The sequence below is a fragment of the Urocitellus parryii genome, chromosome 1, assembly GCF_045843805.1.
Source record: "Urocitellus parryii isolate mUroPar1 chromosome 1, mUroPar1.hap1, whole genome shotgun sequence".
Taxonomy (NCBI): Eukaryota; Metazoa; Chordata; class Mammalia; order Rodentia; family Sciuridae; genus Urocitellus; species Urocitellus parryii.
In genome coordinates this window covers 228,903,476-228,975,564 of record NC_135531.1, presented here as the reverse complement: position 1 = coordinate 228,975,564, position 72,089 = coordinate 228,903,476, and positions in this window count along the sequence as shown.

Below are 72,089 nucleotides of genomic sequence, written 5' to 3'. Positions count from 1 at the left end.
AGGCCATGTTCAGCTTGAGCACCAAGATTGTGAAGCCCAAAGATGAGAAACTGGATGAGTTCAAATGTGGCATCTCCCAGGCATTTCTGGAGTTGAATTTGGAGCTCAGGGCTCAGCCATGAGAGGTGAACATCACAAAAGCCAGGTAGATTGAAGTTGGTGGTTGTCAGAAAGCTATAATTGTTATACTAAGTTCCTCAACTGTAATCTTTCCCAAATACCCAAGTCTAGCTAGTACATGATTTGGAGAAAATTTCAGTGGGAAGCATGTGATCTTTATTGCTCAGAGAATCCTGCCTAAGCAAACTCAAAAAAGCCATATAAAAAGTAAAGCCATATTAAAAGGGTCCCAGGAGTGGCACTCTGACAGCCATTCAAAATGTAATCCTTGAGGACTTGGTCTTCCCCAGGGAATTATGGGTAGAAGAAGCTGGATGACAGTTTGGCGTGAAAGTTTATTTGGACACAGCACAATGGAGCAATATGGGACTCAAGGTTGAAATTTTTTCTGGTGTCTCTATAGGCAAGAAAGCTAATTTTGAATTCCTAAAGTTTCAACTGTAAACAAAAATGACTCAGTGAAGTACCATTCACATTTTTTAAAAATAAAGAAATAAAAATAATCTGTAATAGAATTGGAACATCTTTCAATACCTAGTATCTATGATTGAGTTAACATTCTCATCAAATTTTAATCATTATTAGAACACATTTTTACAGTTATACTGGGACTTTTCTATTATTGCTAGCACTATGGTTATTGTTAAGAAGGTCTTATTTTAAGTGAGCACTTAGAGGTTCAAGGCAAGGCTCTGATAAAAGCAAGGCTTCTCTGGGTGTAGGAGGGGACTCTCCAACCTCCAGCACCTCCTGTAGCACCTCAACCAAACTCCAAACCCTTTAAGGGTATTAGAGTTTGAGAATCATTGTATTGCATAAGTCTCTGTATTGGGCTTTTATACTTCTGGATAGAGTTCAGAAATGTTTTCCATCATTTCAGACAGTCAGAGAAACTTTGTTTAGCCAAAACCAACCAAACAAACAAAAGCAAAAACATTAAACTGCTTTTCTGTCTATCATTATATCTACCTCCAAGACTGGTAGAAGGAGGGCTTTACATTTCCTTATTGGAAAGCTGCTTCCTTTGTATCTCAATGTGTTGGCTGGCTGGCTGCCATCCTCAAAAGCACAGGCCTGCTGAGAGAGGTTGTTTGTTGGCCTAGTCATGGTCTGAAGGTAACATACTAGTGATGTTATCGAATTCATGTTAGAGTGTTTTGCAGCTCCCAAGTCTTTTCTCCCAGAAGAGTGGGTGGTGGCTTTGATGTCTTGATAAAGCTCTGCCACTGCTGAAATATGACATCCGTAAAGGCTCTTGTGTTGAGAACACACTGGGATGATGAGTCAGTAAGTTAAAATAAAGATACACTGATTATACATGTTACTAAAGCTTGCCGTGGAATCTGGGAGTTATATGGGTCTGGTTAAAAAGAGGTATATGACCTGCAATAAACTATTCTGAATTGAGGGATTTGGGAAAAGGTTACATTTAGAATACAGTATAATTCAGCATCCCAATTTATTTTATAAAGAAATGATATAATACAAGCATTCCTTTGAATAATTCAGTTTGAAATGATGTTGAGCCAATCCACTTTTTGCACATTTACACTCAGTCCATAGGCTAACTGGCCTCCAGTTGTCCTTAAGATTAATGCATGACAACTCTGGTACCTTGAACTAAGCCCATTTCTGTCAACTACTTTGGAGGAATATAGCCAATACTTGGGTTCATCTTTGGGTTATAAAATGTACTTTTTCTTTAACTACACTGTTTGCTAAGATGTTTTATTATCAGAGCTCAACTGTCTTCCTTGTAGTCAATGAAGCAAGGCAGCTCAACTGGTCTAATCCCCAGGACATTCCATACTAAATTACTTATTGTACTTGTTCACAAGAAGAAATGGAAACAGTATTTCTGTTCCATGTGACTCCACAAGTAAATTATGTAGAATTAAAGCAGTCTGGCCTGTAGTGTCATGATGTAGACACAACTGGATAATGAAGGGTTGGTACTATAAAATAACACTATGCTTATCCAAACCGGACTCCTCTTATTTGAATGAACACAGTATTTCTTCATTTTCTTATATTTGAGATTGCTCTTTCAGAGTCCACTTTTCCCTATTTTCTGAGTACATGATAAACAAGGGGTTGGGGAAATGTGATTGACCATTCCAAGTGTTTTCCGAAAAGGAAAAATCAAGACTTCATTTCCCCCCCATCCAAATCATCCTTTAAGAGGTAAGAGCAGATAGCCCCCCTCCAGGAGACCAGCTCCATTCCTAAATACAGTGACCAGAGTCACTCCCTTCCTTCAGCAAGCCACTCTTGACCACTGATGAGAACAGAATCTTGCAGAGGGGGATCTCCAGCTACCATGCAAAAGATGCGCTGAGCACCAGAACCACCCAACAGGATCTGTTTGTTTCCTTTCATGCATCACAATATAGTGTTTCAAATGCCAGCTACTACAGAAAATGAAAGGAAATAAGGAGCAGCTATTTTCCCCTGTCACAAGGAAAGCACCATGCCCACAAGTCTGCATTAGAACAATGTGTTCATTGGGCTCCTGCTCTGCTCCCCTACCATTTCTGTCTTTTACGATAACCTTACCAAAATGCAACAGAGCAAGGCTTGCAGCGGAGATAGAGACAGAAATGAAAGGAAAGGGGACTGAAACTGTCTCAGTTTATTCAGGGTCCAATTGAACAGATAAAGAGGGACCCTGCTTTACTGGTATTGAAATACAGCTCACCCAAAATCCTCAAAAGAAAGATCAAAAACGCCATGTCTTATGAGTGTAAATTGACATCATTCTGGAGGAGCCATTGGGCAGTGTATTTTTCAAACCCTGGGTGTTATCATTCCAGTTCTAAAAATTTATCCTAAGAAAAATAATCATGACTATATCATGTGATTTAATTACAAAAGAATGTTCATTGCAGCATTGCTTGTAACAATGTAAAAGTTGGAAAAACCTCAATTTCCACCATCCTAGTTTAAGATATGATAAAATCACCCACAGAATACTGAACCATCATTAAAAACAAGGCTGTCAAAGACTAATAATATGAAATGATTCTGTGATAAATTGATAAGTGAAAAGAATAGATTATATTAAAAAGTGTGTTGAGGGAGTTCTACTCAGCCATGAAACAGAATGAAATTGTGCTGTAAAATGGATGGAACTGGAGAACCTCATGCTAAGTGAAATAAGCAGTCAAAGTTTTATGTGGGGGAGGGGGGATTAAAATTAAAAACCTCTTGCAGAAATAGGGGGGAGAGTAGAGGAAGGGTCCAAGGTAGAAGGGAGGGAAAAGGAAAGTACAAGGGAGCAAAAGTGACCAAATTATACTGTGTGCAGGTATGAATATATCATAATGAATCCCACATTTATGTATTATAATACATAATTATAATATACCAATATAAAAATTAAATGAAAGGGAGACCAGTAGAGGAAGGGAATCAGAGAGAGGGAGGAAAGGAAGGAAAAGAGAACTACAAGAACTACTAAAATGGAGCAAATTATGCTATATGCATATATAAATATGTCACAATAAACCTCACTATTCTGTGCAATTTTTATGCACTAATAAAACCACAATAATTAATTTAAAAGTTTGTGTGTAAAAGAAATGTTGGAAATATATATACTAAAATGTTAATGGTATTTCTGTATCATGATATTTAGGGTTATTCATGTAATTATTGATGTTCGTCATATACACATATGTGTATATGAGTGAGTGTGTGTGTGTGTGTGTGTGTGTGTGTGTGATGAAGAAATTGAAAGAGCTCTGAAAGAGACGAAATGTCTTTGAAAAAACTGACTGAAGGATTGTTTAGAAACCTGTTATACCTTCACATTTGAAGTGCAGTTCAAAATAAAACAAGATTTCTTTATAGAAAGGTTTAATTGTTTCTTTAGGAAAACTGTCTTCACCCTGGCAATATGCAGCCTATCCTGTCACATGTTTTACTTTTATTCTTTTTCTCCCTCCAAACAAAGTTCAGATTTACGGCACCTGCCGTTGCTTTTAATGTAGTAGTTGCACCTAATTTCTACAGCGCAGTGCAATTCCAGCACTCTCCATTTCACATTTTGCCTTTAGCAACAAGCAGTCTGGGAGACATAAAACCAAGATATTTTCTAAGGGCAGGTAGCAGACACTTTTACTAAATATGAAATACCAAAGCTACCCCAAGCCAGAAGGGCATTTACTAAAAAGGTTGTAAGTAAGCACCAGATAATTTCAAGCTACTCAGATAGGGCAACTTTTGAAGTTGGATATGAGTGCCTTAAGTCAAAGAGATCTTTGAAAAGAATCATGAGCCATCTTCCAAAAGGAATCACAAAATGTCTGTCTGGAAGAGATGTGAATCTGACCTTTGAATAAACAGCATGAGATAAAAAAGAATGATACAGAATTTCCTTTTCTTTTGTTAAAGCCCGAGAGGCATTGTAAAAAGATGGCTAAAGGTATAGGCTATGGAGTCCCATTCCAAATACTGACTATGGGAGCTTAGACAAGTTTTTGATCTCTCCTTGCCTCAGTTTCCCTAGATGTTAAAAAAGTATTAAAATGTGTTAGTCTCAAAGGGTTAAAAAAATTAACAAATAATGTTTGTACTTTGTATATGTTTGACAAATGAAAAGAATTCTATGATGCTACTGTTTTATTATTTTTAATTATTTTATTTTACTATTTTCATTTCGTTGAATCCCATAACCAATAAAGGGACTCATCTTGCTATGAACTCCAAGAAATAAAAGAAAGTCTTTGGAACGTTTGTATGGAATATAGAGATACATTCTGAAATCTACTTCAGATTCATAAATATGAACTGAGCTAAATTTTAGCTACAATCCATAACTTATATTCACAATTGCAATTCATGACTTCCACTGTTCTTTGCTTCAGATCAAGTTCCTACATAGCTCTTTGCCATGGAATGCATATGTATGATAGGAACAACCTCTTTAGAGTGGCATAGTGTGGGGTAATCATAAGTAGTGCTTTGAAAAACTGCCATTTAAAACAGGAATGGGCTTGTGCATTCCTTATTTTTTGAAACTGGTCTATTAGCAAAGATTTCTCCATTTTCTGCTAATATCACTATGGCTACAGGGATGAATATATCATTAACAATTCTGAATAGCTTCTTTTGTAACAGAGAAATTCCACTTAATTTTGATCACTACACCACCTTCCCAATTCTTCAACAAAGCATTATTACCTAAAAGAATAATTAACACTTTAGGATATTCTTACTTCTGCTTACCAATTTAGGTCTGAAACTAAACCACAAACTTATTTATTAACCATCCTTGCTCAGAGTCAAAAACCTAGCTGTGAGCTTTATATTCATCATTTGCATGTGAACATATAGGTCCCTACTATGACATAATTAAGTCTAAATATACTACTATTAGCATTTTCTACAATAGCAAAGAGAAACATCTCTGGGTTGAATGGCAAAATAAATAAATTATATTTTTGAACATGAAAAAAGTAAAAGACAATTTACCAAGAACAAAACTAGCTTCTGTAAAACATTAATGAACCTATAAATCCATTAACTGTTCAAATTCCACAGACATTAGGGCATATACGGTAAATTGAAATAATTCCAATTTTATTCATTCAAAAAAAGTTGATTACTATTACACACTTTATTAAGAAGACTCATCTTCTATGACAGCTCTAAAGAGAGAAATGATATCAGATTCTAAAAAATAATCAATATATATTTTAGTTACATTTTGAGGGTGAGACATGTATATAGCTTAAATATAATATAGCCTAAAACAAATAATGCTAAAACTAAAACCCATTCTGACCATAGGCATGCAGAGAGCTACCTGCTCCTATTGTCAAAAACCTTATGGTGGGAACTAAGGCACAGAAGGAAAGGTCCAAGAGGCTCAAAGAAAAAAAAGACCTTACAGTTGAGCTCCATGATGGCAGGGTTGGTGGTCTTTGCTGTATCCCATAGTGGTACATAGCTGACATCAATAGTTGTTGAGTAGTTGGAGGAATAAAAAATTTGAAGATAATACCAGAAAATTCAAAATGGGACTACCATGTGATCCTGCAATCCCATTTCTGGGTAGATGTTCAAAGGAAACAAATTGGTGTGTCAAAGAAACATCTGCTCTCCCATGTTTATTTCAGCATTGTTCATAATAGCCAAGATGGGGATTGAACCTAGATGTCTATCAATGAACAAAAAAATGTGCTATATATACACATGGCATTTAAAAGAAGGAAATCCTGTCATTTGTGACAACATGGAAGAATCCAGAAGACATTATTTTAAGCAAAATAAGCCAGGCACATAAAAATAAAGTGATCTCACTTATATGTGGACTCGAAAAAAAAGTGCAACTCATGAAAACAGAAACTAGAATAGTGGTTATTGGGGCCTGGGGGTGACAGAAAGGGATTGGGGAAATGTTAGCCAAAGGATATAGAATTCTAGTAAGGAGGAATAAGTTCAAGAGATCTATTTACAAAATGGTGACTGTAGTTAATAATATTGACTTGTATACTTGAAAAGTGCTAACAGAGTGGATCTTAAGTATTCTTATCACAAAAAATAACACGTATGTGAGGTAACACTTATGTTAGTTATCTTAACTGAGCCATTTTACAATGTATATGTATTTTGAAGACATCGACTTGTACACCATAAATATATACCATTTTTATCAATTAAAAATTAATAATAAGAAAACACAGCTATGTAAATGTGCACACCTTTTTCTAACATAATTGCAGCCAAATATTGGCACCCTAAATGAACAAATGGGTTAGCAAGGCTTTCTACAGAGTGGTGTCCCAGTAAGGGCTTTGTTTCTTCTGTCACTAAGGATATTTGGCACTACCTAGGAATTATGCAAAAATTAAAATTCAGATGCCTAAGGTGAGCAATAAACTCACATTAACTGGGAAAAATACTTATTGTTTAAATAAATCACAAAATTGGACCAAGGCCTTGAGAAGGTTAAAGTTGTAGTGGAAATGGCCATATCCCAACACAGTTCTACATTCTTTTTTTTTTTTTTTTTTTTTTTTTTGAGTCTGGGGATTGAACCCAGGGACACTTCACCACTGAGCTATATTCCCAGCCCTTTTTTTGAAATTTTATTTTGAAACAGGCTCTTGCTAAGTTGCCCAGGCTGGCCTCAAATGTGTGTTCCTCCTTCCTCAGCCTCCCAAACAGCTGGGATCATGGGTGTGCACCTCCATGTCAGGCAAAGAATTCTACATTCTTAACTCTACTTGAGAAAGATCTTTTGTGAAATGGATGCCAGACCAAAAAGAGAAGCTAAAATACAGTTTTAGCATAAAAGCCCAAAACTTAAGAATTCTTTCTTAAAAGCTTTTGACAAAGCAATCTCTATTTTCTGATGTGTGTGTATTTCTAATGTAACTATATATAAAATCAATACCATAAATGTAAATATTGTGTTTTTAATAGTGAATTTTAATTCTACAAAAATAATGGGTTTTATTGTGAAAATGTATGTCTTGATGGCTCTGTTACTTGAAGATAATTTTCATAGTTTCTTCTTGGCCTTGGGTCCTTATCTGACACATAAATTCAAAGCAGAGTTTTGGTCTTGATGCTACATGGCACGTACTCCAAGGAAAGGAAACACCCAGTTTTCAGAATTAGGATTATAGTGAAAATCACAACTCCACTCCAGACAAGGATTTTTTTCCTTTTATTTTATTTTCTTGCTTCTTGTTTGTTTGGGTGGGTTTGTTTGTTTGTGAGGAGGGTGGGGGACAATTGTGCTCTTTGCTCTGTAAGATATATCTTAAAATATGATATTATAGAATATCACCATTGAAGTGGTTTACCAGCCATCATTCGGGTCAATGTTTAATATTTTGAAATTGCTCTCTTTTCATTCTTTTTTTTTTTTTTTTTACAATGCTTTCAAGCATTTGCTCCATGCCCCATTGCTATACTAGATTCTGTTAAAGATACAAAAGAAATCCTGTATGCAGTTCTTGTCTGCTGAGGGCTTATATCATATAAAATAATTGAGGGATATTATAAGACCAAAAGAATAGGTGCTAAAATGTGTGCTATGCATGCAATGGAAATCTGGCAGATGTGAGCTGAGTGGAGGACAGTATGGTTCATGAGGGAGGGAGCTGGAGTTGAGAGCAGATTTGACAGAGGATATGACTGAAAGAGGAGGGCATTCCATTCAGTGAACTGCATATGCAAGGAATTGGAAGTAGGAAACCCACAAAAAGATAGAGTATAATTTTCTTTTTTAAAATTCCAAAATGGAAAGCTGATTTATGTTAAATAATTTAAACCAAAAAATCAAAATAAAACAAAATAAAACCCCTACGTGAGGTCATATTTTTATTCCCCACTTTCCAGATGAGAAACCTGACATTTGGAGTGCAAGAAAGTCAGCTACACAGCCGGTAAGTAGAGAAAGGAGATGTGAACGCAGTCAATGCAGGTCCCAAGCCACATTTTGCTCCTTATCCTGGTTCCTGGAGTTCTAGGCGCCTTATACACAGGTTGACCCTAAAGGGGCGGCTACACTGTGGGGAAATCAGAGACTGAGAACAGAATCCATGACTGGGCCCTATTTTGGGTCCCATAGAGAATCATTATCTGGACTCCCCGTTCTGCACAATGTGCACGTGCTCACAAACGATGCAGCAACGATCACCCTTTGATCATAAAACCTACCAATGTCACAGAGTTCAAGGAAGGCATCCAGATTCTACACAAGAAGTTTGCCAGAGAAGCCAAGCCCAGGCAAGTCACTTAACCTTCCTTGATCTCGGTTTCCTCATCTTAAATGAAGAGGAAGGAGTTGGTGATCTCTAGGGCCCATTTTGAAATTTAGTAAGCATTTTATAAACGCCACTAACAATTTCAGAAAATCCTTAGAATTCCAGAAATGGAAATGTCAACTGAATAATGAATAGCAGATGCGTGTGGAAGTTCTTTCATGATAATTCTTGAAAAATAAGATTCCTTGTTTCATTGGTGACACAGGGTGGCAAGTACCCTATGAAGATCTCTTTTAAAAATTTACTTGAAAGTCTCCAGCATGAGACAAATGCAAAAAGACCGAAGTGTTTCATAGGAAAAATGGGAAATGTATGCTTAATATCATTTTTTTGTCATTTAAAACACCATAGCTTCTTACCTTAATTAATCTAAATATTCAAGAAGATGAAATATATTTTTGAAATAAGTTTCGTGAAAGACAATAGTATCATTAACTAATTGATCTCGTTTAGACAAGTGATGAATCAACTGAAAATTTCTACTTCCTGTCTGTTTATATATAAATAAGGAGAAATTGTAAATGAAGCATTTCCTAATTTAAGAGGAACATTCTGAAAATAAACCTATGAAGAATTCTCAGTGAATTTCTAAGCATATCTGGTAATGATTTCAGTTACTTGAATCCCAGCATTTTCATGTCTTGTGATAAAAGTGAGAAGAGGTGAAAGATTCATATTTTTTCATTTATCCATTTTCATTTACTCTTTAGAATATCTACATGATCTTTTCTTTGTCTGCTCTGATTGCTCATATAAAATGAATTTTCTCCATGTATTTTTTCACATAGCTTTTTAAGCTTGTATTTATTGAGCTATGATTTACAAACAGTAAAATGCACAAATCTTAAGAGTACAGCCCAATGAATTTTTTACATATGTATAGACCATGTTAACCACTGCCCAGATTAGGATATAAAACATTTTCATCGCCCACAGTTCCCTTGTGTACCTTTCTAGTCAATAACCCTCTGTCCCATGGAAGTAGCTAGTATTCTGATTTGTTTTCATGGATTAGTTTTACCTGTTCTTGAAATTCATATAAATGGATTTCCACAGTATAGACTCTTTTGTGTATGACTTCTTTCACTTAATGCAACATTTTTTTAGATTCATCTATGTTACGTGGGCATCAGTAGTTGATTTATCTTGCTGAATGCATAGATATATGACAGTTTATCAATTTGCCTGTTGATGGACAGCTGGGTTGTCTCCAGGATTGGGCTGTCATAAATAAAACCATGATGAATGTCCTTGTACAAGTGCACTTGTAGACATATGCACTTGCTCCTTTTGGGTATATTTCCAAAAGTGGAAATTTTTGGCCACAGGGTGAATGTTTAATTTTCTATTCATCATTATTAACACTGTCCAATAACTGCCATATTAAATATCTATTGTCTTTTCTAGACATATATTGTGGAGATATATAAGCAGAAAAAAAGGTGGAATTTCTGGACATTCTTCTAGTAATCTTGCAAATCCAGCATTGAGGCAGTTAATAAATTGAAGAGCCAGCAATTTTTCGGCAGTTTCATGAGCACACGTAGAGGGTGGGTACCTTCTCCACAGATGCTGGAAAATCCTGCTCCCCTACTGTCAGGCAGGTTTGTTCTCCAGAGGCCCATTGATGTTTCAAAAATTCAGATTTCCTAGTAGGAAATGCATCAAAATGCAAAGTTCTTGGCAAGGCCAAACTGACATCTCATTTGCTCACTTAAGGTGGCACAGAATTTGATAACACATCAGTACAAACTGCCCTGTGTCCAGAATCAAGCAGTAGACTTTAGCCTTGACAATCCTCAGTCATTTTAAAATCCATCTCCCTCTGTTCAGATAATCCTCTTTGCCCTGACTGACAGTGTCCGGCCAGCAGGTATTTAAAAAATGCTTTTCATTTAGCCAGATAACAATACCCCCAGAAAGCATATTTCCACTACTCTATCACCCTTCCCCCATCACCCACCACCACAGCCAGTCAGCTCCTTACTCCCTCCAGCTGTGAATCTGTAACGTGCCCTGGGTCATATTTGTGCCATTGAAAGCAAACCTTTATAATTCTACCCCCAAAATGGAAAGAGAGAAATACCCAGAGGGATCAAGGAGAGTGTCTCCTTACACAAATCTTTCTTTCTGATAAGAGGTGACCCATTGCCAGAACTGGAGATTTATATATGCATTTTGACATAAATCTGCATCTGTAATTATGAGTCATAATGATCTTTATAGGCTGCACTAAATTGGTGAAGAAGAGTTACTGTTATTGACAAAGCATTGACCTGAACATTAGTGGAGAAAGAGCTAATTATTTTTTTTTTCCTGAGGAGTGGGACTCCTTTTCTAGTTATGAATCACTCTGAACCCAGGCCTCTGTGAAATATCTTTTCTTGTCTGAAAACCAACATAATAGAGTCTCCCAAACACATCCTATGTCTTCACATAATTGTAGATGTATAAAAATTTCAAAGCACGTTCTAGAGGCTTTTTTGGATCATTTCAAAGATAGTTGATCCGGGTTTGCAAGGTGCCTGAAGAGGCTGATCTATATTCTGTGAAAGCAGGTTGTCTGTGAGACACCCTCCCATGTCTGAAAGACAGAAGCCTATTTTTAGCTAGCCATGCTCAGATTCCAAGTCAAGCTGCCATTAGCCTTAATAGAGCTCTGTGCACGGACTACTGTGTGCGGGCGGCCCAGAAAATGTGCTCTTTAGAGCTGTGGAAGGCTAACGGGAGCTTTAAATCACAGCCTTATCATACTTGCATGTTATTGGCAAGTCTGCCTAAAAATAGAATCTCATTACTTTAATTCTACAGTATTCTTAGGTTAGCCAACCTTTATTATTAATAACAGCATTGCACATTTATATAGCACTGTCTGCTCAAGAGAACTTCACAAATTATACACATAAAACTTCTCTACCTTAATGTAACAAGCCATGGGTTAAGAGGGCAGGAGGTAAGATGGTAAGCAGTGGCTCCCGCTTTCTATCCAGGGACTGAAAAAATGTCACCAGGTGGCTCTAAACAAAGCCACTCTTTGAACTTGATCCATTTGCCTAACAAGCATTTTAATTCTGTAAAAGTATATTGCATTTTTCATTGATGATTTGCAAGCCACAGCCATCCCCAAAATAATAGGCTGCATCTTTAATCTATTTTGGGTTTATCTCTTCAGGTCTTCACTGAGTTTGGGAACCAACTACAATAAAATCATATCCTTTGACCTACTTGCCAATCAACCAGGTGGTTCTAAGGAACCTCTCAGTGGGTTAATATGCCCAAATTCAGCTACTTAGGATAGAAGGAGGATAGAACATTATTGGTTATTTTTGAGTTTATGCCAATTGCTTACCAAGGTTATGTTAGAAGTCATGCTTTTTGGATTAATGCAGAGTGGATGTGTAAAGAATACTTCTGAGGCTTGGGGTTGTAGCTCAGTGGTAGAGCACTTGCCTTGCACGTGTGAGGCACTGGGTTTGATCCTCAGCACCACATAAAAATAAATAAATAAAATAAAGGTATTGTGTTCACGTACAACTAAAAACATTTTTTTGGAAAAAAAAGAATACTTCTGAGCATAAGTAGTATTATAGGCAAGATTTTAGTTCAAAAATGTAGCTGAATAACCAAGTGTGTGTGTGTGTGTGTGTGTGTGTGTGTGTGTGTGTGTGAGAGAGAGAGAGAGAGAGAGAGAGAGAGAGAGAGAGAGAGAGCACACACTTAAAGAGAGAGGAGATACAGAGACAGCACAAGTAGCAGGGTGGCACTGGTATTCAGGCAGCCTGCAATTTAGTGAAACAAATATATGGGATACTAATCTCTGTACATTTAGTGCATTCATTGTTAGTGCATTGCATCTAAGGAAGCAGCCAGGGTCAGGACTTCCACAATAACAAACATTTATGAAGGACTTTCTCTGAGTCAAGCACTATTCTAAGAACTAGAGATGGAAAATGGAGTAGGACGCAGCTCCTACTCTCTAGCTAGCTTGCAGCCTAGAGAGGAAACTGGTAAGTGAAAGAGAATTTCAATCCATGGAAGAAGTATTTTGATAAGAAAATGTACAAAGGCATTAAAAGGGGACCATAAAAGAGGAACATGACTGGGAATTTTGTGGTAGAGAATGTGTCCTGGAATAGGTGGCGTATAAGGAGTCAACTCAGGGTTGAAAAAGGAGAAAGTCCCTAAAAGCAGAGGAGTCCTCAGGTACAGAGCCCTCAAAGCAAGAGTTAAATAATCCTAGACTGAAAAATGGATCAGTAAGATCCAGTGTATTTAAGGAGGGTCAGGTAGTGCTCACCCAAGAAAGAGCAGAATCTGAAGGCTTTGCACACAAATAAGAAGCTTGGGCTTTATCCTGAGAGCTCCAGGGACTTCCCAGTAGAGTCTTTTAATAGGAGAGCACTAAGGTTCCATTTTGCAATACAGAGACTAAGAGCTCTGCTTACTCTACCTCATAGCCATACTCCTGAAACTGGCTTTCACTCTTTCCCCCTTAATTTCCCTTTTCTTCCCTCCTTCACATCGTCTCAGGATAACACCTCACCACTGAGTCAAAGTAAGCACCCCAGCTCTTCCCAGGATCCCCAAAGGAAAATCAGTGGGAAGACTTCCAAGACGCTTGTTGTACCAAGACACATTTAATATTCCCAGCTGCTTTTGTGACACCAGAGTCTCAAAGGTAAATCCTCTTATCATAACCATTCCTTCCAAATTTGTTTTCATATGCACACGTCCAGATGCTGGAAAGTTTTCTCAGCTGTAAAATGAAAGCTTAGTAAACATTGATAAAAACAATCCAAGCACAGAACAAGCTGCTACAGGAAGACCCCCGTCAGAAGTTCTTATTTTCTTGTGGTTCCTGTGGTTTGATACATATATATATTTCTTCACTCCAATCTATAGGTCCTGTGTCCAACATGGTAATTTTTTCTTCTCTATCAACATCTAAGGATGGTTGGGAATTTGGGGACATATTTCATTATTTTATCTTCCAACAGATATTTACATCACTCAATGTAGTGCTATCTTTTAGCAAATATTTTTGAGTTAAAGATTTTCTGTAAGAAAAAAAGAATTCATTCTTGGGCTAGAGTTTGATGAAACTGTGTTCATACAATGCATTGTAAATTGAAAAACAATCTGGCAATATATGATCAAGACCCATAAAAATACATTTTTCCAACTCAGTCATCTATCTCATTTCTGGAAATTGTCCTGAGGAAAACATTCAGAATGTAGGAAAAAGTGAATATAAATATATTAACCACAATACTATTTTAAGATACCCCAAAATTGGCAATATAAACATCTTCCCATAGAGCTGTGGTTAGTTGGTATAGATATAGCCAATCAATGGAATATTAATAACTTAATACTGAAGATCTACTGAGAACTTTCTGAAGCATTCCACAGTAATTTTAAAAGGAAGAAAGATTTGAAAGAACAAAAAAATGTAATAGCCTTTCTAAAACAGCCTCCTTACAAAAGAGGATACATGCAAAATAACTAGTCAATTTGGCTTAGCCATGGGAAAAACAAATAAATGGCACTTTGACTATAGCTACCAGGTAGCACAGGAAGGACAACCTCACACTTTCTGATAAATGAGTAGAATAAGCACTGTTTATTGAAGGCTGTTTGTTAATTTACATATATAATTTCATTTTATCCTCATAAGAAAGCCAAGAGGGATGATCACTTTGTTTTATAAGGAAACTAACTTCCAAAGCAATGCAACTGATCTGTTTGACTTCAAAGCTGTCATAAGATTGTCCTGAGGATTAGATGATATGATGTGTGAAACCCGTCATAACCTCCCAATATAACAGTTTCTGCAGGTGTTATTTTTACAAACCACCTTGCAACATTACCTCTAGCAATCTAAATAATCCATTTTTTTAAAGTAAATTTTGGCCTGAAACAGAAACTATTGCTGCCATGAAGATAAGTTGCAGAAGGGTAATACGACCAACACCTTTAGCCAGCATTTTAGTAACTAAGACCACTATTGTGTCACTTGGGTGCAGCAGTTCCTTGCTGAGCCAGAGATAAGGGCAAATAATGCTTCTGGTATAATGCTTCACCATTCCTCACAGGAAAGGCTTCTACAGTGACGGGCAATGAGAACAACTTATCCTTGGAGAATCTTATAACACTGTTGAAAAGGGAAGCCTGAGAAAGAGAAGCTTTGAGAAAATGGAAGAACATGGGTAAATTTGCTATGAGAAAATACTCTTAACAAATGGACTCATTAGCACAGATATATGGACTGTCATTTGATGAAATTCAATGAAGCAAATATTTAATGGTGTTAGGTCGTTGCAATCCAATTAAATAATCTGTTTCCTTAGAGTAAGAGCATTGCTTTTAAAAATGGAGTCGTCTCACATGATGTATGAAACTCTCCTTGAATGAACATAATGTTCACCTTTTATTAAATTCAAACTTATTTTTAAACAACATGTTGAACCAATTCCCCCTTTTCTGTTTTACATCCAATTATTGTCCCATGTACCTTTCAAACAGGACCACCTGATGGGCCTGGATTCCCCCATGAGACCTTCAAACAGCCCACTTCTTGTGTCAGAGTCTAGAGAGAGGAGAGAGGCTGGGATGCCCCATGTTCTAGAAGCAGCTTGGCTCACGCAGTCTGTAGTAGCCAGCAAGCAAACACTCATTTCAGGAGGAAACCAAGTATAAGAAAGCCCTGGTTTTGTTTCTGACAATCATCAGCCTTTCCTCTATTAAATGGAAGTGTGTACTTAGGCGTTTAATGCCTTTCTGCACTATTTTTTTCTGTTTGCAAAAGCTCCAGAACAGACTCTCCTTTTCCGAATTTGAAATAAGCTTTATTTTGCCTCTCTTCTCCATTTCTGCTATTTTGGGTTTGTTTTACTGAAATGAGAATAATGATAAATAAGGATGCCATTTAACCTTTATTTTTTTTAAATGCTAACTTATTGAGAAGAAGTGAAAAAAAAAAACAACAACTTTACAAACAGGTAAAGTTCAATTCCTGGCCTCACTGGCTTAGAATGTGAAAATGTGGAAGAAGGTATACAGTCCAACCGATGGCTGAGAAAAACTGCATCTCCACGTGTTTGCAAGAAAAATCATTGGGGTGAGATGCCCAAAATAATTGCATAACATCTCAGATACCTTGCTCTCAGCTGCTTGATAATTCTCTTCATGAATTTTTTTTTCTTAAGAAAAATGGGATGAGACACTTTTTATTTCCCTCTCTTTTGGAATCTTGGAGGGTTTTTAATCTCCAGTGAACTCAATTCACATTTTCCTGGCAGCATTAGCTATCAGCGCAAACCATTTTAGTCATTGCATCACACTGCCAGTCAGCAAGCAGGGACCTAATTAGCTCTTTGCTTTAATGGCAATAGTTAAATTTACATTATTAATTTAAATATTACAGACTCTGTGGACTTGGGCACATAGCTGACATAAAGATGTAAAATGAATAATAAGGTGCTGAGAAACACCAGGGTCATTATTCCCATCATGTTCAAACTTTTAGCTGTAATGATATCAATTAAAATTCTAATCCTAGCAAAAAAGCTTTGCTGGTTCTCTTTTGTTGTTAAAAGCTGCAGTTATACTTAAATGCAGGGCTGGGGTATTCAGGTTATACTTTGTGAAATACAGTGGTCATGCAGATCAAAGGACATAATTACATTTTTAATTATAGGTCTGCTTTTTAAAAATACCCACATGGTAAAAATGTAACCAGTTCTTTGGCATCCTGTCCTGTCTCTCTAGTTCCTCCCTGGGTCCTGAAGTACTGCAATCATTCTGCAGTGTCAAAAGCTGTTTGGGTTGTAAGACAGATGGGACTTTCAAAATGAAATGTACCTATGCCTGTTTGCTACTATATATATAAAATGTCTCATTTAGTCTCATCTGTGATTTTCCAAGAGGAAAATGTTTCCAGGAGCAATTTATCTCAGTCCTACAGGTTTGTATCACTGAATGACCATCTGAGAAACAGGCCTGAAATCTTTTCTTAAAGGGAAACTGCTAAGTGCATTACTTGGAGCTGTTTTCAGTGCAGTCGTTGAACAACATGGAATAGCTTTAAAATGTAATGCTAAAGTGAAATTCTAAATATGAAAAATTTGAAAATAGGAATTTCAAATGTTTTCATTTAGTATGAAATTTTTAGAGTATGAAATTTTTCATTTGAGTTCATGAAGTATTTCATAATGTATCCATGAAAACAAAACAACTGGTAGAAAAGTTAAAGTAGACAACAATGTTTTGTTTTATTACATTATATTTTAATGCCTCCCCAATAACCAGAGGAGTAAACCAGTTTTACATTTATTTGATATGATTTCTCTCCCTGATAAGATAGTCACCTCCTTTGATAGAGGCTGCAAGTTACATAGACTCCCTCAATCTCCAAAATGCCAATCCTTCTTTCAGAGCCATTGTTATCATTATTAATATTATATTTACTTATTTAGTCCTTGGTTAATGCTAATTTCCCCTTTCAAATAAGTTTCTTGAGGTCAGGTACTGTGTTCTATTTGTTTTTGCCTCCTTGACAATGCTTAGCACTTGGGAGACCATCAGTGATGTTGATGGAATGAACTAAAAATGCTTAAATTGCATAAAATGCATTTTCCCATTTTTAAAAGACTAATGATAATTTCATTATTTATTGGGACCAAAAGACCTGAATTCAAGCTACACATAATCCTGCCCATCAGTGGAGTGACACAATACAAGGCCCAACTTCCTTAGCAGGACATTGAGGATAGAAGTGACCTCCCTGCCTGGATTACACACTGAGAACCCTGCAATTCTTTCAGTAAAGCAAGGTATCTAAATAAATGATAATAATAAAAAAATACCACCTCTCTATAAATTAGAAACTGGTGATGAAAATTCAAAGACTTATGATGGCTAATAAATGTGGTTGCAAGAGTTTAATCAATACAGTAATGATGACAAAGGATAAGGATTAACAATATGTAGGTTTCTCAAAAAACTAAAAATAGAAATTTCATATGATCCAACTATACTGCTCCTCAGTGTTTATCTGAAAGAATTGAGGCCAGCATACTTTAGACATACTCATGTGCCCATGTACAATTCACAATAGCCAAGTTCCAGAATTAGCTTAGGCATCTGTCAACAAATGAGTGGGCAAAGAAAATGTGGTGTATATACACAATGGAATATTATTCTTCTATAGAGAAGAATGAAATTATGTCATTTTTAGGAAAATGGTTAAAACTGAAGAGCATAATATTAAGCAAAATAAACCAAACTTGGACAAACAAGTATCAGATATTTTCTCTCACATGTAGAAGCTAGAGAGAGAACAAAAAGAAGAATGTTGTCATGAAAGTCAAAGGGAAACCATTAATGTAGAGGAAGAGGAGGTTTTAGAAAGTGAAATTGATCATATTATGTTATATACATGTACAAAAATGCCACAATGGAATCCACTATTCTCTATAATTAATATGCCCCATTTTTTTAATTTTAAGAATCAAGTCTTTAAAGAGGACAGACTATACTGGAGAAGCAGAGCAGCTGGTATTTTTAAAACATGAGCTAGCAAACAACTTTATCTTAGTATGATACTTTAGGATAGTAGTGTAGGTACAGACTGATTCCTTAAGTTCAAAGTTTAGAATAATAACATCTGCCTTTTAGGATCTTTGTGCAGATTAAATGAGAGAATTTTTGTAACACTCTTAGCATAATACCTGGCCTGTGCCAAGTCCCCAATAAGTGTAAGATGTATTCTAACAATCAAATTATAATCAATTCATTAACAGCTTATCTATATGTACTAAGAAGAATTGTTTTTAAGAAGAATTCCCTGTGTTTTCACCTTTCTAAAAGATAAGGACTGACTCTCCCTTCTGTTCTTCAAGGGCCTGGCACAGGAGCTACCCACAAAGAGAGTACCTTAACTTGGTACTCTCTGAATGTATGGATGAATGGGTCCAGGTTAGTATACAGAACAAGATTCGAAATTAATAAGCTGAGTGTGTCAACAGGATTCAACAAATCTGACTGAAGTTCACTGTCATGTAGTTGAACCTATGTTTATTGGACTCTCCCAGACCACTTAGGCACCATTTCTAGCCAAGCAGAAACTTTGTTTCACACATGTGAAGAGTCCCATTCAGCCATGAAATCAGACACTTGGTGAGGGTTTACATGTCCTAGGAGCTAGGATATGCATCAACCTTTTGATCTTACCAAAACCCTCGGATGACCTACTCTTCTTATTCCCATTTTACAGAGTATGCCACAGAGGCTCGAAGAGGTGAAATTAGTTTGGCCAAAGTCAAACTGAACAATAGCTATCTTATGGCTTGAAGCTAGATCATTGGGCTCCCACTTATCTAAACCTGAAATTATATAATACTGTGGAAATGCTTAGGAGTAAGAAAGCTAAGGTTTTGGAACTGTGAGAATATGATAAATCTATTAAAATTTTGAGATGATGTCTGGATCTGAATGTAAGTCTCAATTAAATGATTATTCTAAGTTGTTAACTCTGGGCTACTCTTTTGACCCAAAGTCAACCCCAAATCTTGTGAAACCACAAGCCACTAGAGGACTGAGTGGAACAAAAAGACCCTCCTTTTCCCCTAGTGTTTGTCCTCTACCACCTGTCATATATTCATTGCGTACACTTAGCAAATTAATAGGAGAAAAATAAACTTGACTTTCTCAGCTCATAAAAGGTTAATCCAATTTCTTCAGAACTTTCCTAGCCAAGATCCTGAAAAGAATGGAATGTATACTACAACTTTCTTCCCAGATGGGAAAGTGCTTTACAAATAATGGAACTGATGCAATTCATTTGTGGTGAGTAAATTTGTCACCGTGGATGTTGTATTAACTCTCTGAGGCCAATTCAATTGGGGATTCGATAAATAAGCTCTTCCAGTGTGCTGTATGATACCTCACTGGTTAGAAAGAGTCCTAGATGCAAAGCAATTTGATCCTTTGCCACCTTGAATTCTTTAATCCTTGAGACATGCTTTTGAGCAATGTGGAAAGGATTAATTCTTCCGTATTGTTAACACAAGTTGAAGATCACATGCGATAAGAAATGAATCAGGCCATCTTGGTTCTTGTTCAATTCTATACCCATTTCAGCTTCTCATTTCATGAATATCTTATTCATGGATCATGACTTTAAACATGATCAGCAAAATCGTGCTTGAAGTTTTCCCTGACTTACCATTGCTGCTGTCACTTTAGGTGAATCTGAAACTACCCTCTTTTTGTATCCTAATCTCAGGAGCTTCCCTTTCATTCTTGCCTGTAGCCATTCTGAGGAGTCTCATTCTCAGACGGGCACCACTCTGTGCATTATGTACTAAATGCTTCCTTCATACTAAGCTGAAGGTTATTGTTTATTGAGCCAAAGTTGGCACTGAGAATGGAAACAAATGGGAAAAGGATGTGTATTTGAATTCACATCTTGTTATTTATGCCCATGGGTCCATGGCATGAAGCACGTATAAGGATTTCTTTCTTTCTTTCTTTTTTTTTTTTCTTGAAGTGAACTCAAGAAGTTCTTAAAGAAATGAGTAAATGAATGAAGAAGCAATGGAATTTTGAAAAATAAAGAAGCTTGTAATAAAGAGCCATGCATGTCACTTGGTACAATGTAATTCTCTGAGCAGAATCCTTCAGTAAAGAAAAGCCAACACATCAAGCCTCACTAAACTGTTGGAATGAATTAAATACTGACTCCCATGAGGACAAGGGACCAACTCTAGACAAGAGGAAAGTATATTTATTTTCTATAATGCAATGGATAATAATTCTGTAGTTGTGCCATCCTAAAAGTCCATGTAATGCTCTTTAATTCTGGTGTATCTTATGTAGGATTTAAATTGTCTAGAGGGATTTGCTAGAAGTGTTGTTTTATTTTGTTTTAAATAAGGAAATAGCTCAGAATTGATAGGCCTTTTTTCCTTTGGCCTTAAACAGAAAGGTCTGTTTGTAATATGACCATTAATCTAGCAAGTGCATTTCCTTTATTAGTTATTAGTAGTCATATTGATATTATGCATTGCATATTTTACCCTTGTGATGCCATGGTATATAGCTCAATATTTCTGTGCTTCTTTCCTGTGAGTAATTTGCTTTCTTTGGATGTCTGATGGATGACATTGTATGAAAGACATATTAAAATACTCCAATGAACAATATACACATCAATTGTGAGTTCTGCATTAAAGGGGTCTAGAAGCTTGTTAAGAATACAGAGGTTTGGTTCATTTGTTTTCTCCAACTTGCCTTTCTCAGTATCACAACACTTGCTGAATGTACTGTTTGTTTTGATGTAGTCTGTGTTATTTATGAAAAGTCTGCACGGAGGAAGAAAACATAGGCAGTATTGTTCAAAGAATCATTAGGGAGGTATTATTTCAGATAATAACGTAATTAGACGACTGCAGAAAGAAATGTAAGTATTCATATTTTTAGCTTTTCTATAGGAATGTAGCTGAGGCTAATTAAGGGAAATGTCAGCTAACTTATAACATTTAAATTTAGTGTTAAACCTGATAATATATCTGAAATTATAAAACCTAAACCCACTCTAGTTCTGGCTCAAAAGTACTTCTTTAATTCAGGGTCAGATAAATAGTGTTTATAGTAATTTACCAAGATTCCAATTTTGTGGAGCCTTCTAGATATTAAAAGGAGTCAAAGGCAAAAGAAAATTCCCCACAAATCTGCCATGTTCAAAGTATCCACTTCAAAAGAGAACCTTTTCTTTTTTTAATCTCCAATTTATCCTGACAAAAATTCTCTTGGGCTTTTATTTCAAAAAATGAAAAATGAGCCTTGGCAGTCAATGGTGTATGGTGACTATTTATCTGTTTACACCTATCCATGTGATTGCTTAGAAAAACCAGATTAGACTTTGAATGTGATATGAAGAATGTATGCTATTCACAAGCTCATGTGCCTTGGAGGAGAAATAGGTTAAAAACTCAAAATGAAGTTTTAGAAACCATCCATTTTACTTTGTGTGAACCATAATTCCAGGCTTTAAAAAAAGATTTTTAGATAAAATATATACATCCAAATTTTAAATAAACCTTTTGTACAGCAAAACAACTTGCAGTTACAGTTTTTTCCAACTAAAAAAGGGTCACAAAGCTAATAATTTAAGAGTGTCCATGTTTACATTTACATAACAGGTGTCTATCTGAAAAACACCTATGCATCTAATTTTAATTAATCAATGAATATCACAAATGCACTGAAGAAGTCTTTTATTTATAGAATTCTATGGCAAATACCTTTACAAAGCAAAGAGCTGCTATAAAATTAATAATAGCCTGGAATCAAACTCATTTTGTAGTTCCCGATTTTCATAGATCAGCTTTCCTTTAAGTAGGTGTGCACCTGTAGAAAATTTTATATGGCAGCCGCTCTACCATAATCAGAAAGCAAATTCATTTTCGGAGGAAAGTAGGAAATACACAATGGCATTCATGCCTTTTTTACGGCCACATCTGCACAGCTCAGGGAAACGTTTGCAGGTATGTCTGCTGATCACATTACAAGACTGTTATGAGAGAATAAAGTTGCACCTTTGATGGGCTATTGCAGCTGAGTTAGAGGTCCCCGGTCATTAGAAGTTTTGCATGTCACTGACTGGAGCAGATTGGAGACCCAGAAATACTTTATGCAACTAGTCGAATTTTTGACATTTCCATTAAATATGGGTAGAACCATTAAATAAAGATGGAACACATTCATACACGCAAACACACACACATAAACACATGCTCGCGCAGGCGCCAGTGATAAAGAGGAGTTTAGGTTATTTCTGACTTTGCAAGTCCACTGTGCTCATACAGTACCTTCAGGACAGCGCAGAGAACAAAGCTGCTTTCAGAAGCAATAAGTGATTTCATTCTATTAACGTCCAGGTGATATGTGAAGCCCATTATCACATCACTAATGTGGCGGCAGACATTTCCTGGCCAACCCAAGGTAGCTCAAATGTTTGTGAGACGTGTGACTGGAAAAGGCAATCCTTAGAAACCCTGTTAATTTTCTACTAGTGTCACTGCATGCTAAAAACAACCAAAACTGATCTTTTAAATTTCCAAAGAATATGAAATTTGAATGCCACCAAAAGAATCACAGGAAATATGTTAACAAGATATACAGGATTTAATTGCAGAGTTTGGGTGAATTGTTTGTGTTCCAGATGCCATGTGTCCCATGTCAGAGAAAACCAGGCATATGAGAATAAAAAACTAATAATGTAACAAAGAAAATGGGTAACTCCAGCTCACTGTCACAGCCCACTGGATGATCAGGAATCACCCCTGACTGTTGTCTCCTGTTCACTTGCTCTCTCTAGGAGGACATCTCATAACATATTGGGGCCACCTCTGAGGTCCCCAGTTGGGTAATGTGCCCTGGGAAATAAACATAAGGTCTGAGCAGGAGAATAAGCTCCTACACACATCAAGTATATTAAAGAACAGAGATAAATAGGCCAAAACCAGAATCTGCAATATGATTAAAAATAGCCACTGCTACCCTATTTTAAGAAATTAATGTAAAATGATGCACACATTCTTGTTTAACATCTTGCCAACAATTTCAAACCTAAAGAACCCATATCACCCACAACTATAATTTCTCTTCTGAATAAAGAACCCAAATCAAATAAATGGAAATTAATCATTTTCTAGAAGGCAATTAAGGTTTACCCAATTAGCCTGATATTTTTAATGAGATATGTTGCCTTAAAAACAGTTAAGATTTGAGTTCTAGGTAAAAAGTTTTTAATCTAAAATGAATACAGTAAAATCAATATTGATTATTAGGAGTAAAGGTGCTAATTGAGCCTGTAAAACCTTTTAAGAACTAAGATGAGAAAATTTCCAGTAAAATGACAATAAATTAAACTTAAATAACCAGAATATTTGTGTGGGATTTAATGTCAGTACATCAGCTTCCCTTTAATTAAAAAAAAAAATAGTATATTACTGATTCAGTCAGTAAGATGATTCCAGTAATATTGTAAGAACACTGTCACTTTGGAGAGTTACCTTTCAACTTATATTTCATTATGTTCTAAAGAAATCCACTTTTTAGATTACTTATGCTTTTAAGAATTCATGTTTAATCACCACTTGTTTTAGCTCCGACATCTTCTTTCAAAAGCCTGACATATACTCCTCTCACACTAAAGTGAAAGTAAAGCCATTTGACACAAGTTTCTGATAGCAAATATCTTGGAACCAAGTTTAAAAGAATAAAAAAAATCTGTTCTTTCTTGCATTAAATTATACGAGCTGACCCAAATTTTCAGTACATTGCCTTGATCTTGAGTGGGCAAATTCTGGCAAAGTCAATCTCCTAGGAAAGCTTGCTTTAATCAGTATAGAAGCCAGTACTGATTTGGGGTTGAAGACTACCAACATTAACTCTGTATGTTAGCATTCAGACCCTCCATTTATGAACTTTTTTTTTTTCCAGAACCCGACAAGAGTTGGACCCCACTGTCTGGAGCAATGTTTAGTGCTTCTCTGTCTTTCTCCCTCTCAAGGTCCTAATGTGACCACCTAATCTATCTACTTCTTAAGCTTCTACTCCTATAACTAAATTCAAATTTCTGGTCATGTTTGTGGGCTTTTTCCACCCACTCAGAAAATGGGCAACACTCTGTCTTCATAATCTTTATTGACCAAGTTAGCTCTCCCCCTATCTTGTGGTGACATGGAGTGACCATATTGTTCAGGCTTCCTGAAGGCACCTGGAAATATTGTAAAAAGGACCATGAGCTGACATGACATGGATCTCATTTTCCTGATCTGCCCTCACTGGTGCTCAAAGAACCCACCAAAACTAGATTGTGCAAAGTTATACCCAGAATCTTCTTAAAGAATATCCAATTCAACCTAGTCATTTAGCTATAAGAAAGCTTAGGCCCAGAAGTGTTAAGAGTTAACAGATGATTGGCACTGAAGCTCCATCCCCTGATTTCTATCCCAGAGGTCTCTTTCCGATAGGCAGGCTGACCCACAATTTGTACAGTATCTGCAGTTTTGCTGGTTGGTTAGTTCTGAGGAGTCTTCAGGTGGAAAGTATTTTAGTGGCCCTAAGAGTTCAGGCATTATGGGCAGTCTGTGGTCACCCAGAGCTCCCAAGCAGTGCCTGAGCAGGCATGGCTGCAAACCCCATAAATATAAGGCAGATGCTTTAGACTTAATAGAATCTGCAGTTGTATTGTCAGCACATTACAACTGAAATAATAGTAAAATTTCCTACAATGAGTAATTACTTTTATAATAAAAATACCAAGTATTATAAAAAATATTACCACTGGCAATAATGCCTACTTTGACATCCCTTCATAGCTTAAAAAGACTTTGCCCGCAGTCATTTTATCATATCCTTATAAAAATTGTGATGGAGTATTAGTATCCATATTTACACACAAGGTAACTGAAGCTGAGGGATTAAGTGATTTGCCTAAAGATACTTAGTTTCTAGGTAACAGAACAGGAATCCAAACCCTGAATCCACTGAATCCAAATGTTTCTTCTATGAAATCACAGACCTCCATGATGTGAAATTTAAAGTGTCTCTCTTTACCATTTTCATGATCATCTTGATAAAGTTTTCTGGAAAACCCACATGGCTTTCTTTCCTCCAAATTCTAGATTCGTTTTTAATTTTTATACCCTTAATTTTGAAACAATTCAAAAGAATTCCTAAAGAGCCTGATTGTGGCCTGGAGACAATTCAGGACTGTGAGCTAGAATCCTACACTCAGGGATTCCAGGGCAGAATTTGAAAGGTACATGTGCATTGACAGGAGCATACCTTTCAGGGATTTATGCATTACACATACACATTTTTTAACCTCCCATGTATGCATTATAACTCCACTTTAGTGTGAGTACATTTAATTTTAAAAAAATCTATCCAAGAAGACAAATAAACAAGAACAATACCAGCATCAACAAAATTAAGGATTTCAGTAATTTACAACCAACCTAACATTCAACAAGTCTCATGTAACACCTATCAGCCTAGGGTGGCAGAAATGTTCTTTTCCATAAGACACCTTAGAATCCATTATAACTGATGATCAGGGCTGATATCTGAGCTCTTGGAACAAAATTGAGAGCTGGGTATCTGGGAAGTTGTTATGAGTTGCCCTGTGTGTTTCTTATCTCTTATTTCTTCAAGGAAAACTTGCTGTCATCCACAGTTTAGCAAAGAAGAAGTGCATGGCAGGTCCAGTTTGGTGGTCTTTTGCCGCAGTCCGGCTGCAGCAAAATAATCGGGGGGTGATGAACAACTTGTGTACATTGATACAGCAGGAGTAGGAGCAGTTTATTGTAGGACAGGAGGGGTATATGTACATTCCACACAGCTTATCTTAATTAACATAAACTAGATACAGCAGTCAACCGATAAGGAATCTCCACACTTAATGGCTGGTGTTACTTCACAAACCACGCCCTCTGCAAAATGCCAGGCGCCATCTTGACTTGTTTACAGACTCTAACAGTCTTTAGATAGATTATTTGGGAGAATTGCTACCACTACTTTCACTGACATTCAGCTGAGCCAAAGCCATGGCTTCCATCAGGGAAAAGACAAAAGACTACTGTCCAGCTGGGTGGTTGGCTGCCATCTTGGTTACTTGTCCTGAAGCTCTGATGTAACTCTCCAGATGTTTTGGCTACATTTTTGAGAAGATCAGAAATACTACAATATATGTGCCTTTGTGCACATCACATACACATAGGACAATAAACATTAATCAGAGGTGGATCTGCTTTAAGGGTGTCAACTCTGCCGCAAATTGTATAAAAATAATTATAGCACAATGTTTTAAACCATTGTTTTGATTCTTCATTTATTTATTTATTTAGGCACTGGGGATTAAATCTAGGGGCACTTAACCACTGAGCCACATCCCCAGCCCTTTTATTATATTTTATTTAGAGACAGGGTTTTGCTTGCCTTGCTAAGTTGCTGAGGCTGGCTTTGAACTTGCAATCCTCTTGCCTCAGTCTCCCAAGCAACTGGGATTACAGTTGTGTGCCTGGCTCTAATTTATTTTTACTTTAATCATAAAGATTTTTGTATGTATTTTATTGTTTCTGTTTTTCTAGTTATTCATACTTCCTGGCGTATTTCTATTACAGTTTTCACTTTAGTCGAAGGACACAGATGGTGGTTTCATAGTTTTAAAGTAGAATTCAACATGCTAAGGTTAACTTCTTGAGTTTTACTGTGAGGATAAATAGAATTTTATACAAATTATAAAACAATACAAAACTCAAGATATAATAATTAATTTAATTTGTTAATTGAACTCATGAATTAATTCATTAACCAAATATTTATTCAGTGTTCATCATCTAGCAGCACAAGGTCAAGAATTTGATAATGTCAAAGGTGCCTGAAGACCCCTCTGATTTTGGCTTAGAATTGTGAGCAGGAATTTATCCAGTGAGCAACAGGCCTTTGAAATGGGCCTTAAATCAAAAAGATAACATACAAAGCCTTTCAATTTTAAATTCACAAACAATTGAACTTAACTGAGTAGGACTTTGAATACATACCATTCTATTTAAAGCAAGCAGATTGTAATTTCTTAGCCTCATCAACTGCAAGAATTCTTACCCAGTAATCAAAGACTGGGTCTATACAATACAAAATAAGGTAGCTATCTGGTAAATGTTTGTTTAGTTTCTTTAAAGAAAAAAAATATTATATATATATATATATATATATATATATATATATATATATATACATATATATATGCATATGTGTATATATACATATATGTATTTATAGAGAGATAGATAGATAAAGGGGGTGGTGGTATTTCTGTTTTTAAACTATTTTTATTGTATTTGTTTATTTTTATGCCATGATAAGGGTTGAACCCAGTGCCTCACACATGCTAGGCAAGTGCTCTGCCATTGAACTACAGCCCTAGCCCTGCTTAGTTTATTTATTGCTGGAAATAAATTAGAAAAATCTATGACCCTAATAAAGTTTTTCTTCTTTATTCCTTTCTTTTTTTAATTACTTGTGTTTCTATTAATATTTGGGGTATTTTAAATTACAAGCATAAGGGCTGAACAACTGTTTTGATGAACTGGGCTGGAGGTGCTGTAAATGTTTTTTGTTGTTGTTGTTTTGTTTTGGGGGAATTTTGATGCCCCTAAATCACATTAGATTCTGCTATTTAAATTCATTGTCAGAATTTTATATAGTTCAATAATTTCTACCTTATCTTTATTTTATGGGGTTTAGTTGAACAATACAAAGAGAAGAGAGAGACAGAAATGTTCTCCAATAAGTTTATATTCAGAATTTATTTTACTACTCATTTTATAATTTCTGCTTGTATTTCATAAACTCTGATGGCACAGAAAAGGGGATACTGTTTTTTTGTATGTTTGTTTTAATTTTTCTTTTTTAAAAAGCAAACTCTTGAACAAGTAGCTCTTTGAAGGTCACAAATTTCTCTCTCTAGCACATGAGCTGGGTCTGATTATGTTGGTTAAATAAGCAAATGAATAATAAGAGAATTGTGGTTATAGCAGCAGCATCCACCAAAACTACAGAACAAGGGTCCAGCCAGTATTAAGTGACGTTCAACCAGAATTTTAAGAACTTCAAGCCTGAGCTGACTGGCAGTGGTCCCGAGCAGAGGGAGCTTTGTGATATTTCTTACCTTGGTCAAGTGATTTCCCAAAGGTAAAATTTCTACCACTCTAGAGCAAAAGGAGAGGTTTGTTGTTGTTGTTGTTGTTGTTGTTGTTTTGTTTTTTGGTTTTTTTTTTTTAAGAGAAGACAGGGGCTCGAAGGGGGGTGGTGGTTGGAGCTTGCCTGGCATGTGTGAATCACTGGGTTCGATTCTCAGCACCACATATAAATAAATAAAATAAAGGTCTATCAACAACTAAAAAAATATCTAAAATAAAATAAAATAAATGAGAAGATAATATAGGGACTCTTTCCTAAAATTAAATGTATTATATTTGAAGGACTTCATTCTTATATTCCGGTCTTTTCATATTTTCAGTATGAAAACTCCCCTTCTTGTAAGAAACTGGGCAAAAAAAGATCTGGGCGTGTTCACTGTACTTTGCTGGACTAAGGGCGGGAGGGAGTTGGCGATTCTGTCAGTTCTTAAATGATTCTTGGAAATGTTGCTAGTTTATGAAATGCCAAGGTCAGGTAACTAATCAGGCACAGAACTCAGCCTCATAGCCTGCTCTGGTGACTGTAAGTGGGACCTGGGAACATGAGTCTCAGGAGCTCCTCTCTCTCTCATGACTGCCTGCAATAAGGGCAGTGACCCAGACCTCCTCTCCTCCTTGGTGTCTTTGACTTTCAGAGTGTTTTACTGACCACAGGTGGGGGGGTTTCATAGTCTGTCTCTAACTCATTTCTACACTGTGATAGTTGAACTGTTAACCAAGTTTTTGATACTAAATGATTCATTGGATTCTCCTTTCTCGGAAAGACTCTGGAATCACTGGGTCCCCAAACTCAAACAGTATTCCAAAGTACTGGAGTTAGGGAAGCAAAAGAGTGTTTTAGATGACAGCAAAGATCCCAGCCAACCTCCCGGTACACAGTCCTACTTCTCTTGATGGGGTGCTAATTTTCACTCAGAAATTCTATTTAGTCCAAATATGGGAAATTCCCCACGTGACACAGGGCTGGTTAAGATCCCTTAGTCTATTCTGATCACACACACATGTTGTGTCGACATTGTTAAAAGAAAATCGCTCCAATGCTAGGCGCACCAGCTGTCTGAGAGTTCAAAAGCTTATGTTGTCATGTGCTTTTTGCTATTATTGGTGCTGAGAAGATCTTTCATCTTTTTTTTCTTTTTTAAGTTGGTCAGAGAAAGTGAGGTGGTGCTTTTCCTTAAAATAACTTGAACGAGAATTAGAAATGAGATAGCATCTGTCACAAATGAAAACTCTACGTTGTCCTCATTCACTGAAAACTCTCCCAGCAGTGTCTAAAACTCAGTCAAACATGGTAGGTGGCTTCCCTATCTGGGAAAAATACCATGAGGCTGGACAAATTATGAGACTGAGTTTTGAACAAATAATTCAACATAAGACGTGGTAGAATAACAAATTCAAATGAGATCTTTGGTTTAGCAGAGAAATTATGTGACATCAGAGAGCCCCAGACTTGCTTAGCTACATGTCTGAGAATGCTGAAAACAGTCCTTCCTCACCAGCTGATACAGATGTACAATTCACTGACCTGGTTTTCCCTATTTGGATCAGTAGTGAATGATGAAGATGTATTTCCCAAATCTTCCACCATGAGTAGTTTTTTTAACACATGGAATTCACATGTTCCAAAGAATGTATACTTTCTGGATGTTATAAATTAGTTTCTAGGGTCAGAGTATATCTATGGCATTATAAACTGCTACCCATCCATGAATGCACAAGAAAGAACATTGGGCTGGCACACCAGACCTTTAACAAGGATCCCTTCATTCATTCATTCATTCATTCATTCATTCATTCAGGTTAATAAGCCTAAGGAGAGCAGACCTTTGAAGTCAGATCCTAAAGGAGGGCATTTACACTGGTACTAAAATCTGAGGACACCCTGAAAAGATGTTTTAGACCCAGAATTCTGCTTCAAATTTTATCAACTACTAGTGTGTTTTAGGCAAGAGATTTTGCTCTCTGAGTTTTGCTCGGTTTCATTATCTGTAAAACATGGATAAGACTAGTTTACCTCCAAGCTCTTGATCATCTGTAATATTGTCCAACTCAAGTTATTGGTAAAATAGCAAAAGAAGATTGTTAAGGATTAGCAGAATTTCCAAGATAATTTTTTAAAATTTATATATGACAACAGAATGCATTACATACATAGAGCACCATTTTTCCTATTTCTGGTTGTATACATAGTATATTCACACCAATTCGTGTCTTCATACCTGTACTTTGGATAATAATGATCATCACATTTCCACCATCATTAGTTACCCCATGCCTCCTCCCTTCCCCTCCAACCCCTCTGTCCTATCTAGAGTTCTTATCTTGTAATAGACAAACTCCAAGATAAATTTTTATCAGCCTTCTCAATGCATATTGAGCATCTTCTACAACAGACCATTGCCTTAGATGTGGGGAAGTGGGTAAAAATGTCTAAATCCAGTCTTTGACTCAGAAAGGTCTGACACTCTTTGAGGAGATAGGATACATGCATGAAACAGCAATTCAGAGCAACCAAAGCTAGGTTTCAAAAACAAAGCACAGAACTGAAAGAAAGCAAACAGAAGGAATCATTCTCTTGGAGAAGGTAGAGCCTTAGCCTAATCATCTCTGAAGGCAAGAAGCTAAATCAGAGAACTTTACAGAATCCTTGCAAATCTAAGATTATCCTGTAACAATAATTAATGTGAATGGTTAATAAAGGCTGCACCAATAGGTATACATATAATTATGAATACTGCAAAAATTAGTTCAATTTATATAGGACTTGTTTTTCCAGTACAGATTTTTCCATGATAATTAATTACAAATTCCCTTTGAGTAATCATATCATATGAGCCAACAACTTTACATGCGACATAATAACTAATTCTGATTTAAATAATAGTTTCAAAATAAATTGAAGATGACTACTGAGAAGTATTGCTGACAAACCACTATGATTCCTCCCCTGAGCTTCCAATAAGGATCTCATCATTGGACCTCGGGAAGAAAACAGGATAATAAAAATAATTAAAACAGCTATTTGGCAATTATGAAGAATTCTGCTCTTACGTATCACTGATCTTTTCAGTTTTGAGTTGATGGACAGTTAAGAGAGCATATTTATCAATTATGTCATTAGGAAATGGCTCCTCTGTCTTGGGCAAGTTCACTCAAAACTGAACAAGGTTCAATAAGAACACAAACAAAAAGGATTCATGGGACACATCTCTCTTTTTGTGTCCCCACAAGTTTTACAGTACCCATGAAAGAAGAGAACTTGAACTGGTAACATTTAGGGGGAAACTTAGATCAAACTCAGAAACACAAGCAAAAGGCTAATGTCACATAATCAAGCCTTCCTGTGTTTGCAGCTGATAATGGTTGAAAGGAGAAAGATATTTTTAAAAAATAAATAAAATTTAAAAGCAGAAATAAAATGGGGGCACAGGGGTTGTAGCTCAGTGGCAGAGTGCTCACCTAACATGTGTGAGTCACTGGGTTGGATCCTTAGCACCACATAAAAATAGATAAACAAAATAAAGGTATTGTGTCCATTTATAACTAAAAATATTTTTTAAAAAAGAAGTAAAATGGGAGAATACTTATTTAAAATTAATTTCACACATCATTTTCAATTAGTCTCTTCTGAACTCCGCCTCGGTCTCACCCCCTTGCTTCTATATGCTTAAACATGTAGACAAACATGAAATCTGTTTACATAAAAACACTAATTAACATATACCGCTTGAGGATTACAAACCAATCTTTTCATCTATTTTTAAATTCTTATTGTGAATCCTTAAAATATACTTCATTTTAAAGCATCACTGATTCAATTTTAAAACATTGCCAGAACCCGCTCTGCTAATCTGCAAACTCGATAATTCTCCCCCAAACCTCAGCACACTCAGCAACAATTTAATAGCAAATATCTCTAGTGGGACCTCATATTACTAAGATTCTATTACTTTTTATATTACCAAAAAAAGTGCTAGTACACTCTAAAGTATTATAAATAGTTCAGACCAGGCAATGCTTTTCAAAATATGTGAAAGTTTATTTTTTGCACTCAGTAACCTGGGATTTTTATCTTGCGTATTTATAACCTATAATATGCCCTCTCACAATTAGTACAAAATGTAGATTACTAATCAACTTCCTGAAGTTTCTGGCCATTTTATTTATGTTAATAGGATTACTAGGGGTGCTAAGTTGTATGCTTAATAACCCAATCTTTCTACTAAATGCAAATTCTAAACATATCTTAAAATAATTGCATGTATGCCTAGAATGGGCTTCTTTAATTATATTCTTCTTAGATTGCTAAGCAGCCCTTTTTCTGATTGAAAGTATTTGTGTTTATGCTTCTTGAAGATTTTGTTTGAGGTTTAAGAAACAGATGTAAATCTGCATACTTAATAGTTGTAATACACTTGAAATGAACTTTAAGAAATATATATCCCCCTTACCCTGTTAACTACAGTGCTTTGTATCTTGACAGAGGTCTCTGTGAAATTACTCAACTTTTGAAATGTTCAAGGTTTTCCCATCATTAATACTATTCCAGCAAGAAGTATGTAAAAATGTCAACTTATAAATACAGAGATATTTCCACATAGAAGAGATCTTCTAGTGCTCATTCAAGGAATCTCTTCAGTCATTTCATGCTAGCTCCCGTTTTAAATTGGTCCTTACTCATATAGTTTGTGACCACTATGCTGTTTGTTTATTTGCAATTCATATTATTCACAAACAAGCCAGTTTTTAATAAATTATTCACATTCTTTATTTAAAATGGATTGCAAAATGCCATCTTGATAAAGCAAATCCACTGCTGACATTTGCTCCAAGTATATATTCTCATGTCAGCGATACAGACATATCAATAACCTCCAACCTATATTCCCATGTCCTACAAAAGTCATCTAAGGGTCACAGATGATGCCCAATTCTCTATCCCTTTTCTACTCTTTACTGCTTCTCTTATACATGCTATCCCTTTAAATTTCCTCTACAAATTAATGCTGTCAAAGTCTTCTTTTTAAAAAATTTACAAGGAGATATAATTGTCACAGAAACCAAAATACTTCAATTTTTTCTCTCTCTGTAGACGGATCTAACCAGCAAGCTAAATAATAAGAAGGGGGCTCCTCTGTGTGCTCTAAGTCAAACAAAGGAAGATAATTGGAAATCTACATTTAACACATAAAATGGATCTTAAGCATTGGGATGGACTTGCTCACCAGGATGGAATTTTCCACCTCCAGAAGAGGGAAGCATATAATCTCTTTGGGTTCCCTTTGGGGAAAAAAAATGTGGTCCCACTCCCCTACAATTTCTGTGGTCTGTTCTGGACTGTGTCCAGAGTAGGACGGATTTCCTGGCCAAGCAGGGAGGGTATGCTTAGTCTCTGATGCACTAATCAGGTGCCTGGAAGTGACAGAGATCAACACAGTCTTTCGTTGACATGCAGAAATTGTCTTGTCGACCCATTTCCCATTCGATTTTTGACAAACTCAGCACCCACTACTGTTCCCAAACTGCATTTGTGCCACAGGTGTGGTGGTCAATAAGTTTAATGCCCAGCTGCTTAGAATCTTAGGAATATCAAGCTCCTTTTACAGACACAGAAAACAAGACCCAGAGAGGCTATACAATTTCCCCAAAACCAGACAGCTGGCTGGAACACTCCCGTTTTTCTTTACAGAATTTTTTGTTTTCCATGAGATAGTGCTCAGGACAACCTTTACTGGGTTTATAGCTATTAAGGAACCTAGACCGCAAGTGGTGTTTGCAGGCCATGTGAACAAGCCAGCCTGGGCTGAGTGCAGAGCAGCGACATCCAACTTTGGTTTGCAATGTCCTTGGCTCAGTGCCTTTCTGTTCCTGTTAATGTAATAACTGCTCAACTTAAAGTTAGTCTCCTTCTAATGAGGGTCTCTGAAAGGACAATTCAGATTCCAAAAACAAGGAAAGGGCATGCAGATGTAGACTGTGACTCACGAGCAGAAGGGAAGAGGTCTGAGTGCGAAAGCAAATCCCTGCCGCTCCTCTCACTTGGCATTGTCCTAGGCTCCCCCTAAGACAGTCTCCCCAAGTTCTCTTTTCTCTCTCTAAAACTCAGGCTGAATGTCTATCTGAACTCCCAAGTGGTTCTTCTCCTTAATCCTCCTCACTCATTTCTTATCTAAAATAAGTAGTTCCTACCTGAGCTTCGCAAATTAGCATCTCTGCTTGTACTTGTGTGTGTGTGTGTGTGTCCTATTTATAATATACAATATGGATGAATCACATAGAATATGTGTGTGTAATATATGTGCACATGTGTAGATATAGGTATAGATATCCCTGCTAACTGTTCAGAGTTTGAGCAACGGCTATGATATGTTTTCCAGCTTCTATAACTGGAGCTGACATCAATTATGAAAATAACTAGAATGAGTGGGTTGGCTATGTCATAGACAGATTTGAGACACAAACAGAGAGTAATCTTTTGCTGTTCTGGTCCTCAGTGTCTATCTTATCACATCTCCGCCTTGACTGCTAAAAAGAGGGCTTACTCAAGTCGTTTCCACACACAAGTGATATCAGGAGTTATGGTAGTAGAAGGCCATGCAACTCCTGGAATAAAAGACTAGAAAATACTCTATACATCAGAGAGTATTTATGAGCTTAGAGTCCTGCCAATTAATTATACCACATATACAAATTGACATGAATGAACCAAGTTGTCCAAAACCCTAACTGACAACGTAACCAGACAGATGTTCATCTCTAGTGCCTCTTCTTAATCCTCCCCAACTCTCTTGTTCCCCATTCCCAAAGTCTTGGATTCCTGGTGTTTAAATGGGTCAAGCATTAAACCAAGACCAGCATGAGAAAAAGTTGCTCAGGATGGAAGAGTAGATGTTAGAAGCAGGAAAAAAAAAAAAAGACATTTTTGTTGTAAAAAAGTACTTGGCATTTTCCGTTGGCCAGTTTGCTGATCCATTAGTGGCCTTTGGTCCTTCTTTGCTTCCTTTCCTGTTGATTTTCTGCTTTTTCAGAAATTATATCATTTCTGATCAAAGAAATCCAAAAGCCAATGGTCTGAATCCTCTGTCAGGCACTGAGGCAGTTCCTGTTGATAAGTGACTCAGTCCCACCATGCTTTCCCACACTACCCTGCTAAGGGGAGACCTAGTGCCTTCCACCTACACTACTTACAGTAGCAGGCAAAGGAAAGATTGTGGTAAAGTATCTAAATCTCAGCTCTTAAAACCCAGATTGCAGAACTCCAAGTCTTTGGGTTTTTGAAATAATCTTAGTAGTCTCTCTAGGGCTTGATTTTTCTCTTTCTTTCTTTCTTCTTTTTTAATCTGCAAATTAAAAGCTTAAAAGTTTTTTAAAAATTCCTTAATGTATCTTTCTAGCTCTGAAATCCTTTATCCCTGGGGTGACTGTATGTGGGTCCAACCACTGCAACCAGCAAAGAGAGGAAGGCAAAAAATTTTAAGCATGTTGGAATAACTGCTGAACAAATGAGGACTTCAGCTCCTGTGTATTCCATATAGACACTTTGTCAATGGGGTTGGGGAGTAAAGAGTGTCTTCTTCCAGGAAAAATCCAGAGAAACTGAAGTGTCATATTTAAGACTTCAAGAGTGGACAGAGGTGATGGGCAGACTGAGAACTGCATTGATATGACACAAGCACACACCCCAAGTGTGTAAATAGAAAGATCTGGTGAATAATGTGTCTCTATCACCTATGACCAGCATGTTTTGCAATTTTCAAATTTATTTTAGCTCTGGAACCTTCCTTAAGTGTGCACTATTGGTTAAAGAATCAATAGTCATCCCCCTTGTCCCCCCTCCATCTGGTTCTCCTGCACCAAACCTCAAGCAACCATGAGCACAAGGTAGACAGGGTTCTCCTTCACACCCAAAGTTCACAGTTGAAAATCTGATGTGGTGTTAGTACAAAATGCCTGAACCAATGCCTGCATATTCAAGCTAGTGTCTTAACTAAACATGCCACAGCTACCCTGATTTAGGTGCCAGGTTGCCAATTCTCCATCACCACGTTTCTTATAATTGCTTCAATATGTTTCAGAGAATGGGAACATGGGAGCCCACTGCAGTGAGAAGAGAAGATGGAGATACAGCTGATCATGTGTTCCTCCCCCATTCTTGAGAAGATGAGTCTCCAAGAGCAGATTCCTGCCAACAGGAAACCCAGCTGGACCTTGCAGTCAGGATGAGGTAGCACCAAAATGGTGTATGTGTTTTTGTTTGCTTGTTTACTTTTTAATGAGAAAAAGGGATTATATGTCTTGTGCTTTCTGTGTTTCTGATGTTTTTCAGCATTAAAAACTTACTACATTTTGTTACAAATATAAACCATAAATATTTTAATAATGGTGCAACTAAAAATTTGATAACTTTACTCCCAAGGATATATGAATTTCTTTTAAAACATGATATATAAAGAGATATGCAAATGTGTGAATATATATATTTTAAAGGTACCAGCAGTTAGCATAGTACTTGAGAGAGAAAAAACGTAACTATTGATTTCCTGCCCCCCCATGAGATATTGTGTGAGAATCACAGCCAAGGTAGGACTGTTTAATTTAGTCTATTCTATCATTAACCTTTCTCCACAGTGAAGTCATAGACTTCTGATTATAGAACACGTTTGCTGCATCTCTAAATATACCTCAAGTCTGGTACAAATCCTTATTTTGAAAATAAAATCTTTCTAACGATTTCTAAAGTACTTCAAAAGTTTTGGGGACCAGATGTTCCTAAGTCACACATGTCATGAAGTCTTCCTGGGTCTTAAAAACAGACTTTTCCCTGTGTCATCTAAATCCATTTTCTTCTGCGTGATCCACTGAGATGGAGGAAGCCGGCCAGTGTTCTCCAAGTTTCCATCGCACTTCCCAGAGGTTAACTTTGTCTCCCTTCAGCCTTCTCTTCTCCAGGATAAATAACCCGCCCCCTTCCCTTGTGTAGATAGACTCCAACCCCTGTCATCATTTTCCTCTGCCTACCATGAATTCTGGGCAATTTTCACACACATGTTTTCAGTTATAGACCCAAAGTATAATATTCAAATAAGAACCCAACTGATGATAAGTTCTGCACATTTTCCCAACTGAAAATGATAATTGTCTTAACACAGCCAGGATCCTCCTGCTTTCCTAATGCCAACATGAAGTTGAAGACTCGTAGACATTTAAATTCCAGATCTTCCCCAGCCAAATCTATGTCAAATTGTAACCTCTATCTAGCCCCTTCCCCTACCACCCACGACCCTCCACAGGATGTCTCTGCTAACAAATTTATATTTTAGTTCTTCCAGTGGTTTCTACTTTCACTCAAAATAAACAAAATGTCTGCACTGCTCTCTTGATTTTTCAACCTTAGCAATTGGTGGCTATTGCCTTCCCTCCATGAAAGATGATAAATTTTACTCACTTATATGTCCTGCCTTCTCACCCCACCTCTTCCACCTATGGTTTGGGTTAACCCACAGATTCCTAGTTTTTCAGTTGGATAACTGTATACATTTAAGAGATTTAATTACACCTCCATTCTGGGACCTAGCAGTTTTCAAAATTGTTATTGCTCTTACTACTCTTAAGAAGAAAGTTAACACACCTCACCACCTCTGGACTTCTGTCTTTAGATAGCTTTTATGTCAATGTTTATAACATTTACTTTCTGTTTTACAAATATTATGACTTCTGACTATTAGAGAGATGTTATATATTGCAGATACAAGATGAAATTCTGTGCTAGCAAAGTCATGCTATTTAAAATAGAATATTCTGAGCATCACCATCAGATAAATTATATATTCTTAAATTCCACTAGACCCTCAAAATCATGCCACAATGTAATTTACTTCTTATTTGAATCCTGACTTTTTAGGAAATGCTATAAATACTATAATTAGTTTTAAGCAATTGAAACTGATTAAGAAATTTCTTGCAAGGATATAGGTCAAGGTAATACAGGCAATTGGTAACATTAAGTAATGCAAGTAATATTCAAATAAGAGCACAAACTATGATATATTTTGTACAAGGATTATTTCCCAGCTACAAATAATAATTATCTTAACACAGCCAGGATTATTTTTATTATTATCTATCTATCTATCTATCTATATCCTAGGTTTTATACAGGATAAAGGTAATTAAAAGAAAAAAAAAGAAAGAATCAATCAACAACAGAATTTCAAAATATTTAGTCTATGAAACCACAAGGAGAAAGGTCATATTGATTCCTGGAAAGGAGTGCTTTATTGGCCTTGATCACAAATTAGGGGCAGGGCACCTTGACTGATAGCACCATTAAGGTTTTACACAATGGTCAAAGGTGATTCTCAAAGACAAAAATCAAAAAACTGTCACTAGAAGAAAGAATAGAAACATGGTAGACAAAACAATAGCTTTTATCACTTACAATAGCACTTGTCACATTTTAATGAACAATTTGAGTAATTATTCATTTGTTATAATCCTTTCCTGTGAGATTTTATGTTCTTCAAGGAGAGGTTTCATGCAGTATATGTTCTTTTAATCCAAATGCCTAGGATAGTGTCTGGCACATAATAAGCACTTACCAAATGTTGTTGAAAAAAATAAAATGATAAGGGTTTCTGAGATACACCACATATACTATTTATATCAATTTATTTTATTATAATAAGTGTTTTCAGATTGCTGAATTACATACCAAAGGAGGACTGCTTTTTCCAAGGCATGTCCCCATAGGGGACATACAGCCCAAGATATCTACTATAAATGTTGTGTTTAAAAGAAGGACATCTCTCCAGACTTCTGGATCACGATAGGATCCCATGACCTTATCTACAGGCTGCCCAAACAATTATCTGACCCAAAGTATGGCCACCAGTTTGAATTTTCATTATCCACTCAAGATGTCACAACTAAAAGTCTGGAACCTCTGCAGCTGTAGTTATGTGCTCATACTAATATATAATACTAAATCTAACATCTCCCCGACAGAATCCATCCTTCTCACCCCTTCCCCTACCACTGTGCCCACTTCTTAACAAACTGAAGTAGAGTCTTTGGTTGATGTATCTGCCTCTCCAATTAAACTATAGGCCCTATGACAGAAGAAAGTCTGTCTGATTCATCTTTGTATCCCTGGTGCCTGGCATGGGGCTAGGAAAAGGGGAAGGATTCATGAATGTTTATTGGACCTAAATAACCATCAGGAAAGCAGGTCTTTGACAAAGAAATGTATATAAATATAACAAGTTTATAGAACATCAGTCCAGACTTTAAACTATTCTGGATAATAAATTTTTCCTCTAGGATTAACAACACCCCCACAAATGAAAATGAAGGAAGGAGGGAAGGAGGGAAAGAATTTAGTTCTCTAAGATGTAGAGAAATTTTAGGTTCTTTCTCAAATGAACCCTCTAATGAGCTAGTCAGCAGGATACAATCCTTCTAAATCAAGTTATGATAAAAGAAACACTAAAGAATGTGGAAATTATCCTCTTCAAGGGTCTCTTCCTTTTTATCAACCAAGAAGAATGTGAAATGGGGTGATTCTGCAGGAGTCACCAATTCCTTGCCCTGTCAGAACTTCAGTTTCATTTTGCGAAGGCTGTTTGTGGCCTGTGCTCGTGAAATTCGGAATTCCTCTTTAGACAATAACTAATTATTACTGATTACTAAGAAAAAAGTCAACAAAGATATTTTCCTGTTTACATTCTTATCAGACTGTATCAGAACCATCTGTTTTCAAATTTGTTGTTGCTGTTTTTTTTTTCCCCCAATCCCAAGGGATACATTCTCCACATTGCATGCAAAACTGCCTCTATACGCACATTTGCAGTTTTCACTGAAACCTTTGGACATGGAGGAAAAAACTACCTTTTCTATGCAAAGAAGAAAAAAATTAAGTATCTCATGGAATTTACTCTCTTCAAACAAGATACATTAGGATCTGTCCCATCTATAATTGCTCTCTCTTCATCTTCATGGGTGACTACTGATTTTGCTAAGAGTATGTATGTGGAGCTTTCTGATCCTAAAGTAATTACAACCTAGAAAATAGAGCAAAAGATTCTACTAACATAAAGAAGATTCTATAATTTTAAAACCAACAATATGTGGAATCTCTGCTCCCTTGTTCATCAACACCAATCTCCTGTGATACAAGCAATAAATAACTTCCCTTCTTGGAAAAGAGGCATAATTGTTGCATTGCCAAGGAAGCAAGAGTATGAATGGTGGTACTCACCAAGCTGCTACATGGCTTTGGGCAAGCAATTAACCTTTGGTGTCTCAGTTACTTCATCTGTAAAATAGGGATAAGGGTTTTGCACAGGTGCAATGCCTGGATTAATTAGTATAATTATCATTATTGATGGGAAAATAATGTTGGTCACTGATATCATATCTCATGTTAGCACTGGGAATCATTTATATCTCTTCTACATTGGATCAGTTTTAGAGTAATCTGCAAAAACAAAAAAAGACAAAAGCCACAAACAGAGATTGGGTCAACATCCACATGTAGTCCAGATCCACATAGGTTCGTTTCCTTAATGGATTTATTTTATCATTTGCATTTATCACTTAGATTTTTTTTCTAAACTTAGACTAACTATGTAAGCCACAAAAACACAGGGAAAATATTTCAAGGCCCACAATGAACTGGTAAACTGTGCTGTTATATAATGCTTTCCCATTCATTAATAGGTGACATCATGATGTACTAGTAGAAGTGTAGGCTTGAGTCACTTAATTTAGGGTAATCAAAGTCAAATCAAAGTATACACTGAAGACACTGCTCAGATAACATCCAACACCCTCTAACTTGTGGGTGCATCTGCCCCACAAGAACACCAGCTCAAATAGGTAGAGACCATCATAGACGACTAAGGCACATGAAATATCAATGTTGCAAACACGAGAGGGTTCAAGCTGGGGACTGCAGGGAGTCTTTACATCAGAGCATAGGTCATGAATCACAAGTCAGTGAAAAGGGCAAATTGAGGAAGAAATAAATGGTTTTTGTCTTGGTTTTCATCTTAGACTCCCAGGTGTTGTTACTATGATACCTAGGTCAGGAACACCTGTTTTGAAAAAACAAAACAAAATAAAACCAAAACTACCTTCACATGTTGGCAAAAGTAACAGTGAGCCACAGAGGGAAATGTAAAAGAAGACACTTGAAGGATGTGTGCTCTACATCATAACCCCAGCATCCGTAGGTGTAGAATGTTGTTCCCAGGTGGAAAACTTCTGTTTGCTTATGATACTTAGAGAGTTCCTTTCAGCAAGAATTCTCTTTCCTTGACCTGAGGGGATATCAAGCCTCAAATTTCCAAGGTCTCTTTAGAAACAGTCCTAAATACCCTCTTGGTAAATCAGTCACCCTAACCCTTTAAAAGAGGAAAAGAGTTCCTAACACCTTTCCCCCTATTTACCTCACAATTATAGACAGAAACTTCCAAACAGAAACACGGAAGCTGCTACCATTGTCAAAGACCCTTACCTACCGCACACAACGTGACAATTAGCATTTTTAGCAGGATTGAAACTGCTAACACAACTTCTCTATGTCCTACACCATTAAACTTGATTAGAAATCCCTTCGTGATTAACATTCATCTCTCTGTATCGGGCTTGAAGGTTAATAATATCCGCCAGCTCCTGAGGGAGGGGGAGGGGAGCATATTTATGAAATGCAAGCTGAGTGCATTTGGCATCCTGGAGAGGACACTTCCCCCTCAGTCCACTAGAGGGTGGCTTGCCTGAGCCAGGGAGGACACCAGGCGGGGAGGCACTCCTCCTCCACTCAAGCAGCACTTGAGTTGATATCCATGGCTCTCTAAAGGTTCTCATTTCCAGTAAAGCCACTTAGCAAATACCCAAACTCAGTGTTGACTGGGCCATGGCATGGTGCTGGTAGGGTATGGAGGGAGGGGGAATCAACCTATTAGATTGCCTAAAATAACATCCAGTCGAATTCTTCCAAATCAACACTGTGTGAGATAAACACATAACATGATCCTGAGTTTAAAACCTGTTCTGTAGCAGTAAGTGCATGCTGCAGACGTGGATACAGAATGAACGGTGTGTATACGTACTAGGGAAACTGCTTGCATTGTATATAATGCGTAAAGACATGTACCTAGCCCTTAGCACACCAGCTGTTTCTGCTTATAAGCCTGAGTTATCCAGGAAATGCAGTAGGACATTTTGTAGTACATATCATCCCGCTTGATTGACGTTTTTTAGGACTAACCACTTATGCTGATTTATATAATTTTGGAGGAAATGTAAATTTTAACAATGAAAAGCGAACCTTAACACATTTTCTTCTTTCTTATACGTTGTGTTCTTAAGGAAGAAGAGGTAGGGAATGAGCCTGTTCTGGTGAACTCTATATAGGTGGTAAAGTGAAATATAATCCGTTTTTCCTATCTGTAATATTGTTCAGTGTAGCAAACCCTTTTGCTTGTTACAGTACAGTAAATGGGGTGTTTAATTTGGGATTCAATGTAGTCTAGAGTCAAGGTGCAGCAGTTTTATTACAGAAATACAATTTTATTGGAGGCTGAAGATTTAATTTCCACCTTACGTAGAAAGCCATAAACGGCATGCCTATTTTACATTTTGCATAGCATTTGATTTATGTAATTCCTGCCCTAATTTTAGAGTTTGAAAAGGTGGAAGAGACAATACATAGATTCAAATTCTTCAACATTTCAGTCACAGATGACATTTTAAAAATGAACAGATTTTTGTTTCTTAGTCAATAGATTCAAATCTATTCTCCCCTTCCCTGACTGAGCCCTGCCCCACATCCTTTCCACATCTTCCTGAGTAGGTGAACACAAAGCCATTCTGAAAACACCCTTGTGTTGGAGCAAATGCTGTCTTTGTTTAAATTTGCCTGTTAGATGGCATTCTTACGAAGACCAGATGATATGTGGAGTTTGCCTTCTATTGTTCTTAATATCTGTCAGGGTCACATGTTAATTCCTGTTCAGATATATGTATCTGGAATAAAATAATGTGTAAATGCATTGAAAGAATTGAATTTGAAATAAATAATTAAATGACTCGAGCTGGAAAGCTATAACATTGGAATCCAAATTTGGAGAATGGTGTCATTCTCCTTCCTTCAAACATATTCATTGCAAGACACAAATACACACACACACACACACACACACACACACACACACAAATGCTGCCCTTCCATCTGTTTGCCTTTGAAGCCTTAGTTCTCATCCACGCTTCATACCTTCTTTTGACCACCAGGTGGAGCCCTTTGTTTATGGACATCTGTCCATTCCTTTTTTCAAAGATGCTACAGGATAAATAGCTCTGGAGCTAAAATACTGTTGGAAACACGAAAATTTAACACACACAGATAAAAAAAAAAGTAAAGCTTTTCAGGCATTGGTATAATAAACCTTGCTTTAAGAGTCCTATTGCTACTAGATTTAATAGCTTACACATTTCCCTATTTACAACTTGTGCACACCAAACAGCAGAAAATAATATTGTCGTGTGTGCTGCAGGTCTATTTTATGTAGCACTTTCGTTTTTATAATCTCAAATGTTTGGTAACTGCAGTCAAAAAGAAAACAAAAAAACAAATACTATATTCCATGAACCTCTTTTTTTATCTTAAAAATATGTACCTCATTGAGAAGAAAATGTTTTTCTTTAGACAAAAGAGAGTGATAATTCATCTATAGGCAAAAGAAGTCAATGCCAAATTCTTCCCTTATTCCAATTCATCTCTCTTCATTTTGAGATCTAGTTAAATGTAAGTCAAAACGTGTCTAGCTTTCGCTCTGTTTAAGAGCTAATCAAAACTGAACTCTATTAGCAAAGGTACACTGTTCAATTATTTTAATATTCTTATTTTAAGAAATTAATCAAAGCTCTTCTCAAAAACAAAAGGCAGTAATTTTTTTAAAAAGTTAAAACCTTGATTTGCATGTGCAAATAACTGTGGAATGAGCTCACCTACCCCAGCTTGCCAATGACCTCAACCTTGATCTGGAAAGATCGTTTATTCACAAGTAAAATATTCATATTCTCTACGCTAACTCTGTCTTGGATCTTTTCTTAAGGTAGATTACTAACTGTGACGGTGGAAGGTCTATTAATAACACATGCATTTACCAACCCCATGGAGTTACATATTTAACTGAAATATCATCTCTATTGCATTTTTAATTTTAACTAGGATTTGCTCTCTTTGTGCTTATACAATCTAAAATTTTGCTTAAGCATCTGAAAAAGCAGTGAGTGGAAGAAGATTTGTGTGTGTGCTTTATTTAATCAGTCCCCGAGCCTGAGAAATCTGGCTTTTCTATTGGTATAGAAACTGGTTTTGTGACAGGAGGCTGAACGTGAAGGAGCCCCTCATGCAACAAAAACGCTGCCACCACCATCTTGCTGACCGCGAGCACACAATGAAATGGTGGCACAGAACACAGTGAGCACGTCGTGCCCACGGGAGTGTCCTTGAGAGCATTCTATTCTCTGATCCTAATATCAAGCTTTAAAAATACTGTTGCCGAATGGCTGGAGGTATTTGTTTTCTTTAAATAAATATATATATATATATACATAGTGTGTTTGTGTGTGTGTGTGTGTCTATGTGTGTGTGTGTAAAATGCTGAAAGAATCAGCCGTGTACACTAGGCAAAAGGCTAGAAAGGACGAGTCAAAAATTAACACTCTGGCCGAGAGTGAAAGCAAACTAAGTAAAAGGCACAGTTCCTGAAACAGCTTCTAACAGTTCACAAAGCTGTACAATGCATTTGGCCTTGATGGTTCCTTTCATTTTAGCATTCACTGCTTGCAATGTTGAGTTGGAAAATTTAAGACAGTCTGTATTGTTTTCTTTTTCTTTTTCCCTAATGTTCTGTGAAAATTAAAAGCAAGCCCACATTTGACTCTCACCCCACAACGTACATACCCCACACTGTCATTTTTTACAGGGGGGGAAGAAAATAGGACCACTCTTTCCCTCCTTGTCCACTTCTCTTATTTTCAATCATTACAAATGCTGCCTTGGCTCTTTTTAAGTGTGGAAATTCTCATTTTTTTCTGCAGTATTTCAGACTCACACATTCCTTGGGGATATACTGAAAAGCTAACCAACTGCACATGGGAAATGAGAATGTTCGTGGCTAGAAAAACTGCAGTCTTCGGTAATTTTCCACTTGGAGTAGAAGTCATGAGCGACTTTTTGTTTTGTTTTGTTTTAAACATGATGACTTGAGGTTGGTATAGAGTGGTAGGCTCACATCTGAACGTGCAAACACGCTAAAGTGTCTTACAAAATTTAAATGGACTTCTTTCTACAAACATTTTTGCTATTTTTTGGGTGCATAATAAATAGCTAAGCCAGGACACCTTTCCTCCACTTCCAGACAGAATTGCAAAAGGCTACTGTCTATAAATGAGAAATAGCCCTGGAGGACCCACCAGCAGGTTATGTAATATGTGACATAGACCACCAGGGGCTGAACTGAAACCGCTAATACTTTTTTCATAGGATCATTAGCTAGAGTTAAACAAGGTGTCAAAGTGAAAAGATGGGAAGGTTGACCTGGCTCATTATATTCATGTGCCTTCATTTTAATTATTCTTTGCATTAAAATTAAATGTTAATATTTAATTTTAAAATTTAAATGTTACCCCAAAACATTACCTTTCATCCTTTTAAACGATCCATGTATTATTTTGTGACTACTAACAAAACTTGATCTTCCATGAATATTAAAACTGTCCTGAGAAAACACAATTAAAAGTTAAGGCTAACAAGAGGTTATTTGTAAAAATTTTCCCTATTGCACATTTTGAGATAAAATTAATTGATTTGTTTTGAAATTTCATTCTTAAATCAAAATCAGTCTCCAGTCCAGATGAGTGAGCCTGGGGCTCATGAGTGAGTGTGCATGTGTTCTTGGCCTGGTGCTGACAGTCATCCGGTAAAAATATGTTCCTTTATAATAGCTGCTTTACAATTTTGAGACATTACTAGGCTTTTTACGTGCACTAATATTAGTTGCCCTGTGTACCTTAAATAAAGCCAACCCAATAAATTTAGGATTGTGGCTGAGAAATAAATGTCATGTCAGAAGCCCTCAACCAGATACCAGAAGAAGGATTACGTGACTGTTTAGTCCAAAAATTAAGTTTCATGTTTTTAATTGGTGTGATATCCTGTCCTTAGTCGATAGTGCTTAAATCAAAGGCAACCACAATAACCTGGAAGGGGACATAATAACAACTCCTTTCATCCCCTGGCTCAAATGTTTTTATGCTCAACCCTAATTTTTGTTAAAACACTTTCAGGCAAAGACAACAGGAAACAGTAAACATGGCAACGCCATTAAAATAATTTTCGGATGCACTATTTCTCTCTGTGTTCAAAGAGTTGAGTTGTGCAGGCTGCAGAGGAAAGTGCTGTATCATTAAACCTAATACAGACAAAAACAGCCACCATTCCAGCAAAATGGATACCCCCCTCCATTTCATAAATCTTGTGTCCAGCTAGACCAAAGCACCCGGAATCTACTCAGTCCCTCACAGCAATGGCCTCAGGCCACGCTGCATCACAGTAGCACCTTCAAAGGGAACCAGGAGTATCCTAGAACAACTTTGGGAGCAGGGATGCAATTGTAACTGACAGCCAGATGTCCAGCCTGGGCTGCTATAACTACCCAGTGAGACTGCAGATGGTTCTGAGACCTCTGCATCTAAACAGCCAAGTGAATGATACACAGATAAACAACAATACCACGAATCATCAACAGGAACTGAAAAAGTTGCTAAGTGGCTATGACTGATAAAGATTTCAGATGTCCAGAGTTGGTCAACTCAACCCCTTTTCCCCCTTCCCTCCCCTTTCCTCTCCCCCTTTCCTCCCAAACAAAAACCTGTTAGTGGCTAAAGAACCAGCAGGAAATGTTTTGACACCCAGTGCCAAATGCTGATCTGTTAATCTGTCCCTGAAGCCTTTAATATATTTAAATGTTTAGATTATGGAAGCAAACAGGACTCCAGTAGAAACTACCTTACTGTGGAATAGGAGACTTAATAATTTGGCTAACTCTATGTTACCTTATTATACTTCCTCCTTAATTAAACATTACCTCAGAGGAGTATATTAAAATTCAAAGATAAAAGAAATTTGTTTTAATGATCATTAAAGCAATAACCAGCTTGAAGCTTTTTGTTCCTTAAATATGTGATCTGGAAAACAATGTGTAAGTTCTTCTAATAGGTTATATAACATTTCTTATTCTATCTAGACATATTTCTTCATTTTTCTCATTTTCAAAGATTCCATATTGCCTTGAAGTACTTTTCTCTTGCATAACCAGATTTGACGTGCATTTGTGATAAATAAGCTAAAACAAATATCAAGCCATTCTAATCAAAATATCAATGAAGAATTTCAGGAAAACACGGTAAAAATGTCTTACTTTGTAAAACATTTGAAATTTTAATTTTATGGTATTAAAGAATTACAAAATAATAGCACCACCTTCAACATATTTGTTCTTTCAGTGAATATTGGTGAATTGTTCAGTAGCATGAACTATTTTGCAATTTTCATACCATCTCTGAGAGTAACTGAAAATTATGCCCTTTCAGGTGAACTCCTTTTTATGGAGTTTCCACAAAGATGCTTAGACTTAATATTTCAAATTCATTCCTTCTGGTGACATTCTTCTCTGGGGCTCTAGTGTCCCATAGACATTAATTCCAAACCCACTTAGAGGTCTCAGCTTTTTCCAAACAATGTCCAAGCATTTTCTCAGAACAGTTTTAATATTCACAGAAACTAGAAGCCTCTCAAAGAAACTGCTGTGAACACTGAGCCCTTTCTGCACAGCTGGTCTGACAGTCTGGTCTCTTCAGTTGCCACCAAGACTTTGCTTCTGCAGACACACATAGCAACTCTCCAAACAGAAGCATCTGATGCCCTTTCTCGGACACAATTCCAGAAAATATGCTGACCAGGAAGAAACAGCAGGGGTGGGTGAGAGAAGCGGCCAGCGTGCTCAAAACATCTTAACAAGCACTAATTGAATGTTGTGCTTGAAAAATATGGCTTAAGAAAGCCAAATACAATAACTTCTTACAGATGGTTTTAAGAACTAACAAGACCTGTAGGAAACAGCGCATTAAGATCGGTGTCCCCAAAGTCTCTTAGAACCATTAGCGGCTGGAGGTGGTGAGCACTTCAGGAAGAAATTATCAGAATCGGTCTGATGAGAAGCTGGGGAGTTTTTTTGTTTATTGTTTTTTTTTTCCTTGTTTCTTTCAGAAGTGGGCATCTGTTTTAGTGCATGCCACTGTTAATTACTGAAACAGCCTGTCAATTGGATATAAAAAGGGCATTAGCAGCCTTGAAATCTAATTTTTTTTCCTAATGGGTACAGAACCATCCTGGAAAACAGCTGTGAACATCAAGGCTGCTAGAGCTGTGCTCTGTCCTTTCAGTGTCCTCTGTCCCCATGCACAGTATGCATTTCATAACTGTTCATTCAATTATTGAAGAATCCCTTCAATGATTACTCTATGCCAGGGCTGGATGAAATTTTCCAGATCAAGTAGTTAGGAAGACAGGTAGGATACCCACCTTTCAGAGTGTGCAACCTGGGTGAGGGTATTTGTTGAAGTGATGTGTATATGGATGGAAGGATGGAGGGATGAAAAATGTGTACTGGGGAAAAAAGGTGTTTCTCAGACATAGGTCTGGTGGTCTGGTCGGATAGTCATTTGGGATGAGCCCTTCAGCTGATCATATTAGAAGTAAAGAACCTGATTCTGAGAAGAGATGTTTGGGACAAATTTGGTGGTGATAACCAGATTCAACATGGGCCTGAAAATAGGTGCTGGCCTGGTGATCTGAACCTCAGATAAAGACGCTCTGATGCTAAGTGACATTTTCCAGGATGTGGATCTGTTCAAAATTATTGTTAATACCAATTCTTAGCAGAATCTGGAAGATGATTCTCTGTAATAAAGGAAAACATAGGTCTAAAATGTTAAAAAAAAAACCTATATTATACTAAACTTCAAACTATACTAAAAGATGAAAGGCAATGCATATAAATATATACAATTCAACATATATATATTTCCCCCCCTAAAGAAGAGATTATATTTCCAGTTTTTTGTAGAATGCCTCTTGGGAAGATATTTTGCTGGCCCAAACTGTCTTTCCCTCTGGCAGGCTGCTTGACCTCCTTGCTGTTTGTTTGCTTTAATTCTAGTCCCATTTGGCATTAATTCAGCTACTTACTATCAATGTTCTACAGCTTCTCAATACCCATGATGCAAAACAGTGAAACAACTGTTAGAACCAGTCAAAATGAATGGAGTAGGGACAAGAGATTGTCAATCTGCTCTCTCCAGAGCAGTTGGCAGAGTCTTTGGGGGACAAAAGGGAGTATTTGAGCAGGGACTCTGTTACCAAACCTCTGCCAGGTAGAGCTGGTCAGTTGGGAATGAGTTAAATCTAGCCAGGCTATTGAGAAGGTGAGGGGAGGGATTAAGTGAAAAAACTCCTGCCAAACTAGATGTTTTCCATAAAAGAAGTGGTTAACTAGATTTTTCTTCTCCAGCATGAGGCTTTGCAGTATAATGAAAAAAAATCCAAATATAATCAATGATGGGATAGTAGTTTCTAACCCCACAGAACCACTGTGCCATGCCCCTCCTACTTACCACACCACATGCCAACCCACATGGAACAAGGACTCTTCCCTGGAATCAGTGGAGGGAGACATACTCTGGATGTAGTGGAAGTTCACTTATAAACATTTCCAGAAATCCTTCTGTGTCATTCTCTAAATAACTTTATATGCACTCATTGGTAGGGAAAACAGTTGGCCAGTTGGGCAGGGTGTGTGTGTGTGGGGGGGTGTCTGTTGATGGAATTGTTATGGGAGAAAAAAACAATTATTTTTGAAGTTGAAGCATTATTAATATACGCTTCAGCCTTGGGGAACTCCAATAGTTAAAGAAAGCAAGCTGTTCTTACTGTCACAAAATAGGACAGAGTAGTTTAAGTATGCTGGTAGCCACCATTCACACGTGAGTGCTCAAGGATGCTTAGAACTGTCTTAATGCCTTACATTCAATTGGTTATTTAATTGTTACAACAAACCTGTTAAAGGACTCATCCTCATTTAGCAGATGAGGAAACTGAGGATCAAAGAGGTTAAGTAATGCCTAGTACTAGTCACATCTAATAAGTGGTGGAATATGGATTTAATTTTTACAGTCATCTGCCTCCAAAGCCCACAGCATTATACAGGCTCTGAGGCCATTTAATATTAAAGTCAAAAATCTAAAGTGATTATTTTATTCACATACATGAGAGTCGGGTGAGTGTGTTTGAAACCAGGTCTGGAAGACCATTAGGGCAGCTTTTAAATACATGTTTAAATGCCACATTTCCATGTATTATCCAAATCTTTGTAATATTTTATGGGACACCAATCTCATTCTTTGTGTTCTCCTCCCATACTAGAGTTTTTCAAAGAAGGGCCACAGATGTTTCAGATCCAGAAGGTGCTGCCTTTCCTCTCCTAATAGGAAGCAGTGCCCCAAAGCTGGCCCTAGAGGAGCTGGGGAAGCCAAAGAGCCTGCACACACATGCTTAGCAGGAATGACACTCAAAGTCTGAGACACTGACAGGGGAAAAGAAAGAATGAAGAGCACAGTAAGCAAGGGAGAAGAAGGGGAAACTTCTTTCTCATCTTCCTTGTCCATCCCCACAGACAGCACTGTGGTCACCTCAGAGACAGAAGCTGTGGCTTCCCAGATGCCCTCCCCAATCAAAGGCTGGAAGTGTCTCAAGTCCCTCTAGAGGGTTGCTCCCAGGAAGGAGAAAATGAGGTTTGTGGAGGCAGACAACCTGGAAGTCTTGGCTTGTCATCTGAAACATGTGAACTCAGGCAAGCCATGAACCTCTTTGGGTCTCAGTTTCCTCATCTGTAAAAATGAAATAATGACAAGGTCCATTTCACCAAATATTGAACATCTAATGGGATCATGTATTTTCAACAGTTTTATGGAGTTATAATTGATACATAATAAACTGCACATATTAAGAGATGACACATTTGAAAGAGCATTTGTCAACCATAAAACTTTAATCTCTCCCAGGCAGAAATCTTGCAGTAGCTCCCTCATTTTTAAAGCCATTTTCTCTTTGGTTTTTGAAAGTCTCTATCACTGGGCTATACCTTGCCTGGCCCATCTCATTTCTCACCATTTTCTGATATAGACACTCTGATATGATGAGGCCAGCCTTCACTTCACTTTTTTAAACTGGCAACAAGGGCTACCCAAACCCCTGACAATCACCTCCGAGTTCCTTCCAACGCCTTCATTCCTCCAGCCATTGCACACAGAGATATACTCTTAGCCAGGCACTGAACTAAGTGCTGGGAGGCTTTGCAAGCAAGAAAGTCAAGTTCACTTCACCCAGGGCCCTCTGAGAAAGTCCCCTCAGCAGAGGTGCTATTCCCCTGCCAGTCACCCCTTCCCAGGTGAATCCAACATCTCCAGCATCCTCTCCCCTAGGAAATCTCTTCTAATTGTCTTAGCTAATTATCTTATTCCCCTTTTAAAAAAATCTCCTATAGCCTTTGTAGCCTCTTTCATATAATTTAGTGTGTGATTTTATTTTGTAACATTTTTACAGGTATAAGCACCATACAGGAAGCTATTTTTCCATATTCTCATAATTCAGAGTAGACATATCAAATGCTTATTGATTTCCAAAGAATACATCCTAAGAAATGTTTCCAAAGGAACAGGACCCAGCATCGTCCCCTCGGTGGCACTGTACTATGGGCTGCTGGCCCCTGCTTAGAAGACAGCACTAACGAGGACAGTCTGATTCATGGCTTGTCCAAAGCCAACCATAGGGGAAGCCATGCTCAAGGACATCTTCCTGCTGCCAGGGAAAGACAACTGTCTCCTAGCAACCAGATTCCAGTGGCTTCCTGTCCTGGGAGCCAGCCTGGGCTTATGCTTTATTGACTAGGTTTTGCATTTTGGCCTTGCTCATCATAGAATTTATTCTAGATTCTGAAACTTTTAGGAATAAGGTCCGATCTGCAGGCTGGCTTCCTAGATTAGAGTCGAGGTACCATTTCATTCATAATGTCCTTTCAGCAATCATATGCATGACTTTCATGGAAAAGAATGTTTCATCTTAGCCTAAAAAGGGTGAATATATATTTTTAAAGATCTTATTTATATCAGAGCAGGTCGGTTTGAAAGATGTGTAAAAAAGGAAAAAGCATGCATTATTTCTATCAAATAATCAAAATGTACTCAGACTTTTTCCAAAGGGATGCACTATCATTCAAAACCTGTTATGGCAATAAACTTTAACTTGGCAAATTCACAGATGCAGAAAGAAAGGCAAAGGCAAATTTGAAGAAAGTGGCTCAAGATCCTTAAAAGTTTTCAGTGGCTCTTAAAATGATATCTGCTGCAATATTGGTTCAGCATCCATTGCCTCAACATTCTTTCTAGAGATTTCTAACCACAGTTTTAGTATATATATAACACTACAGTTTTATTTTGGTGGGATTGAATTTAGCAGCTGATGTTGCATTTTTAGTTTTCTCTTATTCTTTTCAATTATTCATAAAGACCATAAGTTACTCGTTGTTTAAAAAAAATATTTAGACTTCATAGTGAAGAACTCAAAACTAATAGTAAATATATCCCTAATTCCTCGACCCCATAAGTGTGAGTTAAAGATCTAGTTACTTTTTTCTCTCAAAAAGGAAAATGCAGATGAAACAGGTTGAATTCAGTGACTACAGGCACATGTGTCAGAGAACTGGTAAACCTGCCCTCTTTCCCAGCAAGGCTATCAAGCCTGGTATTGACCTGGGTTCCTGCCTTAGAATCTGCTGCTCCAGATTAATACAGTGAGACTGGGCTCTGTGGAATCAAGAATTCTTGAGAAGGAGCCTTCATTTCCTTCTGTTTTCCTTCCTCTCTCCCAGCACTAACAATCCCAAAGCCATGAGTCAAAACTTAATTCTGCTTTGACCGTGGTGGAGTCTCACTCCACCTAGACAGAACCCTTCTTCCCTGGAAGAAAACACAATTTGCCAGAAATCCATCCTTGCCTCATCCTTTCATGGTCCATTTAATTTACCTCTGGATGGATTTTTTAGTAAGGGGGTATTGAACATTCTGTAGGAAAGCTCATTGGCTCCTTGGTTTCCTCTTTGGCAGATCTGTGTACATTTAGGTCTCAGGTGCAGGATGAGCCATGTAGTTTGAGTGGAGCACTCTGCTGTACTAACCTTACTCACTACACAGCCTCCCAGGAGCATCAAAACCTTCCTTTTTGTCCCACACTGCTTTCCGTACCCTGAAATGATCAGAAGACCCACTGAGTATCTTGGGAGAATGACTGTCTTTAAAGTTCCTAAGGAATTTTTGGTTAAAATTTTGAAAACTGCTCTGCTACCCACTATCTGAGTTCTGATTTTCTAGTCTTTAGTAGTCATCTATGTCTGTTCACTGGGCGGCTTAAAACTACTGGAAGTAAATTCAGCTAAATCATGTTTTTCCAAAGTGGGGTGGCAGGGGTAGGGGGTACCTCTGACTTCTCCTCTAGCCCTTTCCAAACATCTATTTGCAGTGGAATGAGCTGAACACAAGCAAGGCCCTGTGAGGCAGGCCTGTGTCTCATCCCCCTAGGTCCAGGATTCCAATCACTGCTCAAGATTCTAGATGATTCAGGGATAATAGACCTGGGTCCCAGCCTTCATCCTGTCCATTTTCATCATGGTTTTCAGAATAACTATGAATGGCCAAATTGATTAGGAGCTCTAGAAAGCCAAACACAGTGGGAGTGGTGTTAACTGCATAGATTCTACATTTCCATAGACCTGGGTTAAACTCCCAATATATTATATACTAGCTGAGTGACCTTGTGAAAGTCATTTGACTTCTCAGAACATCATATCCTTTACTTGTAAAATAGGAATTGTGGTAACTACCTGTATGATCTGTGTGAGGATGAAGTCAAACAAAGTACGACAAGAATTTAGCAGAGTACCTGAAACTACTGTGTAATGAACAACAGATTATAATACATAGTGCTTTGAAATGCGAAGTAGATTAGGTTATCTTATTATCTGTTACTTCTGTGCAAAACATGGTGCTGAGTGGTATGGAGACTCAAAAAAAAAAATTAAGCTTTCTCCTCAAAAACTTTGTAACTTAATTGCTAATTGAGGAGACAACACAGAAACCCATTTAAAAAAAAATGCAAAATAGCAGTTGGACACAACCTCTCCTGGAGAGCGGAGTGTTCCCAGTAAAGTCAAGTCCAAGCCTGAGACAGATGCTGCCTTAAGTAGTGGTCTATGAGCCATACCTGAACCAACTAGGGCAGGTTATGAAATAGCATTCAGCACACATCTGACAAATAGCTATTGACTTACCCTGTGCCAGACACTGTGCTGGGTGACAGGTATGTCCATCTTCCTGGGGTTTAAGAAGCATTCAGGATCTGTTTGAGACATTCCATAGGAATTAACCCTTACCCTTCAACAAAACTAGGAGGGGGCTGATGGCATTATCCCCATTTGATGAATGAAGAAACTAAGCACAATAGGTTAAATAACTTGCCCAAGGCCACAAAGTAATATGCAGGAGAATTGGATCAAAATGTACCAAAGTGGTTCTAGGGCCTGGTGACCTCATGCTTTCCACTCTCTGACAGCACCTGGTATTATAAGGGACCCTTCCATGCCTCTAGTTTGGCTCCTTACTCCTCTTTATCCTGGGTGGTATGATTGGGGCTTATTCTTTCCCTTCATTTCAGCACTGAAAACTTGAGGAAGACTGAAGTGTCCCTGTGGATACAAGTTAGGCCCTTCACTGAGAAAACTATGTCATCAGTTACTGTATTTAAGCCAATTACACTCTTATTAAAAAATAAAAATTACTAAAACTTCCATTCATTAAAAATAACTGCTTTATGGGAAGTTTACTTCATAATCTAATAAACCAGATTTTTTTTAACCTGAAAGCAGTTGTGGGCTTTGAAGTATTACTTAAATTGTCCTAGACACAGATTATTTATAAAATTGAACTGTCACTTTCTTACCAGAATGCAAATTAATAGGCTCTCTTGATTTCTGCACTTGAGCATAAATCCTCTTACATAAAACACTGTGAAATTTGGAGGGCTACAATCTGAACCCCTCTCTCTGTCTCTTGCAGTACAAAGCAAAGAACACAAACTGTCAGTAATAACTGAATGGAGGAAGAATGCTGACTCAGAGCCTAACATTACCTCCTTTCCTAGTTCTTCCACTGTCAGAGAAAAAGTTTGAAAGAAAAAAAAAGAAAAACTGCCTCCTATTTGCAAAGGGAAAACATCATAAAAAGAGAAAAATGGCTGCCGAAATAGTTGCAGCACATAAATTTTTTAAAAACATGGCTGCAGTCCTTCCTTATGCTCTTTACAGAACCTAGACCACCACCAGCACACAGCACCATACTAGACCAGGTGCTAAGTTTTATTCATGGTTAGCAAATGACACACAAAACCCAAAAATTGCTCCCATGAAGTTGAAATCAAAGAGCCCTCATCAGCAGTCTTACACAGGAGAGTCCACACATGTGTATGCTAGAGGCAATCCTGCAAGAGGCGCATGCTTCCTGGGAGCTGTGCTAAACAATGACAGATTACAAAATCCCAGTGTGATGTTGGAACTTCACACACACACACACACACACACACACACACACACTTATGAAAAACACTGCCAAAGTCCTTCAAAGCCAAAGTTTAAAAGAACACGTGTTATGGACATAATAATAGTCATTTCAAAATCACTCCGTTTATGAATCCATTCCTCATCTCTTTTATCACTTTGGCACACTATTTAGGAAATAACAGAGAAAGAGAAATATGAAGCAAGAGACAGAAAATTTAATTATAAAACAAAGCCACCCACCTTACAGGAAGTACAATGGCCTTCTTTTGCAGCACCAGTGTGTTAAGTGATCATGCATCTATTTAAAAGAAAAGAAAAAATTTGTAAAGAAATAAAAGGAGCAATATCTCAGTCCTTCTCAATCAAAAAATAAGAAAATAAAAATGAATGAAAGCACCATGCTCTGGCTTTCTGGTACAAGGCAGAAAACAGAGTCCTCAAGTCCTTCCCCTGTTTTGCAAAACTAAAGGAAAACAAAAAATAACTGCAAGAAGAGTTGTCTTGGTGAGAGGGAAGGACCTTAAAACACCTTGTGCCCTCCTGGGTCCCTCCCAATGCCTTCAGTCGTGGGTTGTAGAAGCCGGCACTGTTCAACACCAATGTCACCATCGGCTGTGTAAATGGCACAAAAGTACACTTGGAAATGAGAGGAAAGTGACTGACACGGATATGCTGAGCCAGCCCCACTGCCACGAGAAGAGCCTTAAATGCCCACACAAGGAGAATAAAAAGAAAAGCACATTTTGCAATAGAATAAATTCTTTTTTTTTTTATTGAGACCGCTGAAAGTCACATGACCCTGAATGTAGCTTTTTAGGAAAGCAACTGAAATGGTAAAGAAAGGAGTGGGGCTGCCTCCTTCCTCCCGTAGCCTCTCAGCCGCGTGTCCGCATTCTTCTGGGCGCATCTGTGGAGCTATTAAGTGGGATAATCCCTCTGGCCTTTGATACATTTCTGGACATGATTATTTCATTACTCGCAGTATATCAGTAGGATCATAATAAAAAGGACTTCTGACAACCTGCCAAGAGTTTTGTGGCCTTGTAAACACAAAAGTGCTCTAATAAAATTTTATTAAGTGTTAAAAAGTCATAAAAAGTGAAATAACATAAACTACAAAATTTACTGTCCTCAGCAAATGCTGAAAATATCGTCCACAGTAAAATTAAATTAGCATGTAATAGACAGAGAAGCAGTGCGGAGTGGATTTAAAAGAGGATCCAGGGAAAATGACACTGTAACCCAATCAGGGTCACGGGGATTTAATTCGGATTTTTCCCACTAAATGTGAATAAATGTGCTGATTACAGACAAGAGCTCCGGGGTTACCGGAGTCTCACACATTGTCAATACTTTGGAAGAAATAATATATTGCAGATTGTAATGAGCGCAGGGAGACCGCGCGAGCGTCTGGGGGGGAGGCGGCGAGGGAAAGGGTGTCCACTAGGGCGCGCTGCGAGACCGGGAATCCCCGCCAGGGCGCCCACGCCGCCCGAAGCCGCGCACGCCTAGCCCTCGCCCCCTCGAAATCACATTTACAGTGAGAGGTACCCCCACTCCTGTGACATTTTCTGCAAATTGGAAGAAAATGAAGTGTTAAGTCTAGCGTTGCCGCAGGCAGCCCTCGGTTCCCGCTTTCAGAATGGGAGCCCAGGATGGAGATACGCTGTCCCCGGCGATGCTAAATCCCCGGGGGACGCACTGCCCCCCTCCCAGGCAAGCGCCCGTGGACTGGCCGCCCCGCCCCGAAAGCTCGAAGAACTAGCGAGGCCTACGTCTAGCTCTGCCCTGGGCACGGGTGCGCTCGGATTGCGGTGGGCCATCCGCCCAATCGCGGGTTCAAGTGCGTTCCCGCGCTAGACACCACCGCTCTGGGAGTGAGTTCTTCCCTGCCCAGCCCCATTCCCGGTTTCAAAGTGCCCCACTACCCTGGGGACCTCTCCCCGCCTCCCTGTCCCGCTGGGCAGCCCGCCTAGGGCTCGAATCCCCGCGCGCGGCTCCGGGTGGTGGCAGAGGCGCGCCGGCGCGGGCGAGAATCGAGACCCAACTCCTCCTCTGCCAGGGCCCAAGCCTGAGGGTCTCCTCCGAGCCCGTCGTGAAAATCCTCCGGAAAAAGAAGTCGGGCTTCCTCTCCACGCAGCTCCAAGTGGACTCCGGAATCGGCAGGAAGTGGCTCCTCCAATTGCGCCTTTGCAGACCGCCTTTGCTTTGCTCAAGAAAAGCAGCTCCCACTCAAGTCTTGTCTCCCCCTTCCCTCGAAAGCCCCGCACAGGTTTGTAAAGAGGGGAGCGAGGTCTGAAAAGGTCTTCCAGGGAGTAAAATGTTGGTTACGGCGCGCAAAGAAAGATGGGTGCTTTTTAGCTAGAAAAAAATCAACATGCCACGTCTTGTTTTGCAGTTCCAGAATGGTGCCAACGCTACCCTCTGAAGAGTCCGTATCGCTGGGTTAATTGCAACTTAGTGAAATGGGAAATAATTGGGCAGTGACGTGTTTCGTGGCATCATTTCTCCTTAGGAGTGTCTAAGATTTTAAGTTTGTTTTAAGCAAGGTTTTAAGACTTAGACACATTTTGCCATAAAGTAAACTTTGTAAGTCAATCGGTTACTTAAAGCCTAGAAGAGGTAAGTTAAAGTTACCATGTACTATACAATCCTCCAGTTTCTTTTAGAAGCTTGCATAGGTGACTAAGGCGAGGGCATCTTGCATTTTTAATTTTCCAAATGGCAAGGGCGTTTGGTTTTAAGGTAGCAAGGTTAATGTTCAAGGGCAAATGGAGCCTCCGAGGGTCTCTTGATGAACAATGTTTACTTAATACTTGAGGCATGAAATAAATATGATTTACAGTACAAATTATACCTCATGTTTTCAATTTCTTTAGTTATAAGTTATATGAGAAAGGTGATTAACAATTTTTAAATGACAATGTTTTATTTGCAAAGTACATTGAATTTGAAATAGGCTGGAACAGCAGGGTTTAAAAAGCAAACAAGTCAACTTAAAAGTGGTTTGATATTTGCTATCAAAGGCTTTGAGAGCTAATAAAAACAGAATTAAAAAGAATGGATATAAATAATAAAACTCCATTTTGACCCAATGTGCCTGTCCCCAGGGACGGGACAGATGACACTCAGGACTCCTCGTTTTTGAGCCAGTCCCTGCAGACAGCAACTGTGAATGTGGTAGGTCAGCATTGCCTTTGAAAATGCAGGGCAAGTATGTTTATGGTAGTACAGAAACAAAAATTTTTACTACCTAGGATTTCCTCAGTAGTTCAGCCTAAAAGTTTTGCATTTAAAAATTTATGATAAACATTTCTTCATTGATTTATGAAGTTCACAAGGAAACTTTGTACTTGTATTATTTTGTTCAATGTTCACATTTCAGATTGAAGTTCATCTGTCTTTCAAAAGATTTTATAAAAAACATTTTTATAAAAAAGTGTCACAAAACATAATCATTGTTTTTACCTCTTCAGCTACACATATGATTGTTGAAGTCTTTTTTTAAAATTTTTAAATAAGATTAATATTACCCCATTCCGGGAGTTTAATGCAAAGAAGAGGATTTCTAAGCCTGAAAATGCAGTTTATATAAAATTGTGAGGTCAAACATTTTTGTAAAGCAACTTGGAAATTTATATATATTAAATGAATATGAGAACATATTGTAAAGTACTTTTCTCACATCATTCCTTCTCCTTCCAAAAAGTTAAAAATTCAGAAACTGTTTTCCATCCTATCGTAATGCAATCATCAGATATTTTTAAAATCATAATAAACAGTTCTGTTAAGATGGTGACTAGTCTTCAAAGTATTATTAAGAAAATATAAGAATATTCTCAACCCTTAATATGTTTGAGGGACTTGAAAAAGTGAGAAGTTTGTAGACACATTATGCTACTGAAATCTGTGAACATTAAAATGTCTAAGTAATTACATAATTATATTCTAAGTAGCAGAAGTATTTTTCCCAACTACTTTTTAAACTTTGAAATTTTTATGTTTTAATTAGTGGCTTTCTTTTAAATGTTGCAAATGTTTAGTTTAATCATCTGTATGATAAAAAATTATTGGAGTTTGTTCTGTTGACTTTCTGTATTAAAAAGCTGATAAATATTTTATATTGATCGTCTTTTGATATACGTGGAATAAATTTGAACATGTGCCTTGTTGGACTAAAACACAATCCAAGTCCATTTCTCTTTCTAAAACTTGGCATTGATCCTGGTCACACTTTTTTTTATCATATGAAATGCTATTGAAATCAATATGAATATGACAATTTACAGGAAAATTTTAAGTCTGCAAATTTTACACAAAAGAAAATATATTAAGATACAAAGTAGCTAATAGTTAAAGTTGTATCAGGAGGTATCATTTTGGGATTATGATTTTAAAATTAGTTTTGTAGTCACGAAGGATTTTCTTTTTATTTGTGAATATCTAAATTTTTCTGCCCTGCAGCTTCAAAATTCAACAACCAAATACCAAATGTATTTTTAAGGTGACTAAAGCAGATTGGTTTTATGGAAGCAAGCAAACATTCAATATTGTATTTTAAAATATAAACTTAATTTTAGTTTCTGACAGAAATCTTGTGACCCCTCATCAGTTTTCCAGATCAGTTTTAAAGCAACTTGTAAAAACTACCTTTTCCACATTAGAAGTTCATATTTAAGTTTCCTTAACTGCAAAATCATTCTAAAACAGAATGTTTTATGTGAAGGGCCATTTCATGTGTTGGTCCCATCGATTACTTATGAATGTATAAAAATCTTGTTTAAAGACCAGTAAAAGTGAGGAAATTCCAAGTCAAGCTGCCTGATTCCATTCATAATTCATTCCGAGTGCCTGATTTAGGAAACTTGCAAACAGTTTATAACTATACATACAAAATAAGTTTGCTTGCTTTATAATCGGGGAAACAGTTCACTTTGACCTCCTTGCTCAGAGAAGCTTAACTTGATAAAACTATGGAATGTGGACTAAGCTTTTTGGTTTCTCAGGAATTTTCCAATCTCAACCCTTTATGGATTTTCACTTTTTTTTTTTTCAAAATGTAAACACACAAAGACAACTTTTTGTTCTGAGGTAGGATTGGCTTTCTCCCAACCATTTCCTTCCCCCTGTGTATTGGTCCCATCATCTCATCATCCGAGTGCTGGGGGGGGGGGGGACAGAAGCCCAACAATGAGAAAAAGAGCATGTACCATTTCTCTGCCCCCTTCATCATCCCCACTGCCCTTTATTTTGAGGAATTTAATACTGACACATAGTTCAAACTGCTACCTTCACAGCCCTAAGGACTTTGAGAATTGGAAAGAAACCCATGTAGACTTTTGGATTCTGAGCTGGGAAAATCGAATGGGGAATCCCATGCTTCATACTGGGGCACTTACAGGCTATCTTCCAGATCATAAGCAATCCATCTGCTCATTTTCCAAAAGCTGCTCTGTAGGCTCATGCTTTCCCTTACTTTTGATCTTCAGGAAGACTTTAAAACATTTTCATGGAGTTTCTTAAATATTCCATGGAATCGTAATTTTAAACCAGACTAATTTTAAGGGTGAAAACTGGCCCAGAGAGAGTCTTTACATTGTAACTTCAATCTCCTGGGAACTCAAGTGACTTTTATATATATATATATATATATTTCTTGCAACCACAGGTTTCTGGTGGAAAAGGTTACCATCTACTTGGAGTAGCTGTTACTGTCAGGACCAGGTAATATCCACCCAACACGCTTCATTAAACTGGAACAAACGTGACACTGAATGACTGGCTCCCGGTTTTCCTGAATGTAGGTCATTTTGTGTCCTTACAATTTAACGTTTGAAGGGATTTCCTGTCTTTGAAGTATAGTAGTTTGTCACCTGTGTGGCTAACCTCCTTACAAGTTGAGGCTCTGTTCGTACTTTGAAAGACTGAGTGACTCCATGTTCCCTGCCTGAATTTCCCAGCCCGCTGGTTGCAGACTCTGCAGCTGCGGGACTTTCTTACAAGTCAGTGCCTGCAGATCCCCTGTACCAAGCTTCATTCCTCTAGGTCAGAGAGCCTAAAAGAAAGGCCTGGAGCCATCCACTCACCTGGTGAAGCCATAAATAGGTAAGCTTTCATAATGAGAGGCCATATATCAAAATTCATAGCTTTCTAGAACCGGAGTAACTAGTGCTCAGGCATTAGGCTCTCATGCCAGAGCATAGCACAGTAACTGGTGCCAAATGTGCCACAGTAGATGAAACAGATCTAAGTAGTAAAGCAACCAATGTCCTTGTAAAGACATGATATTTTTTTCTAATTTAATAATTCATACTACTTCATCATATTTTGTGATTTGGAGCCTACAATTAAATGTTTCTAGTAAAATGCGAGTATTTGAAAGAAAATACCTTTCATAAAATGTATTAGGAGACAACTGTGAATTGTTTCTAAGAATGATGGGTATGCTTATTTTTACCAAATGATACAAGTGCATTTGAGCTCTTTGGAAACCATAGCACACCCTTCAAATGAAACCTATTTGCAGGGATTTAAATAACTTTGATTTTACCACACCCACCAACTAATCCTTGTATTCTTACTGCAAAGACCTAACTTGTCCTCTTGGAGAAACTTTCCAATTGTCTGAAAGCCTGAGCACAAATAAGGCATCTTTGTAATGCAATCAAGAGTTTTTTTCATCTAATTTTAAAGTAAGCATTTAGAAGTTTATTGACTTCAAGGGCTTTCTTTCAGAGAATTGGATATGAGTATATGACATTAGGACACTCTGATAAGTCTTGCGAGGGATGTAGTTCAGTGGTAGATGCTTACTTTGTATGCTCAAGGCCCTAGATTATTCAGTCTCCAACACTGGGGGGAGAGGAGGAAGAGAAGAAGATATTTGAAAACTGAGTGAAAGAAGTAAAAAATAGATTTCAATCCAATTCATTATCAAATAAGAAACTATACAGAAAATTAAATGTGTCAAATGGAGGAGTGTTGTCCTAAATTCTGTTTATGTAATTCTTTCACAGTAACTTGGAAGGCAATTTTGATGCCTATGTGCCGAATGCCAATGTCTTGGCTTGGCACAAGATCACGAGCCACCACACAGCTTTGTAGGTTCAAACAGCAATTCTTTATTCCCGATCTCACACCAGCCTCCACACACGCTCAGGGGCAATCCCTAATATGCCCGTCCTCAATACTTTTTCTCCACGAGGACTCAGCGGGAACTCGCAGCAGGAACACCCTAATCCCAGCAGCAATAATCTTCAACCTCAACTTCCCTAAAACCCATATTCTTAAACCGGGAACACCCTAAACCCAAGGACCGGGATACTTCCTCAAACCTGCAGGATACTTCCTCAAACCTGGATCCACCCTCGATCACCTTGAGCAGGGTCATCTTACAAGCACACAAGCAAGGTCGCAGCAAATTTCCAAGGCAAGTCCATTTAACATGGGGTACACTGGCAAGGATATGATGCGTCATTCCTACTTGGTAATGGCTCTCAGCACCTATGCACTTCCTTTTTGTGGATATTAATCACTTTGTCCCACTTAATTTCTCTGGAAGAAATTGTAATCTTGGTAACAGAGTCAGCCCTAGATTGTGTATGGACACCTAGCAGGCTGCTTTCTGGCCAGAGGCAGTGACCCATCTGGAGAAAATGCCTTTAGCATACATCTTCACAAAGCATCCATCCCAAGGGCATACCACCTATGTTCCCAAAGCAAGTGACCACACTGTGTCCATCCAAGAGTGTAGACACCACACTCCCACATTTGTCTCAAGTTTCTGAAGGACCCTGATTCTAGTCTCTACTTTTAGCAACTGTAAGCCAAGTTTAAGTATCAGAATGGATTCTATAGCTACCAAACGAAAATCCTACCTTTAGTTACATGTTCCCACACCTTCCATACAGGTTAAGTGTTCTAGTCATTCCTGATTACATCACAAATGATTCTCGAACAGGACAGGTGGGAGCAGGGCACAAAGGAACAGCTGACATTCTCCGCAGACTTCAAGCACTTGGAACCACTTTGAAGTCACCCAGCTGCTCTGATTTTTTAATTGTCTTCAGTGAAACTCCAAAACCCCCATAATGTCTACCTTAAAAGCATCAGGAGTATTTTAATTGGGTAATAACCATCCATATTTTTCTTCTGATAAATTAAAAGGAATTAAGAATGAAATTTTATGATGATTATAAACTGTATTACTGACCCAAGGGACAAGAACAATTATGAAAAATATGTCCTATGTATTTGGCATGAATATGAATTTAAACTTTTAAACCATTCATCTTAAAAGCTCAAGCATCTTATTAAAGCTTTGAAAATAATATTCTCATGATACTAACAGGATAACTTATAATCATGATTGATATTATATCATCAATATTGCAGCAGGCTCTATGCCAAACATAGAAACTGACTTAATCTTTGCCTACGGGGCTTATAATAAAAAATAAATCCACCATAAAAAGATGGAAAATGGTAAAAGAAATGGTATTGGAGAATAGTTTTTCCCTTTCTTTTTCAATTAAAATTACTAACAATGAGAAGAAAAAGTGATTTTTGAAAATGGTGGAAGCAAATTAGACTTTTACTACTAAATATCTGGGAGGATCTGATCAAAAACTTTAATAATTAGCAGTTGTTTGAGGGCAAGTTCCATTTACATGAATGTGAGTCATCATTTGAGGGTAACTCAGGGAGTTTAGCCTAGTTGAGGCCAGGTCCCTGTATGGAATATAGCTTGGAGCACAAGAGTATTTCTAGCTGCTGGTCAAGGCCATCCGTTATCAGTAAACTCTAGTAAAACTTTTTGACTCAATTGAAAATGACAATTGGTAAATTGTCCCACTGGAAAATGGGAAATTGGAAAAGACAATGTGGCTAAAAAAAATGGACACACTAAATGGAGGGGCAGACTGTGTTGGCATTTTATGCAGGCTTGTCGGCAAAGCTCTAGCACTTCCCAAACACTTAATTGCATGTTAGCAAAATGGAGCCCCGTAGAGTATATATTTAACTGTGAGTTCCACTTAAGTCTTAGTACTTGTTAGCAGGACCTACCTCTGTTAAGACTAAAGAGTGTACATCCAGATTTCTAACCTCTGCCCCCAGGTCTAAGTTTAGTTCTAGCTTCACTTTGCTACCTCTGACAATTTACTTAATAGGTCTGTGCCTCAGTTTCCTTGTTTGTGGAATGAATACAGTAATGAATGCCTTGCACAATGTCCACAAAATATCTTAAACAGACTTTGCCGTCAGTAAATTTCTTATACCGGAGTGGCAGGAGGTAAACAAGACAGAATCTTTGTACTCATGGTTTTGTATCTCCTAAAATTTTAGAGGTTGGTCAAGGAAAAAAGAGAGCATCTAAATGCACAGCTGTAATACTTGAATCTTGTTCACATTCAGAAACAGCCTTGAACTCAAACATGAGCTTTTAGTGCTAGCTGACCTTCCCTCCTCCCATCATCACCTGAAGGAAAATATTTTCCTGTAGCAAAAAGGAACTTAATTCTTTTCACTCTGAGTGATAACCTTTACCAGACCAGTCAGGTTAAAAACTGACCCAAGGCCCTGAGGTAGGCAATTTCCATGAGATAAGGGGAAAGGATTTGCTAATTCATTTTGGGGCCTGTGGGGAATGTCAGAATGGCAAAGCATGTCGAGTTTTTCCTAATCTGTATTTTTTAAAAATTCTTCTGGGGTAACGCATATGCCAAGAGTAATTCTGTGATTAGTTTTTATGAGCAAGTTATAAATTCTTGAACATGAGAACCTGGAGTAGAAAAGCTGACACCCTTGCATTTAGAGCTTTGTAATTGGTGTCCCCTTCATGCTATGGCTGATGCACAAAATAAATGTGGGATAATTGCCACATAGTTTAGGTGGAGGGGGCCTGCTGTGATTTCTGTGATGAGCCTACTATAACATCTGACAAACTGCTCCATCTAGGTCAGCAATGTGTACCCCATTCACAGTAGTCTCTCTCAACAAGGCCTTAGTAAAACACCATCAAATTTTCACTGAAGACACAGTGTACTTTCATATACTGAGATGTTGAACTGGAGGCAAGAGACGATGCACTGGCTTTTGTTGATCCATTCACCGTCCCTGTCAGCCAGTGAAGAGACACTGGAGGAAGACAGAAGTGAAGTTCTCCTGACTGAATCTGCTAATAATATTATCAATATCAGAAAGAAAGCGGAATGGGGACAGAGAAGGGAGGGACAGCTTACTCCAGAGATACAGCTGTTTTTGTATATTTCACTTCCTTATTCTGAATTAAAACTGATAATAATGATGTTTGTGTCATTTATACAGTTGGTCAAATTTCTCTGAATTTTGTTTTTCCATTACTAAATAGGTATTCTTATAGCAGATGCCTAATTTTGGACTATATTTGAAATTTGCTCTTAAATGTTGAATATTCTGCCTTTGTTCTTTACAAATGTCCTACAACCTTAATTATTTTCTCTCTCCTTCTTTCTTTCCTTCCTTCCTTCCTTCCTTCTTTCTTTCTTAACTTGGGGGTCAATCAACTCAACTACATGATAGCCAGCTAATACCTCTCAACTTTCGTTTTTCCCATATGGCTTTCCTTGCTGACCCACATGAGCCCAGATGTTCTCTAGCATACAGTGAGAGTCTTTATAGAGCCACTCAAGGGCTGTAGAGTGTGAGGGTTCACTCAGTGATCTGAACCCAAATTAATTGGTACATTTTGAGAGCACCCTGTATGTTCTCGCCCCTCCTCCAGGTGGGTGGAGGATTGGGTGGGATATGGGGTCCTCATTAGCAAGGCGAGGACATTCTACTTAGGGTAATAAAATCTCAGGTTATTCCAGGAGGTATACCATAAAGAGCTAAAGTGTGTGGTGTGTACCTAAGTGCTTTAGAAGATCAAAGCAAGAAATGTTTGTGAGGACAGAGAGCTATAGAAGGGTTCACCAGAGGAGGTGGCCTGCGCCTGGATTTGTGAAGGATAGTGAAGGGTGAGCAGCTTTGGCTGGATGAAAAGAACCTTGCCATTAAGGGCAACCTGGTGGGGGAAATGCCATCATGGCTGGGATAGGCTCAGTGTGTTCTCAGAACAGTAAGTTTCCCAAGAGAGGATTTCATTTCTCCCCTATATGCTTCCAATTTGTTTGTTTCAGGGTTTGTCCCCAGGTTGGCTAGTTCTCACATGGACAGACTGGATGGTCTGCACACACTGAGATCTATTTCATTTTAACTTTTTGTCTTGCTTTTCTCAAATTTGGTTCAAATGGTATTTTGATCCTTCCATTTGCTCAAAACCCCTCAATGGTTCCTCAAGCAATCATGAAGATTGCTTGCCAGACCTTCAAGATCTGGATACCATTTCTCTGAGCCCTTCTTGCTTCTCTAGACCAGTTTCCACCACCTAGAACCTACTGTTGCTATTTCACTTCCATTTTCTCTCTTGCCTCTGGCTTTTCACATAAGGCCTAGGTCTTGGTTTAAACACTTACACAGGAGACCAGGTTAGGCTACACAGACATTCCCTCTCACAGACTCCTTCAAGAGTCATTTTTCTCCCATGGCATGTACTATGACTATCTTTCTCATGTTCAAACTAATTATCTTGAAGACACTTAGATGTCACCACAAATTAACTACACCTTTATTTTTTGCTTTATTTTGTAGAACGATTATAGAGTCACAGCAAGATTGAGCAGAAGGTACAGAGATTTCCCATATACTCCCTTCTCCCACACATGGTCAGCCTCCCCTGATCAACCTGCACAGCCAGCACAATACATTTGCTAAAACTGGTGAACCTACATTGATACATTGTCATCATTCCCAAGTCCACCCTTTACATGCAGAGTTCACTCTTGGTGTTGATATTCTATGGGTTGGTAGAAATGTGCCATGACTCATATCCATTATACTATCATGTAGAGTAGTTCAATTGTCCTTTTAAAAATTCTCTTGTGCTCAGTGTGGTAGTGCACACCTGTAATCCCAGCAGCTTGGGAGGCTGAGGCAGGAGGATTGTGAGTTCAAAGCCAGCCTCAGCAATGGTGAGATGCTAAGCAATTCAGTGAGACCCTGTCTCTAAATAAAATACAAAATAGGGCTGGGGATGTGGCTCAGTGGTCAAGTGCCCCTGAGTTCAATCCCTGGTACCCTGCAAAAAAAAAAAAAAAATTCTCTCGTGCTCTGTGTAGTCATCCCTCCTTCCCCACGCAACCTCTCCGGCAATCACTGATATTTTCAATGTCTTCATGGTTTTGCCTTCTCCAGAATGTCATATAATTAGAATCATACAGTAGGCTGCCTTTTCAGATTGGCTTCTTTCACTAACTTAGTAATATGCACTTAAATTTCCTCCATGCCTCTTCATGGCTTGATAACTCACTTATTAATTGATAATAATATCCCACTGTCTGGAGGTACTACAGTTTGTTTACCATTTACCTACTGAAAGACAGCTTCATTGCTCTCAAGTTTTGGCAATTATGAATAAAGCTGCTATACACACCATGTGCAACTTTTTCTTTGGACACACTTTATCTTAATTACTTACTTGATATCTGTCTTTTCCATGAGAATATAAACTCCTTGCAACTAGAAACTATGTTTGTCTTGATTACAAGTGACAAGCAGATAGCCTGGCCCCCCTCATTCATTTAATCATTCTTCATTCATTCATTCAAAACACTCCTAATGTGCCCTACAACAGGAAGCAAAAGCAAACAAAAACTCTTTACTTGTTATGGAGATTAGCACTAAAATGAACCAAAATAAAATATGTAGTACATATATATTTAGAGTATAGCCATAAAGGCTGAGGAGAAAAAATAAGGTAAGAAAAGAGAATGGAAAGCATCAGGAGCAGGGAGAACTTTAGATAGGGCAGCCCAGGGAGGCCTCAGTTAGATGGTGATATTTTAACAAAGAATGGAGGAAGAGAGGGGCAAGCCATTCAGAGAGCTGGAAAAGACAGTCAGGTCCAGGAAACAGCAAGTGCAAAGGCCCCAACTAGTGTGCCCCAGGGACACTAAGAAGGTCAATGGGGCTGGAGCACAGAGAACAGAAGCAGGGGAGAAGAACACTGATTCGGCACATCAGTAAATGATGGTAGCAGAACTGCCCTCTGTTATTATTTAGTGTGCGCACTTTAGAGTGGAAGACCCACACAGATAGACCAGGCTGTGTCCTTTTCTGCTTTAAATACTATTTTAAATGACAATTTTAATGATTTAAAACAATGGTAGTAATTCAACATGGAACAATGCTCAGCCATCACGAGCTTGTTGAGTAAAAGGATCCTAACACCAAGTGCCCACCCTGAGATCTTGTACAAAAGCCACCTGTGACATAAGGAGCACATGACCTCATATGGTGTCTTTGCAGAAGACTTAAACAAAGAGGTGAAAGAACACAAAAGTAGGTAACTTCGATTGCTGAAGAATTTTGTTTTAGAATCTTCCTTCAGAGAGGAAAGTAGGGGATGAATGATTAATAGCAACAACACAGAAGACAGTTGTGGTTTCATTGTTGTTTGTTGTTTTTATGTAGCTATTCAGAGGCCTTGTTCTTTGGCTGCCATAGACAGCTGCAAGATGTTTGGATTTTAAGATTTTTCATATTATGAGGTGCACTCACAATACCATTCTGTTTTTTCACTTTCAGTATGATACTAATAAATTACACTTTCTGTAAAATAGACTTTGTGTTAGATGATTTTGCCCAACTGTAGGCCAACATAAGCACATTTAAGGCAAGAGAGGCTGAACTATGACATTCAGTAGGTTAGGTAAATAACATGCCTCTTTGACTTGATATTTTCAACTCATGATGGGTTTATTGAGATGTAACCCTATTATAAGTCAAAAAGCATCTATACTAGCATAATTAGCAATGCAAGTGACCAATTCATTAGGTGACATTTAACACCATTTATAGTTACCCCATGTACAGGGAAAGAGTATTAGACATGCCAGAAAGGGTACTCAAGAGGAAGGAATTCCTTTCTTAAAATACCTCTCCATAGCTACAGACTCCAGAGTTCATAACTCGTGTGGGCTCCACAAATCCCTTCTGTGCAGGACATCTGGCCTGGGCTAACGGTGCAGAACATCACTCAGCACAGCCAAGGGCCCTGGGCCTCCCACGCTCCGTCAGCACACACCACACACACCAGCTTCCCTTCTCTCAACACTTGGCTCCCAGCCAGTTGCAGACTGCATCAGTGGAGCCTCCTGAGAACAAGGTGCACAAAAAAGAAAAAATAAGGGCTGGACCAATACCACTACCTTCAAAACTGATTGTGAGAACAGCTTTCAGACTAGGGCTTGGTTTGAGCTCTATCACACCAAAGGGAAAAAAAATCAAATCTTCATTATGTTTGTCCAGATTCTAAGCCATGTCAAGACTCTCTAATTGGCATAGCACATGACATGGCCCAGAAAATATAAATGCACTAGAGAAATGCATGTTAATATACATAAAGATATTGCTGCCCATGAACTTAATAACGAGTGAGAAATATGAAGAGACATACATCTTGGAAGACAGTGTGTTAGTTTCTCACTTCTGACCTGTGGCTCAAAGACAGCGTATGAGGCACTGACTGTCTATCAATATAGTGCTAACTTCTTGGCAGGCGATTGAAGTTTTGGGTCTTCCCTGCTTTCCTCCAATCTCCATCAATATTTTGTCATTGTTAGTGAAGGAGACAAGCCTCAGTTTGGCATCTAGAGCTACATGATCAAAGTCCATTGTAGGAATTTGGATTGAAGCCAGCAAAGTTCACGATGTGCTTCAAATGGGTCCTTTGAGTGCCCTTTAGGCATGGGCAAGAGCTCACTGGGTTTGATCTTGAACTGTGCACATTTGAGGAGTCTCCACTCCCTTCAGCTGATAAGCCCTGCTTGGCAGAGCTCTGCTTTAATTAACGTGGCCCTCGGGTCGGTTCCATTTCCCATGTTTCAGCACCTCACTGGGTGTAACTTTATCTTTCCATTTCCCATGCATGATGGATCTGAAACAGTGCAGGTGAAGATTGTTTTTGACCCAACAGCTGTATTACTTCCAAGTTTCCCAACCACAGAAGAAAAGTCCAAAATCTCAGCTCTTCTTATCACTACCATTTTATGGCACAGCCACGGTAGGTGAGATGTTAATATGGTTAGTCACAGTTCCAGTAAAATAGTGGTTACTTTAAAGTTTATTCCCCTATTAAGCGTAAAGGTTAAAAGCAATGGAAATAAATAGCAGATGGTAGTTGGGGGTGACAGAGAGGTGTCTCTCACAAGCTTAGAAACAGGGAAAGTTGTTGACCTCTAAACATTAAATTACTTAAATAAATGCATAATTGAAGGAGATGAAGTGTTTCTGTATCCTCTGAAAAAAAAAGTGATTCAGAAGAAGCCCAAGGCCCCAAGGAACACCAGTTCTGCAATGCTTCTCAAATTATTTTAGGATAATCTTTGATAGTCACAATGCCATTTAACTCTGTTTACATTTGCATTCTTCAAAACATTGTTTTAAACCATGGAGCTCCACAGCCACCACAGCTTTCTCTTTTTTCTCTTTAAGCCAACTTATTAGCAGACTAAAGAACTGAATTTGCAAAACATACCAGC